The sequence below is a fragment of the Oryctolagus cuniculus genome, chromosome 1 (assembly GCF_051225735.1).
Source record: "Oryctolagus cuniculus isolate XC-2025 breed Fujian yellow rabbit chromosome 1, ASM5122573v1, whole genome shotgun sequence".
Lineage (NCBI taxonomy): Eukaryota > Metazoa > Chordata > Mammalia > Lagomorpha > Leporidae > Oryctolagus > Oryctolagus cuniculus.
The window spans coordinates 119,825,557-119,880,940 of NC_142867.1; the positions used below are offsets into that span (position 1 = coordinate 119,825,557).

The window sequence follows — 55,384 nt, forward strand, 5'->3', positions numbered from 1 at the left end:
TGAAAACTGCATCTTGTTGCTAATGGTCAAAATCCGGCAAGCCAGAAATAACGGGCACAAAAGGAACTCACTAGAGCAGAAATTACAAGGAAGAATTTTATACGGGGGGGGGGGGGGGGGCCGCAGATATCCTGACGGACGAAGCAAATCACTTCCGCTGGTAGAAAACAGGAAAAAGCCTCCGAGGCCAGAGGACAAGCAGGTAACGTGCAGCGCCAGCCCCGTTCAAGTACTTACCTTTCTCCTCTGCAAAAAGCACCCACTCTATAAAGCAAGGAAGGGTCACGATGGACATGTCTATAAATAGTGAAAGTGGCTTCAGTGCGCCATAAAAAAAAAAAAGGACCAAAAAATTAAAAGGGCTCTTAGATTTCAAAAACATTCCTTCCACAGAACCAGCCAAAAAAAGGACTAAGAATTAAAACGTTAGCCTGCAAACACGGCGTCCAGCCTCCGCGGTCCCAAAGCGTCTCCCAGTTCCCGCCCCCGGCGCGCAAGACTTGGGCCCCGCCACCTCCAGTCCGCTTCTTTATAGACCCATCGCCGCTTTCTCCCTTCCCTCCGGCCCAAAGAACAGCCGCAGCGTCCGAGGCCAGCAACCTAGACTAAACCTCCTCCTTCCGGGAGACCCGCCGGGAACCTCCTCCCGCGGGCATGCGCAGAATCCTCCGCCGCGGGCTCTGCCGCGAAGCACGCCGGGAGTCGGAGACGCGGCCTCAGGAGGATCCCCGGCGGAGGGGCGGGGCCGGCGGCTGGTGCGCGCAGGCGCACATCTCCTCCCAGGCAGCATGGCGGATGCAGTACCCCAACCCGTCAAGAGAAAGCGCGAATGGGATGCTGAGGAGGCGGAAGCCCCCAGTCCAGAGAAAAAGGACGGCGGCGTTGGAAATGGGACCCCTGCTCCTGTCAGCTTGCCGTTCTCCGGCTTTAGACTACAAAAAGTGCTGAGGGAGTCTGCGCGGGACAAAATCATTTTCTTACATGGGAAGGTACCATTGGGCCGCCCTGAGGTGGGCCGCGGGAAGGAGGGAGCCAATCGTCGCCGTGGAGGAGGATTTTTTTTTTCCGACTCCTGGCCGGGTGATACCAATCACATGTCTCGGGGGAGGCGGAGTTTACCACTAGACTGCAAGGGGCGGGGGCAAGGCGACAAGATTACCGGGGCCGTAGTCTAGATGTACTAATTACTCTTTCATCAGAAACATGTGCTAGTACTTGTAGAGGCCTTGCATATTAAAAAGCACGCACTGGGGCAGGGTTGTGGCGTAGCGAGTAAAGCGCCCACCTGCGATGCCGGCATCCCATATGGGCGCTATTCCGGTCTCTACGAATAGCCTGGGAAAAAGCAGTGGAAGATGGCCCAAGTGCTTGGGCCCCTGTCATCCCCGTGGGAGACCTGGAGGAAGCTCCTGCTTAGGCTTGGCCCAGCCCCCGCCATGGCAGCATCTGGGGAGTGAACCGGCAGGTGGAACATCTCTTTGTCTCTCCCTCTAACTATGACACTCAAAAAAAAAAAAAAAAAAAAAAACGCATTAAGTTCCATATGCCATTACTCAACATTCATTCAGTAGCAGTAAACGTTTCTAGAATCCTTGCTAGACCCTGCCTTTAGAATACAAGTAAATCCAGGTAGAGACTGGGGAATGTGAGCTCCACTTTACACCACTTCAGCCCCAACAGAATATATTAAGTTGTTTCTTCAGTTCCATATGTTGTGCACTTTCAAAAATTTTTAGGATTTTTTAATTTGAAAGTGCTATGAAAACAGAGATATCTTTTTTTAAATAAAAGATTTATTTATTTATTTGAAAGTCAGAGTTACACAGAGACAGGAGAGGTAGAGAGAGAGAGAGAGGTCTTCCATCTGCTGATTCACTCCCCAGTTGGCCGCAACGGCCAGAGCTATGCAGATCCGAAGCCAGGAGCCAGGAGCTTCTTACAGGTCTCCCACGTGGGTGCAGGGCCCAAGGACTTGGGCCATCTTCTACTGCTTTTCCAGGCCATAGCAGAGAGCTGGATCAGAAGTAGAGCAGATGGGTCTTGAACCGGCGCCCATATGGAATGCTGGTGCTTCAGGTCAGGGCGTTAACCTGCTGCACCACAGCAAACCACCACCACCACCCCCACCACCACCCCCACCCCACCCCACCCCTGCCCCGCTTTTAAACAGAGATGTCTTTCATCTGCTAATTCACTCCTCAGATTGCTGCAACAGCTTGGGCTGGGCCAGGCCAAATGAGGAGCCTGGACTTTCATCCCGGTCTTCCATGTGGGTGGCAGGGACCCAAGTACTTGGGCCATCATCTGCTGCAACCGAAGTGGAGTGAACATAACTCAAACCACTCAAAAATGGGATGCCAATATTACGAACAGTGGCGTGATCTGCTGTACCACCACAACACTGGCCCCACTTTCTTTAAAAACAATTTTTTAAAAAAATTTATTTGAAGGGGCCGGCACTGTGGCGCAGCGGGTTAAAACCCTGGCCTGAAGTGCCAGCATCCCATATGGGCACCAGTTCTGGTCCTGGCTGCTCTTCTTCCGATCCAGCTCTCTGCTATGGCCTGGGAAAGCAGTAGAAGATGGCCCAAGTCCTGGGGCCCCTGCACCTTCTTGGGAGACCCAGAAGAAGCTCCTGGTTCTTGGCTTCGGATTGGTGCAGCTTCGACCGTTGCAGCCATCTGGGGAGTTAACTAGAGGATGGAAGACCTCTCTGTCTCTCTCTCTCTCTCTAACTCTGTCTTTCAAATAAATAAAATAAATATTAAAAAAATTTATTTGATAAGAGAGATTTTTCAACCACTGGTTCACTTCCCAAATACTTGCAACGGCTGGGCCTGAGTCAGGCCCCTGCCAGGAGCCTGGATCTCCCATCTGGGTCTCTCATATGTGTGGCAGGGACTCAAGTAATTGGGTCATCACCTGCTGCTCCCTGAGATGTGCATTAGCCAGAAGCTGGAATCAAAAGCAGAGCTAGATCACAAATTCAGACACTCTGATATGGAATGTGGCTGTCTTAACCAGTTCACCAAAGGCTTGCTGGTGGTGTGGATATGAGCGTTACCATCCATGACCTTCAGGATTGCCGAGTGTCGCTCCCCCTCTTCGTGGAGGAACGACACAGGACCCTGCGCTGTTCTTTCGTCTGCTCGGCCCTCCCCGGGTTTGCTGCTGGTTCTTCCCGGGTTGGCTACTATCCCTTCCACCTCCGTGGAAGGGCAGTTCCCCCTGGCCACATTCCCCACTTCCGCAGGGGAGTGGCACACCACCGGCCGACTCTTCTCGGGGGCTGCACAGGTGTTCCTTCAGCTAGATGTTCCCCATAGATGTTCCTGGTGCATGCCGTCTCTCTCCTCCTTTATAGTCCTCCTCCGCCAATCCCAACTCGGCTGCCCACACGCCGAGTACGCTGCTCTCCAATCAGGAGCAAGTCCTACAGTTTATTGGTTGAACTGGAGGCAGCTGTGCGGAAGCTGTTTACTTCTCTCCCAGCGCCATATTGTGGGAGAGCAGATGCATAGAATAAGTCTTAATTCCAGTAACTCAGTCTAGTCCGGTTTGCTCCCCACACCGAGTGTGTCCAGGGAGACAGCTACACATAGCTGGCTCCAATACCATGTACTCAGCTCTCTAGCAGAGGTTGAGAACTGGAACTGGTGAGGAGGCCTTGCCAAGGTCAGGGGCAGGGGTTTCCCAGAACCCCTAGCAGGAGCTCTTACCTCTGGGAGGACCTGTGTTTGATGTTTTATGAGGATCTGTTTGGTTTTCTTAGCCCTGCTGGTCTTCAGTGTGCATCACCTGCTGAAGTCGTGAGCCAGGACAGCCTTCGAGCTGGGAGTTGGCAGACCCAGATTCTAGTTTCTGTCAGCACTGGCTGTTCATGTGACCCAGGGCAAGTCACTTAATCTCTCGAGATCTCAGTTTCTTCATCTTCTAAAACAGGGTGAATTTGAGAGAGGTCTCATAAGCCTGACATAGAAGACTGAACATCTTTGCATCTTTTGGAAGAAAGGTGTGAAAGTACCACATGGGTTTGGGTTAGAAAAGAACATGAGTGCCGTTGACCAGAAAAACTGCAGGGGAGGAAATCCCAAGGCCTCACCTGTGTCTCCACCCGTGGGTCCACGGGTGTTGTCTCTGCCCACAGGTGAATGAGGCTTCTGGGGATGGGGATGGAGAGGATGCTGTTGTGATCATGGAAAAGACGCCATTTCAGGTGGACCAGGTGGCCCAGCTCCTGACCGGCAGCCCTGAACTCCAGTTGCAGTTCTCCAATGATATCTACAGCACCTATCACCTGTTCCCTCCAAGGCAACTGAGTGGTGAGCAAGTGGTGGATGAGGTGGCTGTACGTGCGGAGAGTGGGACGGTGGGAAATTAGGGGATGTGGTCATCAAGCTATGGATACCTGATTTGCATATTCTGGTACAATAGTCCTCAGTGAAAGAGGAGGGTTTAACCCCACAGGACATGTGACAATCTCAAGACATTTCTGTGTTGTCACAACTGGTGAGAAGAGTACTAGTGGCATCTGGTGGGTCGAGTTCAGGGATGCTGCCAAACATCCTAGAAGGCACTGGACAGCCCCATGGCAAAGAAAAGTCAATTGAATCCAACTTGAGAAACCCTATTCTGATGTAGTATATTTGGGGGAAGGAGTGTGAGTCATAGGATAAAATAATAGATTCATTTACCAATTGAACAATCGTAACTCAACACTTCCAGAACCCTTACCATTGTACTAGCCTCTATTCCAGGCACTCTACATGTATTAATCATTTAATCCTCTAAATAGCTCTACTATGAGAAGGCTTTGCCGGTGGGGAAACAGGTTTTGAAAGGTTAAGTAACTCGTCCAAAATCACACAGCCAGCAAGTGGCAGGAAAGCTAAGGCCTTTGTGTAGACTGAGGTCTCGTCTGCCAACTCTTATACTGTGGGCCCAGCAGTGCGGGGTGCTGCCGAGATCAGTCGCCTACTTGATGGAACCCATTTGCTGTTGGGGGAGACGACAGTGTGATTGAGGGAGTGAACTGGGGAAGGGCAGCAACTCATGGATGATAAGCAGAGATTGTTTTTGATTGTAAGCATTTTTTAATTCAGTCAGATGAAGACTATTCCATGGCCGATGCCAGGCATAGCATGCACACATGCTTTCTTGTTCTAGACGGTTAGGTTTGTAGGTGCTTTACTGGAAACGTGAAGGACACTGGTTGATCTTAAAGTTTCTTTCCAATGAAGAAATCCCGGAATCTGTTTTGCAACACATGGCAGTTTGTCACATCCCTCTGTCTTCTGTTTGCCTCCCAGCATTTAGGAAGAGTTTGAATCTACAGATATCCTGCTCCGCAGACTTTTTGATAAGTCCTTCTGCACTCCCATGAAAGGGTGCCATTGTTGTCCTTTGGAAATACATGTGAACACTTGATGTCAGACAAGCAAACCTTTCACAACTGAGAGCAAAACAGCCTGATCCTCTGTTGAAAGAGAGCCAGATTAATTGGTCAAGTTGATGGAAATGTTCAGCTGTATTTACTTTCTCAGGCACTGACATTTAAGCAAATATGTTCTTTGACCTGGTGTGGCAGAAGCATGACAAGAAGGCATTGTAGCTACACATGGCTCGGGGATGCCCCCCAAGTGCAGGCTCTGGGTCCATTATTTTGTTTCCCTGCTCTTTCCCTCACCTTCTGCACCCCCTCCACCAACCTGCCTCACCCTTAGCCAGAATTCAGAAGGCTGTGCTGCACGAAACAACCTGTGGGTTCCCAGGCTTTCTTTTGCGTTTTATTTTTCTAGCACTGCCCACAAATGGTGTTGATCGCCCCCTGTTTCCATCATTTTATTCAAGGTTCAAGATAAGCAGTGAAAGAGGCAGTTGATCAGTGGCACACCACAGGTCCTCTTTGACATTCACAGCCCCACACATCTCCATAAACCTTTTCCTGCCCCCCTGAGAGCTTCGGTGTTGGCTTGTCCTGCCTTCTTAGCATGCAGGTTGTGCTTTGCACTCTTACTTTCCCCACTCAAACTAGGCCTGGGGGTCAGGAAGTCACAACAATTTGCTTCAGAGCCTGGCCCTGTGTCTTCCTTGTTTGGCTATAACTCTATCTTTGGGTGATATTTAGATAAGTAAGGGCTAACAATTTTTTTTTTTAAATGAATGAAATAGCGAGGTGGGTGTTATAGCACAGTGGGTTAAGCTGCTACTTGAGATGCCAGCATCCTATATGTGAATGCCGGGGATCAAGTCCTGCTTCTGCTTCTGATCCAGCTTCCTGCTAATGTGCCTCCTGGGAGGCAGCATGTGATGGCTCAAATACTTGGGTCCGTGCCACCCATGAGGGAGACGTGGATGGACTTCCTGACTTCTGGCTTCATCCTGGCCCAGCCTTGGCTGTTCAAGCATTTGGGGAGTGAACCAGCAGATGGAAAATCTCACTGTCTGTCTCCCCTCCTCTTTCTCGCTCTCTCTCTTGCTCTGCCTTTGGAATAAGTAAACTTAAAAAAGAAAGAAAGAAGCCGGCGCCGCGGCTCACTAGGCTAATCCTCCGTCTAGCGGCGCCGCCACACCGGGTTCTAGTCCCCGTTGGGGCGCCGGATTCTGTCCCGGTTGCCCCTCTTCCAGGCCAGCTCTCTGCTGTGGCCAGGGAAGTGCAGTGGAGGATGGCCCAAGTGCTTGGGCCCTGCACCCCATGGGAGACCAGGATAAGTACCTGGCTCCTGCCATCAGATCAGCGCGGTGCACCGGCCGCGGTGGCCATTGGAGGGTGAACCAATGGCAAAGGAAGACCTTTCTCTCTGTCTGTCTCTCTCTCTCTCACTGTCCACTCTGCCTGTCAAAAATAAAAAGAAAGAAAGAAAGAAAAAGAAACAGCTAATATTTTAGGCTTTGTGGAGCACACGTGGTCTCTGTCTCTTGAGTGAAAACATCTCCCTTAGCTTGCTGTATGTGCTGTCAGCGGCCAGGTTTGACTTGTTGACCATATTTGTCAATCCTTGTTTCAGGTTTTTGCCCAAGTGTGGTGTGTGGATCAGTAGTATTTTTTTTTTTAAAGATTTATTTATTTTATTTGAAAGGCAGAGGCAGAGAGAGAGGTCTTCCCTTTGCTGGTTCATTCTCCAGGTGGCCGCAGCGGCTGGAGCTGTGCTGATCTGAAGCCAGGAGCCAGGAACTTCTTCCTGGTCTCCTAGGCGGGTGCAAGGGCCCAAGGACTTGGGCCATCTTCTGCTGCTTTCCCAGGCCATAGCAGAGAGCTGGATCAGAAGTGGAGCAGCCGGGATCGAACCGGCGCCTCAGCGGCTTTACCCCCTATACCACAGCGCCATCACCCTAGCAATATTGGCACTGTCTGGTAGTTTGTTAGAACCAGACTCTCAGGCCCCACCCTAGACTACAGAATCACAATCTGCATTTTAGCCAAATCTTCTGGCAAGTTATATGCACATTAAACTTTCACAGGCACCAGTCTTTAAAAAACACCATTCGTCTGCAGGTGATGCCTGCCTTCATTTCTCCATCCTGACCTCCCTGAGAACTTCAGATTCCTAGTGAAGTGCGTGCCTGCTTGATGTCTCCATTTGGAGAGCTCATAAGTGAAATGCAAGAATCCAGCGCTCTGATAGATTTAAAAGCACTAAACCCATATTCCAGAGTAGCCACTACTATTACTCCACTGTGCTGGCCAGGTGCTAGGTCCTGTAGCTTTAGAACAAGTGAGATTCTATCCCTGCCCTGTAGTCTTATTTAAGAGGCGGTGAGATACACAAATTATTACACAGAGAAGGAGGTAAAAGTAGGAGGGTTTGATTGCTATCTGGATCCAGAGGACAGAGGTCCTTGAGGACTGAATCACAGCAGACTCATTTGCAGTCCCCAGCAGCCAGACCCATGTTAGTGCTTAATTAAGTGATCACTGAAGGGTGAATCCTGGAATGAACCCATCTACTGGTTCTTTTTCCCGTGGGCCAGACATTGCACAGCCACAAGGGGGCAGCGTTGCCAAAGTTTTCATGCTGCCTGCGCCTCTGGCGTCTGTGGTGTCACTGGATGAACTAGAATCTTCCCCGGCTCCTGTCTCTCCAGTCTGTCTCAGAATCACCAACTCCACATGGCCCTCAACATGCAGTTCCTGCAGCTCTGTGCCTCCCACACAGTTGCCACATTGAGCTTTCATGCTGTCTCTGGCTGCTTTTCTCAGCCCTCTTTCCCAGAATACTGTTTGCCCCCAGGAGTCCCCACTCCTCTTTTCTGAGCTGGCTGCTCTCCTAGATCAGCAAAACTGTGTGCCCAGCTGATTTCTTCTGATACTTCTCTGGTCCTTAGCAAATTTCTATTCTTCATCCAGGCTAAGATTGTGCAGTCTTCTCATTGATTTGTCCCTTCCAGCTTCTTGGCTGACCACAAGAGGCTGCTCCCGGGAGCCACTTGCAGCCCCCGCCCTATGAGCTAATGGCGAGAATATGACTCGGGGAGCCAGACATGCTGGGGCTCCATCCGCCTTGCCAGCACTTTGTAGTATGGTGCGTGCTGGAGCAATGACATGCTGTTTTAGTATAATGCAGGGGTTAAGAGCAAGCCTCGGGTTAGACAGATCTGGGTTGAAATCCTGGCTTTGCAACTCACTAACCATGAGGACTTGGGAAGTTTCTGTGTTCACTTAGCAGATGTGAACTGCCTGGCTGTGCTAGCCACCCTCCTTAACTGCTAGACTGTAGTCACGCACACAACAGGTAGTCTCCCTGTCTTTGGAGTTGCAGTGAGGCACACGTCTGAGGGGCCATGCACACAAGAGGGGCTTCTCAGGCTGGGGGTCCAGGAAGGCTCTGCAGCAGAGATGACCCCCACGCTGAGACCTGAAGGTTGGGAGGGAGCCAGTAGCTGTGCTGAGGAGGGATGTGGGGAGGGTGTGGGGCTGAGGGAGGGGCACCTGTTTTTCGGGAGGAAAGAGGAACAGAAAGCAGGCAGGTGTGTCGGGAGTGTGGGCCGTGGGCGGGTGGCCAGGGTGTGTAGCGCAGAAGTTGTTAGGAAAGTAGCTTCAGTTATTTTCTCTGTTAGATTAGTAGCTGAGCAGACCTCAGTGGACTGATTATGAAATAGATAAGGAAGTGTTTTACAACATTTTTGAGCCTCTGACCACAGAGAGACATTTTATTCTGGGACCCAGTACACAAAAATATACAGGAACACGTGTCAGTGAAACAAAAGTTTCACGAAATGAAACTTAGCTGTATTTGATGGATACCCTCTGGTATCTTCTGTTCTGGCCTTGTGTGTTTCTTTTTAAAAAATACTGGTCTTAACCTTCTAAATTGACTTTGTGGTTACTGTCAGGGGTTGTGACCTATTGAGATAAGGCATCTAAAGCACTTAGCACAGCAGTTGGCACAGGGACTATGTCTGATAAGTGCTGTTCCTGTGTTATCTATGGTTGTTTCTCTACCTTTGCAATTATGTGAGCCTTACGTGGAGCTGTAGAGTGAACCAGGGGAAGAGTTGGGGGAAAGCTGCAGGCCTTGACTGGGACAGGTGTCCTTTCTTTCCCCTGCCTGGCTGCATGATGTCTTTTTGTTTGTTTTAATGCTTGCTTGTTTGTCTTTTTTTTTTTTTTTTAAGATTTATCTTATTTATTTGAAAGAGTTACACAGAGAGAGAAGGAGAGGCAGAGAAAGAGAGAGAGAGAGAGAGAGAGAGAGGTCTTCCATCCGTTGGTTCATTTCCCAGATGGCTGCAACAGCCGGAGCTATGCCGATCTGAAGCCAGGAGCCAGGAGCTTCTTCCAGGTCTCCCATGTGGTACAGGGGCCCAAGGACTTGGGCCATCTTCTACTGCTTTCCCAGGCCATAACAGAGAGGTGGATTGGAAGTAGAGCAGCTAGGACTCATATGGGATGCCAGCACTGCAGGTGGCGGCTTTACCCACTGTGCCACAGCACGGGCCCCTGCTTGTTTATCTTTATCTACTTGAAAGGCAGAGTGACAGAGAGAGAGGAATCTTCCATCTGCTGATTCACCCCCTCCAAATATCCACAATCAGCCAGGGCTGGACCAGGCCAGAGCTAGGAGCTAGAGCCTCCAATCTTGGTCTCTCATATGTCTGGCAGGGCCCCAAAACTTGAGTCATCGTCTGCTGCCTCCTGTCATACATTCGGAGGAAGCTGGATTGGAAGCAGAAGAGCTGGGACTCTGACATGGGATGCAGGTGTCCCAAACGGCTGGTTAACCTGCTGTGCCACACAACAGTGGCCCCATCCACACCACATCTGAATGCTTCCCCTGCTATCCAGGCAGGGCAGAGCCTCCATCAGCCCCTTCTGCTGCCTCCATTCTCACGCCTGTGGGCTGTCAATGGAGCCCTTTCATTGAGAGCTCGTTCCCTCTTACCTGGGGAAGGGGGGAGATGGTAGGGAGAAAGGTATGACTCAGAAACACAGACTGCCTCTAAAAAGGCCAATTGTTTTCCTGGACGGAATGCAGGGGCTGGAATCTCAGGTTCAGAGCGGAGACAGGCGCCTGTGTGAGCGAGGCTGGGGCAAGGAGCAGAGGGCTGGGATCCTGGGAATAGCACCATCCTTCGGTTGCAGGGAACTCCAAGTACTTTCGCCACAGGCAAGAGGCAAAGCTGGGATCTCTAGAGGGAGGGGTGCAGCTGCTTGGGAGGAGCATTTTAGGAGACAAGTCACTCCCAGAAGAGTCTCCCTGGCAGCATAATTGGTTTTAGAAAGAACACACACACATGCACACACACACACAACTGGAAAGAGTGAACGGACAGCCACCTCTGTGTGGCAGTGAAAATGAACCACAGCTGAGTCTCACCATGGAGAGCAAGAAAGACGACACGGCACACTCAGTGCAGTTCCAGGGACAGGAACTGACAAACAAGCAGAGCAGACAGTCCACTGGCTACTGATGCATGGCTGTGAAGACAGAAAAGCACTGATCAACCCCAAATCTTGGCCAGCACCGTGGCTCACTAGGCTAATCCTCCGCCTGCGGCACCGGCACACCGGGTTCTAGTCCCGGTCGGGGCGCCGGATTCTGTCCCGGTTGCCCCTCTTCCAGGCCAGCTCTCTGCTGTGGCCCAGGAGTGCAGTGGAGGATGGCCCAGGTCCTTGGGCCCTGCACCTGCATGGGAGACCAGGAGAGGCACCTGGCTCCTGGCTTTGGATCAGCGCAGTGCACCAGCTGCAGTGCACCAGCCGCAGCGCGCCGGCCGCAGCGGCCATTGAGGGGTGAACCAACGGAAAAGGAAGACCTTTCTCTTTGTCTCTCTCTCTCTCTCACTGTCCACTCTGCCTGTCAGGAAAAAAAAAAAAAAAAAAAATCTGGAGGCAGCTTCTGCCTGGTGGGGGCAGGCCAGAGACAACATCAGGAGCCCTGCTGGCAGTGTTTCTAAGATCGTGTTCCATGTGTGAGTTCTTTTTGTTTTATTTTAGGTTCTTAAGTGGTACGTGGCTTTTTACACACACATAACACACACACACACACCTTCATTTTATATGTACAACAGATTTCCCAGTAAACATTAAGAAGAGTCGGCGGATCCTTAGATAGACCAAGCATATTCTCCCATGATTTTGAAGGCTCTATCCCCGTCCTCAAGTTTGGTGTTTAGTCGATGCTGCTGAAAGTGAAAGTGTTGGGTTTTTGCCTCCTTCTTCTGGGTTTCCGGCATTAGCGGACTTCCCTTTCTGCCTGCTCCTCTTGTGGGGCGGGGGGCGTGGCCAGGCCAGACCCTGTTTTTCTGCAGCAGGGGAGGAGGGCCCTGCAGGGCAGAACAAGGCAGTGTGGGCAGGTCCTCCAGCCATGGGAAGAGAAGTGTGTGTACCAGGCTGCACAAGGGCCTTTCGGGCTCATCCCTGTGAATGTCCTTAGCGGCCCTGCCACTGCAGCTGAGCCAGTGGACAAGAGATCTCTGGACAGGGGATGGCTTGCCAAACAGGTCTCTGCAGGACCCGACCAGAGCACCATGGCCAGCCAGCATGAGAAGTCCTGCAGGCCTACAGCTGGTGAGCGGTTCCAGGGAAAGGCACAGAATTGCCGAGACTCAGTTTCTCTGAATGAAAAGCCCCTCCTAGAGTCATAGTATCTGAGGATGGAGTGGAGAGAGAATAAAATCTCTAATAATCAATAGCTGTGGACTAGAACTGTTTGTCCAAATTAATTCAAGGGCTTTGTCAAATACAGAATCTGGAAATGAGTAAGAGTCCCTAGCATAGGGCCTGGGTATTTATCCGTCACATGGTCAAATGATCAAATACACCCAAAGCTCTAAGTGGACTGGAGCAGGCGCTCGTGCCGCTCTGCCCATCCTTCTCCCACTTCTGAGAAGTAGCCCTGGTCTGAGGTTAGTGCTTCTGGTGGTTTACTCTGGATATTCAGCTGAACAATGTGCTTAGACAACTCTTTTGATAAATTTCAACGTTATCAGTTCCCTACAGAGGAAGTGTACTTCCTTTCCCTCCCTCCCCTCTCCTTCTAATTTTTGAAAACAAATCTGTCATAATTGAAGATTTTTTTACAGTGTATTTATTAATTTTTATTTATTTGAGAAAGAGAGGTCTTCTGTTTGCTGGTTCAATCCCTAGATGCCTACAATAGCCATGGATTTGCCAGGCTAAAGCTGGGAGCCTGGAATTCAGTCAGGGTCTCCCAGATAGGCTGTGAGGATTCAAGTCCTTGAGCCCTCATCTGCTTCCTCCCTGGGTGTGTATTAGGAGGAAGCTGGATTGAAACTGAAGTAGCTGGGGGGCCGGCGCTGTGGCTTAGTGGGTAAAGCTGCCTCCTGCAGTGCCGGCATCCCATATGGGCACCAGTTCAAGTCCCAGCTGCTCCACTTCTGATCCAGCTCTCTGCTATGGCCTGGGAAAGCAGTAGAAGATGGCCCAAGTCCTTGGGCCCCTGCACTCAGATGGGAGACCTGGAAGAAGCTCCAGCTCCTGGCATTGGACCGGCGCAGCTCTGGCCATTGCGGCCATCTGGGGAGTGAACCAGAGGATGGAAGACCGCTCTCTCTCTCTGCTTCTCCTTCTCTCTCTTTGTAACTCTGATTTTCAAATAAATAAATAAAATCTTAAAAAAAAAAAAAAAGAAAGTGGAGTAGCTGGGACTTAAACCCCAGGTACTTTGATATAGGATATGGGTGTCCCACATGATGGCTTAACCACTCTGCCACAGTGCCCACTCCTCTTCCATATTTTTGATAAAGATTTTATAATTGCCTTTGGACTCCTAAGCATAAGTAAAATCTTTAGTCTTACTCCATCTTCTGGAGGTTTTATGCCCCCCAGGTGAGAATGTCAGTGCCCACAGTCCTCTTGCCACCCACTTTGCCTTTCAGTTTCATCTGTGGCTGCCCTTTAATCTCACATTGCTGATGGTGTGTGCTGGTGTATAACTGTAGTGGAGTCTTTAACACATTGTAAGTTGGATTCTGGATTCGAAGCCTGCAAACAAGGCTTCCATTGTGGCCATGTGAGAATTTGCTGCGCGGTTGAGCAGAGTGTTGGCTGTTTGTTCCTTTCCCAGTTGCCAAAAGCTGAAGGGTACCTTAGAAAGTGCGTGGAAAGGGGCCTGCACTGTGACATAGAAGGTTAAGCCACCACCCACAGCGCCGACATCCCATGTGGGCGCCTGTTTGAGACCCAGCTGCTCCACTTCTGATCCAGCTTCCTGATAATGCTCCTGGGAAAGCGGCTGAAGGTTGCTCAAGTGCTTGGGCCCCTACACCCACATGGGAAACCTGGATTTAGTTCCAGGCTCCTGGCTTCAGTCTGGCCCAGCTCTGGCCATTGTAGCCATTTGGGGAGTGAGCCAGTGGACGGGTCTCTTTCTGCTTCTGCCTCTCTCCCTCTCTGTAACTCTGCCTTTCAATTAAATAAATCAGTTTAAAAACAAAAAAGTTCATGGAAGGTACAATTAAACAATAAGGTCATTTTGAAGCAAAATGACTGTGAAACCCAAAGCAGATGTTTAGTATAGCAGTTAAGACACCACTTGGAACCCCTGTATCCCATGTCAGAATGCCTAGGTTCTAGTCCCAACTCTGCTTCTAGTTCCAGCTCCTTACTAGTGTGTTCCCTGGGAAGCAGCAGATTATGGCTGGGGTACTTGATCAAATCCCTGCCACCCACATAGGTGACCCAGGTTGAAGTTCTGGGTTCCTGGCTTCAGCCTGGCTCAGGCCTTGCTGTTGTGTACATTTGGGAGTAAAATCAGTAGATGGAAGATCTAAGTTTATTTTTAAAAATGGTAAAACCCTTCCATAGTGGGGTATGCAGAAAGTTCATGGAAAATGAACATGAAAAGCTGCAGGAATTTCAACATATTTTTGAGCCAAAATAAACTTAAAAAAAAAGATTTGCATATATATTTGAAAGTCAGAGAGAGGTAGAGACAGAGAGAGACAGATCCATCTACTCGTTCACTCCCCAGATGGCTGCTGGGATCAGGGCTGGGCCATTTGAAGCCAGGAGCTTCATCTGGGTCTCCCACGTGGGTGGCAGGGGCCCAAACACTTGGGCCATCTTCCGCCTCTTTTCCCAGGCGATTAGTAGGAAGCTGGATTGGAATTGGAGCAGCCAGGACATGGACACATTCACATGGGATGCCAGCATTGTACCACACTCGTTCCCAGAAACGAACTTGTAATACTATTTTCAATGATCTTTTTAAAGCTCCCTTGAATAATCTCCGTGCCACTCCTAGGAGAGTACTTCTGATGCCCAGGCCCAGTTGGATTCTCTTTCCTTACATTCCAGCAATTCCTCTAGTCGTGCTGTTTCTGTTTGTCTCACAGTTGAACCATTATTCTCTCAGCTTTTATTTCCTCTTGGAGTTTCTAGTTGCCTCTCTTTTCACTGGGGCTAAAAGAATGATGTACTTTTATTCTCTGCTCTTGAAATTATCTAGCCACTTAGTTTGATAATTCTTTACTGAGATCATCTTCCTGGTAACACTGTTTGCAGAGACCTCTTTCCTGCTTCTCCCATCTGCACAGGTGGTTCTTTAGCCATCCTGGAGAGCTGCTGTTTTCAGAACTTTTATGTTCTTTTCTTTTTTAAAGATTTTATTTATTTATTTGAGAGGTAGAGTTATAGACAGTGAGAGGGAGAGACAGAGAGAAAGGTCTTCCTTCCGTTGGTTCACTCCCCACTTGGCGGCAACAGCCAGGTTCATTTCGATTTTCAGGTTCATTTCTCTTCCTGTCCTTTAGCTGTTATTTTTTTAAAAAATAAATATTTGTTGAATTTATTATCTTTCAGCCACCATGCAAAGCAATGCTTTTTTTTTTTTTTTTTTAAGATTTATTTGAAAGTCAGCATTACACAGAGAGAGGGGAGTCAGAGAGAGAGAGAAAGAGAGAGGGGTCTTCCATCCGATTGTTCACTCCCCAATTGGCCACAACAGCCTGAGCTGTGCTGATCCAAAGCCAGGAGCCAAGAGCTTCTTCCAGGTCTCCCATGTGGGTGCAGGGGCCCAAGGACTTGGGCCATCTTCTACTGCCTTCCCAGGCCACAGTAGAGAGCTGGATTGGAAGAGGGGCAGCTGAGACTAGAATCGGCACCCATATGGGATGCTGGCGCCGCAGGCAGAGGATTAACCAAGTGAGTCACGGCGCAGGCCCCTGTCCTTTTCTTTCTTAGCTTAATCTCTTGATCAACTGAAGTACATTCTTTAAAGTAACTCCTCAGAAAGAATATGTGGGAGGTAAACTTTGAGTCCCTTATTTTGCTGTCACTTTTGACTGATAGTTTAACTGAATACAGAATTTAAATTTACTTTCCCCCGAAACAGCAAAAGCATTGATCTCTTAACTTCAAGCATCTGTTGTGCTTAATAAGACCTCTGATGCCTGTCCATTCTTACCTCTATGTGGGTAATGGGGATCTTTTTGTTTTTGTTTTGTTTCTTTCTTTGCAAATGTGTAATGTACTCTCTTTATCTTTGGTGTTCCGAAATGTTATAAGCCTGGGTTTGGTTTGGACTGTTTTTTTTTTCCCCCCACTCATTCATTGCCGTGGACACTCTTGGACTCTTTCAATTTAAAGTCTTATGATGGGGGGTGGCATGTAGCCTGGTTAAGACGCGTGTGTCCTATGATGGACTGCCGAGAGTCCCTGGCTGCAGCTCCTGACTTCAGTGTCCTGCTGTTGTAGGCCCTGGTAGGCTGCAGTAAAGGCTCAAGTAATTGTATTCGGGCTGCCCACTCGGAGACCTGTCTGAGTTCCTGGCTCCCAGCCTCAGCCTGTCCCCATTCTAGCCATTATAGGCATTTGGGGAGCAGATGGGAGCTCAGTCTCTCTTTCTATCTCTTAAATTAAAAAATGAAAAACTCTTCTGTCTTTCTTCTACTCTGTGCATTTTTTTCTGCTGCTTCTTTGATAGTTTCCTTCCCTCCGTTTTCTTTGTTTGCTCGTTCTGGAAACCCATTTAGTTGGTAGATTTCTTGGATGGATCCTGTGTCTCTGGTCTCTCACGTCTGCCTTTGTGTTTTGTCTTTCCACAGTCCGGTGGACCCTGGTTATATCATTCTCACAGCATCTTGTTCTTGTTTTATTCGAGGCCAAATCGGGTTGAATCTCTCCGACACACTAATTAGAATTGTTTTTAAAATTATCTGCTGACCCTGAAATGATTTCCTTTCCTCTGGGGGCTGATGCTGGTTGTTTATCTTGGTCGTTCTTTTTCAGGCTGTTCGTTTTCCCTCATTGTCTGGTGATACACGGTAGCACGTTCATCCTGAAAAATGACGCACCACACATGCATGAGTGTCACTCTGTACTCCATTAGAAACAAAAATGTTTCTTGACAGATCATTGCAGCCCCAGCACCAGGCTGGGATTCTAGCGCAGTGTCACACAACAGCCTCTCCCCGGTACCGTGGGGGTGCGGCTGCGGCTTCATGGCTGGAAAGCTTTGCATCAGGTGTGCAGTTTGGCACTCTGGGGGCACCAAATCTCCCTTTTCCCCAAAGTGAAGCCCCTCATGGCCTGAAGAGGCTAAAATATTTATTATCAGGCTCTTTATGGGAAAGTCTGCCAACCTCTACTACAGTCCATTGGTTCTACATTTTTGGAAGCCAGCCTTTTATCTTTACCTGGGTTTAAGAACTTGCCCCTGGGATAAGGGTCTGACAATGGATGGAATCAGCGCTGTTGTTCCCAAGACAGCCCTTTAGTTGATCTCAATTTTCAGGTTCATTTATCTTCCTGTCTTTTAGTTGTTATTCATTTTTTTAAATAAATATTTGTTGAATTTATTATCTTTCAACCACCATGCATAGCTTTTTTTTTTTTTAAAGATTTATTTGAAAGTCAGAGTTACACAGACAGAGGAGAGGCAGAGAGAGAGAGAGAGAGACAGACAGACAGACAGACAGGTCTTCCATCTGATGGTTCACTCCCCAAATGGCTGCAATGGCCAGAGTTGAGTCAGGCTGAAGCCAGGAGCCAAGAACATCTTTCTGGTCTTCCATGTGGATACAGGGGCCCAAACACCTCGGCCTTCTTCTGCTGCTTTCCCAGGCATATTAGTCTGGAGATGGATCAGAAGTGGAGCCGCAGGACTTGAACTGACACCCATATGGAATCTCAATGTCTCAGCCAACGGCTTAACCCACCAGGCCACAACATCAGCCCTAAACTGTTATTTTAAGCTCACCTTTCCTCCTGAGTTCCCCTGGCAAGTATGACAGTCACCTCCTTGTAGACCAGTGACTGCCCCAGGCTGCAGCTTCCTCTAGTGTTCATCCATTTATATTCTGCATTCTGTTTTGTAACTTTGGGAAATGAATTTCTGTCTCTCATTCATTTCTGCCTTCTCTTGTTTTCCTTACTATTTCAGCTTTATTCCCTTTTGTATTTCATTATTGTCATTGCAGTGGGCTTTTATTCTAATATGTGGTTTGTGTTTTTCGATTTTATTTATTTGAGATGCAGTGAGAGAAAAGAGCATGCACATGCTCTAGTCTGCTGGTTCATTCCCCAAATGCCCACAGTGGCCCCAGGCTGGGCTGAAGGTAGGAGCTGGAAACTCAACCTGAGTCTCCCATGGGAGTGGCAGGGACCCAGTTGCCTGAGCCATCACTGCTGCCTCAGAGGGAATGAGGAGCTGGAGCTCGGTGTGGAATCCAGGACTCTGTTGGGGAACACAGGGGTCTTTCCTGGCATCTTTACCACTAGGCTACATGTCCACACCCATCTTCTTATATGTGTGAACTCATTACAGAAAAGACTGGTAAGCTGACGAGGCTCCTTTCCTCATGGATCCCTGTGTGCAGTGGCTGCCCCCTTGGTGGTATATCAGCCTGTTGCTTGCATGGGTTGGAGATAACTCTTTCCAGTGGACTTTCATGTCTCTGACCTTGTGATGTTCCCAGTCTAGGCTCCACACGGTCCTTGGGGTATCTGTGGGGAGCCCCAGGGCACAGTAGTTAGTGTTCACATGGGCCAAGTCATCTTGTCCATCTGCACCAAGCTGAGAACAAAGAACATATAATTGAGGCTCTATAAAGGGCCAAGTTCAAGTTCCCTGACCACCAGAAGATCCACATTGCAAAGAAGCAGGACTTTACCAAGTTTAATGTGAGTGAACTTAAAGACAGGTGGCTGAGAAGAGCCTCATTCTGGATAGCTCTGAGGTAAAATACACCTCCCAGCTGTGGTTCTCTGGCTGGGTAGTAGTGTCTGCAGTGTGAGGACTTCCACTGACTGCCCCTTTCTTTATCACGCTGACCAGTCCTACCTCTTGTCGAAAAAAAAAACCACTGAAATGATGAACACTCAATGACTATTGGAGTTGACTTCAGTGGAAAGGATTGGGAGTTAAACTTGTGAATGAGTTGAGAATCTCTTCATGTGGTGCTTAGACAAATAGACCATTTTCTGGGATCTTAACTCCTCACAAACAAAACAGAGAAACAAATCAGAAGATGAGCCTGGCTTGGTTCTTCTTACGTCATAGCCCAGATGCCTCTCATCTGGTGGAACCTGTGAGTTCTTCAATACATACCCAAACCATGGTAGCCCAGCTCCAGTGACTTAGCCTACCAATAGCTGCAAATCGGTGGAGTACTAATTAAGAACAGTGGAGTGGGTGACAGGAGCTGTGGGCTGAAGTGTTAGGAGGAGGCTCCTACCAACCAGGAGAGGTGTGCGGCTTTCTCGATGGTCTGGCTTTGGTGATGCAGAAAGCGGGAGGAGGAAAGGGTGGTCCAGGTATGGACAAAGCTGTAGAGTGAGGGGCTTTTCTGTGGGCCTTGTTAACACCACTGGGGAATCGTGAATGAGCACCCAAGCAGGCTCACTCCTCCTGTGTCGTCAGCTGAAGTCAGCTTAAAGAAGGCAGATTTCTCTTTTCCTTTTTTCTTTTTAATATATTTTATTTATTTGAAAGGTAGAGTCACAGAGGAGGAGACACAAAAAGATAGAGAGATCTTCCATCTGCTGCATCTGCTGGCTTACTCCCCAGATGGCTGCAATGGCTAGGGCTGGGCCAGGCTGAAGCCAGTAACCTGGAACTCCATTGGGGTTTTCCACAAGGGTAGCAGGGGCCCAAGTACTTGGGCTGTTACCTGCTCCTCATTAGCAGAGAGCTGGATCAGAAGCAGAACAGCCTGGACTTGAACCCATCCTCTGATATAGAGATGCCAGCATTGCAAGTGACAGTTTAACCTGTGCCACAACACCAGCCCCAAGAAGGTGGATTTTTCTTCTGCTTTCTCCCTCTGGGTGCTTCAGAACTTCTGACATCAGTGATTTTTCTTCTGCTTTCTCCCTCTGGGGCTTGAAAGGATAGTGGGGAAACAGTAAGCAGAACAATATCAAGGTCCCTGCCACCTGAGTCAGTTTTTTTTTTCTTCTTAGAGTAACTAATATTTTTATGTTGATCTTCATCTACTTGAAAGGCAGAACAACAGAGAGAGTGAAAGAGAAAGAGAGAGAATCTTTCATCTCCCCAAATGCCTGTAATAGCCAGGGCTTGACCAGGCTGCAGCTAGGTGCCCAGAACTCCATCTGGGTCTTCCATGTGGATGGCAGGGGTCCCAGCACTTGAGTAATCATCCACTGCCTCCCAGGATATATTAGCAGGAAGCTGGGTCAAAAGTGGAATAGCTGCAGGGTTTGTGTGTGGTGTAGCCAGTGTTGGTTTGGGTCCCGGCTGCTCCATAAGCTCCCTGCTAATGGCCTGGGAAAAGCAGCAGAAGATGGCCCAAATCCTTGGGCTCCTACCACCCATTTGAGAGACCTGGAAGAAGCTCTTGGCTCCTGGCTTTGGGCTGGGCCAGCCCTGGCCATCATGATCATCTGGGGAGTGAACCAGCCGATTGAAGATCTCTCTCTCTCTCTCTCTCTCTCTCTCTCTCTGTGTGTGTGTGTGTGTGTGTGTGTCCTTCTCTGTGTAACTCTAAATTCAAATAAGCTGAGCTGTGTGCTCGGGTCACAGTACTCTGAGTGCTGCCCCCCTCTCTTCACCAGCCAGCCAAGAACAGAGGCCCTCTGTTTGGTTCTCCATTTTTACCCATGACTTCCCTGAAGTTGGGAGGAGCTGTTGTGTTCAGAGCCTGTTTAGAAATGAATACTTCTGGATACAGAGATGTAGCCACCACCACAAGACTAGTGTTTTTCCTTCTCTGTTTCAGATGGGGCAAGGTTCCAAAACTCTGTGGCAGTGTTAAGGCTCCAGTCAGCAGAAAAGTCCGCTTACTCAGGGCAGTGGGAACAGGCAGGTTGCCCACAGGATGGCAGGTCCACTTCATCGCTTGGCAGTGGCTGCGTGGCAGCCTGTGGCAGCCTGATCTGTCATCCCCCCTGAGCCGCACTTTTTTCCAAGTGTTCACCGAGAATTCCCCTAGTCCTGGGCTCCTGAAAGCAGGGGATTTGTCCTTGCCTTGCGCCTTTCTTTTTTTCTTTTTTTTTTTTACAGGCAGAGTGGACAGTGAGAGAGAGAAACAGAGAGAAAGGTCTTCCTTTTGCCGTTGGTTCACCCTCCAATGGCCGCCGCAGCTGGCGCACTGTGGCTGGCGTACCGCGCTGCCGATGGCAGGAGCCAGGTACTTATCCTGGTCTCCCATGGGGTGCAGGGCCCAAGCACTTGGGCCATCCTCCACTGCACTCCCGGGCCACAGCAGAGAGCTGGACTGGAAGAGGAGCAACCAGGACAGAATCCAGTGCCCCAACCAGGACTAGAATCTGGGGTGCCGGTGCCGCAGGCGGAGGATTAGCCTAGTGAGCTGCGGCACCGGCCATTGCCTTGCGCCTTTCCTCCACCCTCTCCTCACCCCCCATAAAGCAATATCTAGTGATGTAGCATTGGGACAGGAATGATAATTCTTTCAGAGTGAGTTAGGAAATGCCTTTAGGGGCTGGTACTGCGGCATAGCAGGTTAAGCCACCGACTGCAGCACCAGCACCCCATATGGGCGCCGGTTCAAGTCCCAGCTTCTCTGCTTCCAGTCCAGTTCCCTGCTAATGCACCCCTGCACCCATGTTGAGACCCAGAAGAAGCTCCTGGCTCCTGGCTTCCACCTGGCCCAGCTCCAGCTGTGGTAGCCATTTAGAGAGTGAACCAGGGGATGGAGAATCTCTGTTTCTCCCTCTTTCTAATTCTGACATTCAAATAAATAAAATAAATCTTAAAAAAAAAAAAAAAAAGGAAATGCCTTTAGGCACGAAGTTAAAAGAGGGGCTTTATTTTAGAACGCTCTAACAGTCCTTTTTTGTAGAGTTGTCTGCTCAACCCCAGAGTAGTTTCTTCCTGCGTGTGTGGAAGTAGGGGTCTCAGCTTTGAGGTCAGGACTGCCCTCCGGCAGTACCGCTCTCCTTACAAGTCAGCCCCATCCTTCAGTTGGAGTGGGGCTTTGCAGGGTGCCCTCAGCCACACAGCCACCCTCCAGCAGCAGCTGCCCATCCAAAGAAGCCTTCATGGGACCCAAAGGCCTCCCGTGGCCCTGTGGCTGCGTTCAGAGTTACCTAAGGGATCTGCAGACCTGGAGTTTTGTCATCAAGTCCTGACAGCACCCCCTCTCGTGTCCCTCCCAGACTCCAGAGGACCAAGGAGAGGGAGAGAAGGACTTGCACAAAGAGTCTGTAAGCTCCAGGGGCTTGCTAAAGTCAGCGTCTGCCCAGAGAAGCTTCTCTGTTCCCGCAGAGACAGGTAATTAGCAATTAGATGTTTGCTATGGAGTGGTCGGGGCTTCCAGCAGCGTCCTGCCAGCATGCATCAGCTTTGTTCACCCTTGGTGTGGTGGTCTCCCCAGGCCTCTATACCCTGTAGTGTGGGATTGGGAACACCCCACCCTGGCCTTCTATTTGAGGATGACTTCTAATCTGAGCCACCAGCCTCCCCCGTCCTCCCCCATGCCCCCCACCCCAATGCCTGGTCTCTCTTACCATGAGACCAGAGGCCAGGCAAGGAGAGTGTTGCCTAGCCCAAGCGGATCCCAGAGGAGGCAAGAAAGTGCAGATCTGGAAGAGCCTGCCGCCAACCTCTCCCCATGGGCCTTCTCTGGGTGTCCTTGGGTGATGAGCAGCACCTGCCAAGCCCAAGTTGTCCAGCTGGTCCCCTGCTGCCGCTACCTAGCCCTTGTGTGGGGCTGTGGGAGCGGGTGTCCCACTGGCATCCTGCCTCACTGTTGCTTCTCCCTGCTGTCCTGGGCCTGCACATCTGGGTCAAATAAGTGGAAACTGGCTCATCCTAGTGAAAGAGCAAAAGCCACAGCCCGAGCCATGGAAATGACCTCATCGTGTAGCAGGCATCAGCCTGGCTGGGAAGCCGTCCTGTTTGAACATGTGTATGGGAAGGAGAGCAGACTGTCTGTGGTTTGCATTTTCATGTTTCAGGCACAGCAGCGTTTTCCTGGGGATTTGGCTAAGCTAGCTTGGCAGGGAGCAGGGAGGCAGCTGCTCTTAACTTCCCTCTGGACAGCCCTCCCTCCCACCTCTGAGAACAGTTGGGCTTTGGTGTCCAGGTGGGGAATGAGGGGTGGCTGTGTTTATTGGAGAAGGCCTTGCAGGAGCTCCTCAAGGTCTAGTCAGAGGCATAGCTGCCTGCTGATCTGAACTGCAAAGACAAGGAACATGTGTTTACAGAGCCACTGTTCATCTGGGATGCATCAGTGTGACCATTCCCACTGCTAGGACATTCCTGTGGAGAAAGAACTGCAGCCCTGAGTCCCACATGGGCTCCATACCACCACCAGGTCCCTCTTCTGAGACCCTGTATCCCCATCTCATGCCTACCTCCCCATGATCTTACACCATCATATTTGGGAGTTTTGCCACAAATGTGGTTTAAAATAGCCATTGTCCCTGTTGTGACCATTCAGTGGGGAGTAGGGTCCCCTTCCCCATTTTTCTGCAGTATCTGGCTGCAGTGTACCCTATTAAGGACCTCCTCAAACAGCCTTCCAGAATGGAAGGGAGTGGGGCTCTGCTTCCCTTCCCTCCTCAGGAAGTGTCTCTGAGCAGGAGCAGGGGAGGGCCATGTAGTTACTATCTCTGCACACTCTGACCTACCCCTACCCCCAGCCTGCAGCCCCAATCACTCTGGCACTTCATGACGCCTTTTGGTTTTGCTGATGGCTGTTGATGTGTCTCTCTCATCTCATAGGGCTGCTGTTGGGAAACGTGGCTGCAGCGTGGGGTGAGAAAGGCCCTGTGGGAAAGGGAAAGGCAGAGTGAACAAAGGACCTGACTGCCTGGGTTCCTGGTCTTCTGCAAATTACTTAACCCCTCAGTTGGGGCTCAGTCATAAAGGGTGGCTTAGTTTTAATTTTTAAAAATTTATTAGTGAGACAGAACTTCCGTCTACTGAGTCACTCCCCCATATGCCTGCAATCACCAGGTCTGGACTGCAGCTGGGGCTGAAGCCAGAAATGCAATCCAGATCTCCTACCAGTGTGTCAGGGACCCAATTATTTGAGTCATCACTGCTATTTCCCAGGGTCTGCATTAGCAGGAAGCTGGAGTCAAGAGCTGGAGCTGGGAATCAAATCCAGATGCTCTAATGTGGGATGTGAGAGTCTTAACCGCTAGGTTAAATATGGTTTTTTTAAGGCTTATTTATTTATGTATTTGAAAGGCAGAGGGGCAGATGCTGTGGCGCAGTAGGTTAGTCCTCCTCCTGCGGTGCCCACATCTCATATGGGCAGTGGTTCTATAGTCCCAGTTGCTCCCCTTCTGATCCAGCTCTCTGCCATGGCCTGGGAAAGCAGTGGAAGATGGCCCAAGAGCTTGGGCCCCTGCACCCACATGGGAAACCCGGAAGAAGCTCCTGGCTCCTGGCTTTGGATCGGCGCAGCTCCAGCCATTGTGGCCATTTGAGGAGTGAACCAGTGGATGGATGACCTTTCTCTCTGTCTCTCTGTCTCTTACTTTCTGTAACTCTACCTCTCAAATAAATAAAATCTTTTTTTTTTTTTTTTTTTTTTTTTTTTTTAAGGTAGGATGACAAGAGAAGGAGGGAGAGACAGAGAGATCATTTTCACTGTTCAAATGGCTGTACAGCCGGGTCTTCCCAGTCTGAAGCCAGGAGCCAGGAATGCCATCTAGGTCTTCCATGTGGATGCAGGGGCCCAAGCACTGGGCCGTCTTCTGCTTCCCAGACACATTAGCAGGGAGCTGGATTGAAAGCGGAGCATGCAGGACTCCTAACAGGTACTCCAGTGTGGGACGCCGGTATCATAAGCAGCAGCTTAACCTACTGCACCGCAGTGCCTGCTCCTGTTTTTTTGTTTGTTTGTTTTTGTTTTTGTTTTTGTTTTTTGTTTTTTGGACAGGCAGAGTGGACAGTGAGAGAGAGAGACAGAGAGAAAGGTCTTCCTTTGCCGTTGGTTCACCCTCCAATGGCCGCCGCGGCCAGCGTGCTGCAGCCGGCGCACCGCACTGATCTGACTGCTCCTGTTTTTTAATATATTCATTACACAAGTGTCCCATTTGTTCCAGGAAACAAACACGCAGACTTTTTCCTGTGTGTATTTATGTGTATACAGCTGCATACACACACTTCTAAGTGAAATGGCATATACCTGTATCCACAGTTACCCGTCAGCCTTGTAGTGCTCTGCTCTTAAATGTGAGTGAGTAAGGGCTGGCACTGTAGCATTGCAGGTAAAGCTGCCTGCCACTTGCTGTGCCAGCATCCCATATAGGCACCAGTTTGAGTCCCAGCTGCTCCACTTCCGATCCAGCTCCCTGCTAGTGCACTTGGGAAAGCAGCAGCAGATGTGCCAAGTGCTTGGGCCCCTGCACCCACATGGGAGAGCCAGAAGAAGCTCCTGGCTCCTGGCTTTGGACTGGCTATTGCTGCTATTTGGGGATTGAACCAATGGATGGAAGATCTCTTTCTGACTCTCCCTCCTTCCTCACTCTTTCTAATTCTGCCTTTCAGATTAAAACAAAGCAAAACAAAAGAACTTTGAGTGGTTGGACACAGGCTACCCTGTTTCCAAGTAAAGCTCAGTTGAACAATAAAATAAAAGGAAATGAAGGAAACTTGGAAGAAACAGAAACTGTGGGGAGAATACAACTTCAAAAGCTACCATTAACCTTAGAGAAATGCTACAATGAGTGCATAAGGACAAGATAATATGAATAAGGGATTCTTTTAAAAGGCCTTAGAAATTAGAAATAGAGCAGGAATGAAAAGTTTTAGAAATAGAAGAGTAGAAGATGAGTTTAAGAATTTCTTTAAAGGTGGATCAAAAAAACAAAGAGATGGAAACAGAAGGATAACTGGCTGATGAATCAAAATATTCAGATAGGTATTCCAGAAAGAAAAAGCATAGAAAATGAGGAAAGTCATCAAAGAAATAATTCAAGGGGAAGCGAGTGTTTAGCCTAGTGGTGAAGACGCCAGTTAGGTTGCCCACACCCCACACTGGAGTACTTGGGTTCAATTCCTGGCTCTGGGTACTGCCAGCTTCCTGCCAATTCAGACCCTTAGAGGCAGCAATGATGGCTCAGATGATCAGGTTCCTGCCACCCCCATGGGAGAGAGGGGTGTATTCCATGCTACTGGTAGATGGTCATACTCACTGTCTCTCTGACTCAAACACATGTAACGTCCTATTTTTATTTTATTTTTAAAAATATTTATTTATTTTGAATATCATAGTTACAGAGAGAGGGAAAGAGAGAGAGAGAGAGAGAAAGAGTTTCCATCCACTGGTTCACTTCTGAGATGGCCGCAACGGCCAGCACTGGGCCAGGCCAGAGCCATGGACAGGAACTTCATCTGGGTCTCCCACGTGGGTGCAAGAGCCCAAACACTTTGGCCATTTTCCAATGCTTTTCCCAGCCATTAGCAAGGAGCTGGATCAGAGGTGGAGCAGCTGGGACACTAACTAGTGCCCATATGGGATGCTGGCATCACAATGCCAGCCCCTGATAAAATTTTTAAAGAAGAAATCATTCAAAATAGTTTCCTGGGATTGAAGGTAGAACATGGTTTTTGAGACTGAAAGAGCCTCCAGCAGTTACCTAGTGCAACAAATGATAATAAACCAACTCAGACTCATCAGTATGATCAGGGCATGGGGACAGAAAGCAAAGGGTCACATATACAGGACTGGGAGTTAGAATCATGTTTGCCCGCTCTGCAGTAGCATTCAGATGTCCAGGGTCATTGTTTTCCAACCTAGAGTTCGTCAGCCAGTGTCTTAAATGTGAGTGTAGAATAAAGATGCTTTCAGGCGCTGGTATGTGGCACAGCAGGTTAAAGTCCCGGCCTGCAGTGCAGCATCCCATATGGGCGCTGATTCGATTCCTGGCTGTTCCACTAACAATCCAGCTCTCTACTATGACCTGGGAAAGCAGTAGAAGATGGCCCAGATCCTTGAGTCCCTGCACCCATGTAGGAGACCCGGAAGAAGCTCCTGGATCCTGGCTTTGGATCAGCTCAGTTCTGGCCATTGCAGTCATTTGGGGGGTGAATCAGCAGATGGAAAACCTCTCTCTCTCTCTCTCTCTCTCTCTCTCTCTCTCTGGCTCTACCTCTCTCTCTAACTCTGTCTTTCAAATAAATAAAACAAATATTTTTTAAAAAAGATGCTTTCAGATATTCCAAGTCTCACAGTTTATTTCCTTGCAACTTGGGTTTGTGCTTTACAGCAGTGGTTCTTGCTCTGAGGTCCCTGGAGCAAGCAGCAACAGCATTGCCTGACACTGTTGGAAATGCAGATTTCCTGACACTACTGCAGGCCCCCTGAGTCAGCTCATTCTGGTGCACACTGGGGTTCGTTGCTGATAGTGTTTATTTATATTTAACATGTTGATTTAAATATCTTACCTTTACATACAGCAAATAGAAGTATAAATTAAGATACACAATTTATAAATTCCATTAATTCTGTTCAGTTACTCAGAAGAGACTTTTTAATCCTATCTGAGTAGCTCTATTTTCAAAGTACAGTTTGTCTTTTGCCTTGAATGATAGAGACTCAGCTTTAAAAGTGCTGTTTTTATTTCCACTTTAATGTTAAATTCAAGCTGATATATTTATTTTTCAAAGCAGGTGTATACTTCAGTGATAAAGTACACACATGACACAGATACACATACTCCTTGACTTCCAGCGGGGTTATGTCCTGGTGAACTCCTCATAAGCTGAAAATATGCCAAGTCACAAATGGATTTACTCTGCCTAACCTGCTGGACATTCCACCTTAGCAACACAGTATGCTGAGGGTCCCAGTTGTTTGCTGTCAGGATCGCAGGGCTAGCTGCCCAGCGTAGAGAGAGAGGGTCAGTCTGCTTGTCACTAGCCCAGGGAAAGCAAAACTCAAATTTGAAAGCTGGTTTTCACTGACTGTGTGTGTATCACTTTCATACATCATAAGGTAGAAAGAAATCCCAACCCAAACCACTGGATATCATTGTTGGTCTATACTTCTTTTACTGAGTAAGATTTTCAAGTAATGCTAAAAGTATTAAAATTTCATTCCTACAGTCATTTGTTGCATTCTCATAGTAGATTTCGGAGGCAAAATTATTTCACTTTTATGTGCTGGTGAAACTTTGAATGCCCATCTACTGATCCACTTGTGTACTTAGTAAATTATTTCATGAAGTTGGAATATTTGTGTGATTTCCAAATGAAAATTCTGAGAGTTAAGTTTCAATAATAATGCCAAACTATGAAGTTTTAAAATTACTTCTTTAGCAAAATAAGGACATAATTATGAAAGAGGAAGATGATGGATCTGGGAAACAAGGTGCCCAGTTCAAGAGAAAGGGGAAGGAAACCCCAGGATGATACTGCATGGAACTGGGTGGGGCTGGGTGAGAGGCTCTGGTAAGATGTGTTGCTCCTGTGCCTGCTGAGTTTTAAAACATCAAGAGATTTCTGTAAACAGAGAAGTAGATTTGGGATGAATCAGTGACAAGTTTATAGAAAATTAAGTAAATACTAGTTTTATATCCCACAAATTGTACTACAAAGGAAAAATGCTCTTAGTGTACTCTTGAGCAGTTTTTACATTTATAGCATTTACATCATTATAATAGTGTCACTGTTAAATACTGGTTTTTCCAAATGTAATGTGACTATAGAGGGGTTGGAAGTATCTATGCACCCGTGGGGGGGGGGTGCACCTATGCAAGGTCGGCAGAATGCAGGTGAAAAGAGAAAAAATCCCTGTTCTCCATAATGGGCGGTCAGTAAGTCCACCAGCAATAAAACTGAAAGGTCATGGAGGAACAAGATAAAAAGACCCAATTAGGGACGATCGCAGAACAGAAACAGTGAAATGGCTGGAAGAATTGAAAGCAGTGCCTTTGAGAAGCTGGAAGTCAGGATCAGGGAGGAGCAGAAAAGCTTTAACACACAAGGTCATTTGACTCTTTAACCTGTGTGCAAATAAATACACCTTGATGTATAAATATAATCAAATTTAAAAAGTGTGATAGAGGTGAGCATTTGACATGGATGTGTTGTGTGTGTTTTTTGTTGTTGTTGTTGTTTTTTTTTTTTTTTTTTTTTTTTTTTTTGACAGGCAGAGTGGATAGTGAGAGAGACAGAGAGAAAGGTCTTCCTTTGCCGTTGGTTCACCCTCCAATGGCCGCCACGGCCGGCGCGCTGCAGCCGGCGCACTGCGCTGATCCGAAGGCAGGAACTAGGTGCTTCTCCTGTTCTCCCATGGGGTGCAGGGCCCAAGCACTTGGGCCATCCTCCACTGCACTCCCTGGCCACAGCAGAGAGCTGGCCTGGAAGAGGGGCAACCGGGACAGAATCCGGCGCCCCAACTGGGACTAGAACCCGGTGTGCCGGCGCCGCTAGGTGGAGTATTAGCCTATTGAGCCACGGTGCCGGCCTACATGGATGATTAAGATGCTGCTTGGGATGCCTGCATCCCATATAGGAGTGCCTGGGTTTCAGTCTGCCTCTGCTTCTGATTCCAGCTTCCAGCTAATATGTACCTGGGAGGCAGCAGGTGATGGCTCAAATACTAGGGTCCCTCATATCCACCTAGGAGATGGAGTTTCTAGTTCCTGGCTGTTGGCATTTGGGAAGTGAACCAATTGATGAAAGATTCATTCATTCTCTTGCTCTCTGCCTTTCAAATAAAATGAAATTAAAATAAATAAAAATTTTGAAAGCATGGTAGGTAGGAGGAGCTTTGTAAGGGTGTCAGGGAGGTTCCCTTAACAGGTTGCTAAGGGGTGAGTTTTGAGGGGTTTGGGGTTCTCATCAGCTGTTTGGGTAAGAATGCCAGCAGGAGGTCAGGGTTGGAGAATTTTCCTTTGCTTCTCCAACCACAGAGAAAAGCTTCTGGGGAGAGGAGTTGCAGGCGTTGCTTGTCCTTGGCAGAGAAAGAACCTGAGCAGGTTGTCAGCCTCATCTGCTGGTCTGTGGAGGCACACTGGCTGCCCCTGTGCTGGTGCCAAGGGAGCAGGATGTTGCTTCACCACACAGTACCATGGGTCCTTGGCCTCCTTGTGTGTAAGATGGGATTGTGATAAAACCCCAACTTGGTCCTGAGGCATAAATAACTTAATATATATTTTGGGTCTAGAACAGTGCCTCGTGCATCCATTAGCAATTCAAGCTGAGGTTCCACGAGGTATCAACTTGGTTTTGTAACTTTTTCTTAAAAAAATAAATAAATAAATAAAAAGGAAGAAAAAAGTCAACCTTACAGGAAAGTTGTGAGAGTAGTACAAAGCACTCCCTCACACCAGTCCTGTTTGACCTATTGTTAACATTTGGCCACATTTGTTTTTTCTCTCTCCACATACACATAGAAGAATAATCGTTCTGGCTGGGGTTAGGGAAAAGAAGGATACAGTGATTAATTTCAGACTTCAGGAGAGCACATTTACACAAAACTGTTAGGCAACATAGCATCCATTATTAAACAGTGCCGATTGTTTCAGTACTGTGTAAAGCAGGACTCCTCCCGGATCCAGGATCTACTCCAATCCCATTAGTCACGTTTCCTTAGTCCCCTTTGATCTGAGTAATTCCTCAGCCTTTCTTTGTCTTTCCTAATCTTGACCCTTTAAAAGAATTGTTTATTTATTTGAGGGACAGATCAAGAAAGAGAGATCACCATCTCACTCCCCAAACACTGGCAGTGTCTGCAGCTGGTCCAGGCCAGAACCAGGAACCTGGAACTCAGTCCAAGTCTCCCACTTAGATGGCAGCTACCCAAGTCCTTTGAGCCATCCCATGCTGCCTTCCAGGATGCTCATTAGCAGGAAGGTGGAATCCGGAACAGAGCTGGGACTTGAACCCAGGCACTCCCATATTCTATGTGGTGTCCCAGCCCCCGTCTTAGCCACCGTGCCAAAATCCTGCTCCTTTGACACTTTTGAAAAGTTACAAAGCCACTTGTTTTATAGAGTACTCCTGGATTTTGGTTTGGTGTTATTTTCTTATGATTGGGTTCAGGTTATACACTTTTAACCAGAATATCACATCCTATCAGGAGACAGTTCATGTCGGTTTGTCCTGTTCCGAGTGTTGTCACCACCTCTCACTTGGAGGTACGACTTGTTTGCCCTTTGTAGTTAATAAGCAATCTGGGGAGAGGGAGTGTTGGGACTGTGTATGTGTCCCATCCCTGAGCATATTTTAAAGTGATGGTTTGAGTTGGTCAGTCAGGGACTCTTGACCAAGCTCCTTCTAAAGATCAGCCACAGCTCAGCGTCTTGATGGGCATTAAGGAAAACACCAGGGTTTATTTGGGAGCGGCCAATGGTAAATTCAGTGTTGGGAAATTATTGATTTTTATCAAGGGGTTTTATTCCGCTTGGGACAAAAATGTTCTAGGTTTAAAGTCTGAAAAGATCCATTGATTCATGTGTTCAGTGAATGTTTGCCGAGTACTTACTCTATGCCACGTGCTATTCCAGGTGTTGGGATAAATGATTAAAAAACCGAATGCCTGTCTCCCTGGAGGTGACTCTAATGGGGAGGGGTGGTTAGGCACTAAACCTGTACTCCACTCTCAGGTAAGGGAAGAAAAAGCAGGGAGGAGATCAAGTGCATGAGGTTAGGATGCTGTTTTAGCCAGGGCTGCTGACCTTAGAGAACTGGGGGAGGCAAGCAAGGGGCGTGTTTTCCCCAGTGGGACAGACTGCTAGGCGGTGGGAGCCACTCCAACAGGGCCCAGAGTGGGCAGGTCCCGGGTGTGAGGTAGTGAAACCATGCGGAGTCAGCACAGCTGCAGTAAGGCATCAAGGGGAAGTGGGGGCACTGAACGCAGTTGGAGAGAAGGCAGGGCAAGGTGACCGAGGGTCTTGCAGACCACAGCAGGAAACTGGCGGAGCATTCAATGGTTTGAAAGGGCAGCCTCTGGCCCTGACACCACTGTGCCAGGGCTTCCCTGGAGGTCTGAGAGAAACTGAGCCCTGAGGAGGGGTGGGCTCTGAGGAGGGCCCTCGGAGTGTGCCGTGCGGTACCTAGGAGCAGGCAGGGGTGTCTTAGGGAAGGAGGAAGGATGGCAGGAAGTGAGCAATTGGCGCATCAGACTTCTGGATTTTCTGCTGGCTGCCAAGGGTACAAGGAGCGGGGGCTGGCTTGGAGAGGTGCCTGTTTCCCCGACACCCTGGGTGGCTGGGGCAGGTCTTTGGACAAGCCCAGGCAGACACATGAGAGCTTGCACACTGGTCCCATGGCTTTCTGATCTGGAATAGCCAGGAGCCCCCAGCAGTGCCCCAGGGTTGTGTGTCCGCTGCCAACAGTTAGACTATTCTCTGATGTGATTCTGCAGTTGTTCCCAGCCATCTCCCCACTCCGGGGGAGTCCACTGCCTCAGCTTCCTCTGCAGCCCAAGCCAGGCAACTAAAGCAACAGTGAGAGTAATAGCTTTTGCTGAGTTGCTCTGCTTTTTGTGCGGCACTTCTCTGAACGCTTTCCATCTCCAACCAACTGACAGCAGGATAGGTGCTGTTATTATTTCTCCCAGGTGCATAGGTGAAGAGAACAGTAGCAGAGTCAGTCACTTGCCCAGATTTACACAGCTTCTAAGTGTGTGGTAGAGATCAGACCCAGACTGATTGGCTCCAAGCTACCTTTTCTCATCTCCAAGCTCCTCTGCAGGTAGCATGGGATTTTCCCCACGTCCACTGCAGGAGCCTCACTCTATCTATTTCAGGCAGTCTACTCCTTCTTGGGGTCTTGCTGTGCTAGGCCTCTACCTGGCCTGTTAGGAAGCAATGAAGAGTAAGAAGCTGCTGCCTGCAGGGTTGTGAGCTGGCCATTGTGTCTTTTGTGGGGATGGAGGCAGGGATTCCTAGAGCTTGGTGCGATGTTTATTTAACACCTCTGCTGATTCAGATAACATGTTTTGTTTAATGTTAACTCGCTGAGGCAGACTGTATGACTACCCTTTAACCAGTGAGGAAACTCAGACCCTGAGAGGCAGTCACAGGGCAGTGAGGGAGGTCATGGCCAGCATGGGTCCACAGCCTGTGTTTTCCCACCATGCTGCCTTGCCCCTGGAGCATGTTGGGCTGGGACGCCGGCCGCTCACCAGGAGTCCTGTGCTTGCTGTGTCACCTTGGTGCATCCCCACCAGGCCGCGGAGGTGAAGGAGTGTCCACTGTAGGGTAAGAAAGCCTGGCCTCTGGTCTTGCCTCTGCCGTACCCCACAGCATAGGGCCGGATAAGTCTTTCAATCTTTGTCATCAACCCTTTCCACTTAGCTAGAAAGTGGGATTAAATCATCTACATCCTCAGACTAAATCTGAAAGTGTAGGTGGGGGGGTTCTTTGCCAGATCTTGGGCTGTGTAGGTGAATATGAGAATTTCCTGGACTGTGAAACAGCTTCCAGGCTTCTACCTTTGTGGATTTCCTTGGAAGAGCAGATCTGAGTCCCGGGGAGGCTGCCCAGGGGGAGTGGGTCTTTGGAGAAACATCCCCACTGACTTTGAAGCACCATTTTCCTTTCCTGCCATAAGATCCGTGTTGAAGCCCTGTATAAATGTTAGAGTAATGTACCAGATGTTATTTAAAATAGGGGAAAGACTTAACCCAAACCAGGTGTTGTTGGACCAGGACACTAGCACAGAATCTGTTTAGGAAAACCATAAAGATTCCTTCTAATTAAAACTGTGATTCCTGGGGCCAGCGCTGTGGTGTAGCAGGTAAAAACTGTCACCTGCAGTGCCGGCATCCCATATGGGTGCTGGTTCAAGTCTTGGCTGCTCCACTTCTGATCCAGCTCTCTACTATGGCCTGGGAAGGCAATGGATGATGGCCCTTGTGTTTGGGTCCCTGTACCCGTGTGGGAGACCTGGAAGAAGCTCCTGGCTCCTGGCTCCTGGCTTCGGATCAGCCCAGCTCTTGCCATTGTAGCCATTTGAGGAGTGAACCAGCAGATGAAAGATCTCTCTCTATATATATCTCTTCCTTCTCTCTGCCTATACCTTTCTGTAAATTTGTCTTTCAAATAAATAAATCTTAAACAAACAAACAAACAAAAATAGTGATTCCCAGCCAGGGACAGTTTTGTCGCACAGTGGACATTTGGCAATGTCTGGAAGTATGTTTGATTGTCAGAGCTCTGGGGAAGGTGTTGCTGTTCAGCATCCTGCATGCAGGGCAGCCTCTGTAGCACAGAGTGACCCAGGCCACGGTGGCAGTGGTGCAGAGGTTGAGAAACCTTGGATGAAACTCTCCAGCACTTAGGTAGTGTTTACTGTGTGCCAGACATTGTTCCCAGTGCTTCACAGGTAATTACCTCACTTAATCCTCTGACATAAGAGTTGTGACTATGCTCGTTTAGCAATGAGGAAGTCGGGGCATAGAGAGGTTAAATAACTGGACCGAGCTCTCAGTCAGGGCCATGGTCCCAACTTGAGGAGAGGAGGGAGCGGAGCCAGGTCTTGAACTCAAAACACTGTGGCCCCAGAATCCATGGCTTGAACCCCTATGCTGTGCTGCCCCTCCTTGCAGGAGGACTCCTGTGTTTCAAACCACATTTTCACCTTTGAGTTCAGAAAGCCACATTCCTAGATGTGTGGGACATGAGAAGAGTTAAGGACCTTCCTTCCTGTGTCTGGAAGATGGAAGAAGGAGGAAGGGCGAGGGTTAGAGTGATAAGGGGCCTGTGACCCTTCCTTGAAAGCCTTGCATTCCAGGTCATGTGTGTGGCTCAGCTCACGAGTTTCATGGCATGAGATCCTCATGGGAGTGGATTCTCAGTGCTGAGATCTTTTGGCCATTGACTCCCCTTGTCAAGGATCAAAGCCTGGGTGAGAGTTGAAAGGGAGTGTAACAGACTGCATGGCATATGGGGTCTGCTTTCCCAGTCATGGGCTGTGTTGTCATTGCAGACATAAAGACGACCGTGGTCTACCCTGCCACAGAGAAACACCTGCAGAAGTACCTGCGCCAGGACTTGCACCTGGTCCGGGAGACAGGCGATGACTACAAGAATGTTACCTTACCCTACCTGGAGTCCCAGAGCCTCAGCATCCAGGTGACTAGCTGTCATGTCTCACATGCAAAGTGCTGTTCCCATGGCCGGTTTCTTTTCCTGCAAGCATCTGCTGGGGTCTTATCAGGCCAGGCACTGTGCCAGGCAGCGGGGCACAGTGGAGCTGCCTCTGTTCAGAATCAGTACAGGGATCTAAAGAGTTCTACAACAGGTGAGAGTATGAGTGCATGAGAAAAAGGCACAGAGTCACAGCCATGGACAGTCCTAGGCTGGGCTGGGTGCCATTTACTATGGAATGGTTGAAGAGGGTTTCATGGAGAAGGGGATTGGCTGTGTTCCTAGGCTGCACCTGGGGTACACGGGCATGGCACTGAGGCTGTCTGGGAATCTCAGAGGAGTCCAGGCCATCAGATTTGCATCTATTCTGCAGTAGCCCTCGCCAGAGGTGAAGACGCATGCTGGGTTAGGCCAAGACCAGTCCTGGTTTTACTAACAGCAGAGCAGCCTGCAGCAGCTCAGGGTCAGAGTAAAAGAGGCAGGGCCCTACTGTCCCTGGGGTTTGTTTGGAGTAGGGCTTCCATTCACTGACTGGCAGCACCTTCCACTGGGCCAGATGCAAGGCCATTTAGCTCAGATTCTGACATCTTCTTGAGCCTAGGCCCAGTGCCAGTCAGAGCCTCTGCCTGAAATTGGCCCCATGTGCATACTCAGAGTTAAGTATGATTGATGCTTATTGATGAGCCATTTTCTTGCCCACTCCATGGCTCTCACTGGAGGGAAGGCTTCACTGCTCACCCTTGCTCTCTGCACCATTTGCCACCTACTCTCCCTGAATTTGTTCTCCCTGGTGGAGAGTGATCTGACCCGGGAGGTCACAGCCATTGCTCCTGGACTCAGAAGAAGGGAGGGCTGAGTGTGGGTGCTGCAGCGTGGATTGCACCCAGAGGAGTAAGGGGAGGAAAGTCGACAGGCCCGTGAGAATGCCGTTTCCCCGGGAGGCCGCTGTTCTGCCAGCCCTGTTCTCTGGGTGAGGCTAGCCCCATTGTTGTCCATGGATCCCGTGTATCATTTGCACAAGTTTCTTCTGGCTTAAGCAGGCTTAATTTTTATTTTTATTCATTTATTTTGTTTTTAAAATCCTAGCACTTGTTTTGTGTTCTATGTGGAAAAGAAATATTAGGGCATTTCAACAAGTTTGTGGAAAGTGGAGTTAAAAGATGGACTTTATTTTGGTGCCAAACAATTGTGAAATCTAGGTATATGAGGAGTTTTTGAAAAGGTTGTGGAAAAATATGTATTTTTTAAAACTAGGCAAAGATTTGAATTTTTTGTACCAAAATAAACTTTTAATTCCATTTGCCATGAGGTTTTGTTTGTTTGTTTGTTTTATGTACTTTCTATTTATTTGAAAGACAGAGAAAGAGAGATCTCCCATGTGCTGGTTCACTCCCCAAATGCCTGCCACAGCTGGGACTGGATGATGTCAAGTTCAGGAGCCTGCAACTATGTCTGGGTCTCCATGTAAGTGGCACAGACCCAAGTTCTTGAGCCATCACTGCTGCCTCCAGTGTGCATTAGCAGGAGGCTGGATCAGAAGCTGAGTTGGGACTTGAACCCAAGCTCTCCCATATGGCATTCAGGCATCCCAAGTAGTGACTTAATGCCGACCCCTTTCCATGAATTTTTTTTAAAGACTTATTTTATTTATTTGAAAGGCTAAGTTAGAGAATGAGGGAGAGACCTTCCATCTGCTGGTTCACTCCTCAGATGGCTGCAATGGCTGGGGCTAGGCCAGGCCGAAGCCAGGAGCTTCATCTAGGTCTCCCACTTGGGTACAAGGGCCCAAGGACTTGGGCCATCTTCCACTGCTCTTCCAGGCACATTAGCAGGGAGCTGCTAGGACTCAAACCAGTGCCCATATGGGATGTTGGTGTTGCAGGGAGAGGCTTAACCCACTACGTCACAACATCAGCCCCTCCATGAACTTTTTGAATTACCTGCACACATTTCCATGTTTATAGATAGCTTCTGCTGTTCAGAATCTTATAGGAATGTCTTGGAACACATGTGCTGTTGTGGTTGTACATATTTGGGGTTGAAGAGGAAGCCTGACAGTAGTTGGTGTGGCTAGGGTGTATGTCACTACACACAATTTTTATGCAGTTCCATTGGAAAATAAAACTCCACTGCTCTACCAACTACTGAAAGAAGCATTCTCGTGTTCTTTCTTGACTGTTTCTAACAAGCACATGAGCAGCCTTTGTATTTACTGAGCATGCCCTGTGTAGGCCCTGTGCTGGGCTCTGGAGGGTCACCAAGGTCATGCATCCTCGGTGATGCCCCCCAGACTTTTTTTTTTATTTGACAGATAGAGTTAGACAGTGAGAGAGACAAAGAGAAAGGTCTTCCTTCCATTGGTTCACCCCCCAGTGGCCGCTACGGCCAGAACTACGCCGACCCGAAGCCAGGAGCCAGGTGCTTCCTCCTGGTCTCCCATGCAGGTGCAGGGGCCCAAGCACTTGGGCCATCCTCCACTGCCTTCCCAGGCCACAGCAGAGAGCTGGACTGGAAGAGAAGCAACTGGGACTAGAACCCGGTGTCCATATGGGATGCTGGTGCCGCAGGCGGAGGATTAACCAAGTGCCTGTGCCGGCCCCTATGCCCCCAGTCTTGACAGGGCCAAGAAACGTAGACGGACAGTTGCAGTACTGGCATAAGCACTCTGGTGGTCTTTGGGAACTACAAGTGTGCTGCAGAAGCTGAATGACCAGCTCAGTTGGTGAGGGCTTCGCAGGGAGAGGACCCTCTCCTGGGTCTTTAGGTACCAATAGAAGTCTATTAGCTGGACAAAGCAGAGGGAAGAGCAAGTCTGGAAGCACAGAGAGCTGGAATCCTCTGAGTTACTTGGGGAGCTGTAAGAAATCTGGTGTGACAGGGGCACCCACACATATGGGTGGACTGGCGCTGTGGCATAGCAGGTAGAGCCGCCACTTGCAGCACGAGCATTCGGTGAGAATGCTGGTTTGAGTCCTGGCTGCTCCACTTCCAATCCAGTTCCCTGTGAATGCACCTGGGAAAGCAGAAGATGGCTCAAGTGCTTGGGCTCCTGCACCCCCGTGGGAGACCCAGAAGAAGCTCCTGGCTCCTGGCTTTGGCCTGGCCTAGCTCCAGCCATTGCAGCCATTTGGGGAGTGAACCGGTGGATGATGACCTGTCTCTCTCTGTCTCTGTCTCTCCCTCTCTGGAACTCTGCCTTTCAAATAAAAATAAACCTAAAAAAAAAACAAAGAAACACCTAACATGGTCAGACTCGGTGGCGGGTGGCATGAGAGTAAAGCAGGAAGACTGTAAAAACCAGCATGGGTCTAAACCAGGGCAGGGACAGCGGGGAAGACTCTGGAGCAGGGCTGGGCTGTGCTTACAGACTAGCTGGTGTTGTGGCATAGTGGGTAAGAGTGGCTGCTCCACTTCCCAGCCAACCTCCTGCTAGTGGCCTAAGAAAAGCAGCAGAAGATGGCCCAAGTGTTTGGGACACTGCCACCCACATAGGAGACTCCAGTGAAGCTCCTGGCTCCTGGCTTCAGCTTGGCTAGCCCTGGCCATTGTGACCATCTGGGGAGTGTACCAGTACATGGAAGACCTCTCTCTCTAACTCTTTCAAATAAACAATAAATCTAGAGAGAGGGAGAAGGGAAGAAAGAGAAAGAAACGGGTTGATCTGGAGAGGCAGGGAAATTGTGGGCTGCTTCTCAGGCCAGTGTGGGTACTGGGTGGATAGGAGGATCATTTGCTAAAGTGGACAGGGGGCGTGCATGGAGGAATGGGATAATGTAGAAGACAGGGAGTTCTGTGTGGAACTTACTGAACACTTGCTAGGTGCAGGAACTATTCTCAGCATTCTGTGTGCATCACTTCATTTTGTCTTCACAGTTGATCTGGAAACAGGCCTCAAGGCAGCCTGGCCCCAGTGTCTGTGCTCTCAGCCTGAGGCACGATAGTTCCTCAAATTTGAGGTACTGATCAACTTCCCCATAAAAAATGTGGTGGGGCCGGCGTCATGGCTCACTTGGTTAATCCTCCACCTGCGGCACCGGCATCCTTATGGACACTGGGTTCTAGTCCCGGTTGCTTCTCTTCCAGTCCAGCTCTCTGCTGTGGCCTGGGAAGGCAGTGGAGGATGGCCCAAGTGCTTGGGCCCCTGCACCTGCATGGGAGACCAGGAAGAAGCACCTGGCTCCTGGCTTCAGATTGACGTAGTTCCGGCCGTGGCAGCTATTTGGGGGGTGAACCAATGGAAGGAAGACCTTTCTCTCTGTCTCTCTCTCTCACTGTCTAACTCTATCTGTCAAATAAATTAAAAAAAAAAAAAAAGTGGGGTATCTAGGTTTCAAGCCTTTGAGATCGCACAGCTAAAAATGTTCATTTTTGAGCCCTAACTTTGGGAATCAGCATTGGGGCAGCATTCAGTTCTTGTTCTGCTGAGAACAGTTGACGTTGTCTTAACAAATGAGCCCAAGTTCCTTGTCTGGAAAATGAAACAGACAGCACCTCCTTCCTTGCATTGTTGTGGAAGTTAGTAGAAATACTGTGTTCTGTTCTGACCATTCGTGTTCCCAGCACAGAATAGGCCTCAGAGGGGTAGCTACCGTTGCCCTTGCCCAGGTGGCAGTTCCAGGGGTCAGAGAGAGTGTGCAGAACCAAGACACCCGGGAGACATGGACAGGTAAAGTATGTCCAAAGAGAGAAGCCAGGCAGGTGAGCAGAGTGAGAACAGGAGGAGAGTGAAGAAGGTGCGAGAGTTCCCGTGGGAAGTATGCAGGGGGAGGCAGGGTCTAGAGGAGTTGCCGGTGTCACATCCTGCAGTGTAACCAGGTACATTGGAAAGCTGTTGGCATTCCCACCACTGCCCCATTGTCAGCAGGGCTGGCGAGTCTCCTGGGCTTGCTTCCAGGTGGTGGTGCTTCCGTTACCTGGCCCTCTGTGATTTGTGTGAATTTTGTGCCCTTGTTTTGCTTTCCTTATCTGAGCTTCTGGCCTTGAAACTTCTTGTGGGTGCAGGTCCTGGCCACTCACCAGGAGGCCTCTCCAAGGAGACAGGGTGTGCCGTGGCCCAGGGTTTGGGAGACTCCCAGGGTTAGGGTTGTGAGCAGGTGAACTGCTCTTCCTTCCGTCCTTACCTTCAAGGTGGGTCCTCACTGCAGCCACGCATGGCCCAGAGTGAGGCTCCTCTTCCATCCTCATGCCTTCCTGGGGTTACCCCGCCCCAGCTTCATGTGCCCTTTGCTCTCATCCCCGCTCTTTTCCTGCCCACAGTTGGTTGCAGAGTCTTCAGTGACCTGTCCTGTTGTCATCCCCTTTTTGAGCACTTTTATCACTTGCAGGAAGTCTCCCCTGTGCTGGGCTCTGAGCCAGCTGCTCTCTCACGCATGTCCCACTGAAGAGCCTCGCCACAGCCCACGCCTTGGGTCTCATCAGCCCCAGTTTGCAGGGGAGGATTCGGTTGCTTGCCCAGAGTGACAGCTCATCAGTGGCGAGGCTTAGAGAAGCAAGCAGTCGCTGGGCTCCAGAGCCTGTTCACTTGCTCTCTGATGCCACCCACTGCCCCCTGCCTGAGGGGATGGGCTGGAAGTACTGCTCACAGGGTGCCCAGGGTCTCCATGGGGCATCGCCACCACCCCCTCTCCCCTCAGTTACTGGGAGGCTGCCAGTCAGCTTCCCACTGTTCTCCCTCCACCTCCCCACCCCCTGCAGCACAGCCCTGGAGGGCTCTACTTAGGTCAGGCAGACGGGAAATACCTCTGTGGGCACGTCGCAGCCTGCTAGGTGTGTGCGGCTCTGCCCCCCACACTACGTGGGGAAGCAGCTGTGGGTGTCTGCCAGCTCCCTCCATGGAAGGAGCTCAGCCACATTCTTCTTGGGAAGGACTCTTTGGCACTGGGCAGGCCACACTATGACTGGCCTGTGGGTCTGTGCAGGGGTCTGGAGGCCCAGAGGTTCCAGGGTGATGCCCTTGGTTTCCTCCGCTCTGTCCCAGCAGAGGGCTGAGGACGCAGTGCCACATACCAGGCCTCTAGGCCCAGTGTAGGGCACATACAGACCCCAAGCCAGTGCTCCCTGCCCTGGCCTTTGGGACCAGGAGGGGGACGTGGCAGTCTGGTTGTGCTGATGCCCTGCTTCCCTGGTCAGTGAGCTTGGAGGAAGAAGGGTCAGCAGTGAGACCCCAGCCACGCCCCTCTCTGATTTCTCAGCAGGTTTCTCTCTGGGATGTTGGGCACAAAGGTCAGCATCCTGAAAGGGATTTACACTTGCCAGGGGCTGTGTAGGAAGGAGAACACCAGAGGCACTGGGTTTGAGAACTGCGAGCCCTGATCTCTGCTCAGCTTCCCCTGCCTGCAGTCTGGCCCCCTCAGAAGGGCTGCCCAGGATACTAACTGTAAAGTGATATCCTCAGGGGTCCCCCCAGGACCTGGGCAAGGCTCTTCTGAGGACTGTCGACAGCCATTGACCAGAGGGTGGTGTATGGGCCACAAGCCCTGTTACCACAAAAGTCTCCAGGAGGCCTCCATCTCCACTTGGCTTTTAGTTCTGCTTTTTGGTGCAAGGCCTGTGTCAGCTGAGACTGCTGATGGCTGCCTCACTACAGGGTGAGAAGCCCGCACACCTTAACTCCTAGAACCCAAAGGCTCTCATGGCCTCAGTGGGTCACTGCCTCCCTTTGCAGGAAGAAACCTCTCTGCCCTCTACCTCCCAAGCTATCTTTGCCCCAAAGTGCTGAGTAAAGTCAATCAGGGTCCATGGTGTCCACCCTGCCCAAGTCCTATGGGCCATAGAGGGGTCCCCTGCCTGGGAGGGTAGGTGCAGACCAGGCCCATGAGCACAGAGCAGAGTGTGCAAACCATGCCAGTCAGGAAGACCCTCCAGAGCCTGGGCCACTCCAGTCAGCAGAAGCCCCGTGACAACTGATGGCGAAGTGTCAGCTGTGGGAATGAGGGGAGTCTCTGCTGGACCCACAGTGGCAGATGCTTGGGACCAGGACTGCCTGATGTCGATGCCCTGAGCTTGGTGGCCATTTATGGCTCTCTTGTCCTTCCTGGAAGGGCCAGAGAGCTTACCTGGGCCAGTTTGGGGCATCTCCTGAGGGGTGCTGAGTGGATTTGTGAACCATCTCCTCTCTCCTTCCAGTGGGTATACAACATTCTCGACAAGAAAGCTGAAGTCGACCGGATTGTTTTTGAGAACCCAGATCCCTCAGATGGCTTTGTCCTCATCCCCGACCTCAAGTGGAACCAACAGCAGGTAAAGGTGGCCCACTGGAGCACCCTCTGCTCCAGGTCGCTGTGCGCTGCCCCCAGCATGCCCTTCTTTCCCATGCGGACCCCTCTCCCTCTGTCTAAATGGATCATAATTACCCAGCAGGAGGCAGCCTGAGCTCCTGGGTGACAGCACCCATCATACACAAATGCACGTGCTCTGATGGCTCAGCCGCAGCCCTTGGTGGCTCAGATCCCACCCAAGACGTGAAACAGGGTGCTGTCTACATCTGTGACGACTTGACCGTTCCTTAATGAGCCAGGCAGCTTGAGTTTCCACCTTGGTTCCAGCAGCACCTGGCCTGCATTGTTCCTGTCCCCCTCGATGCCCATAGATCTGTGCAGGCCCGTGTTCTGAAGCACTGGCAGGCAGGGACCATGGCTACTGACCCAAGGAGTCCCCCGCCCAGCCTGAGCTTGACCTCCAAGCACCTCTGCCTCTCCTAGCCATCTGAGGAGCGGGTTTTAGAGGCACCCTCTGCACCTCCTCTCTCCCTTATAACCCAAAGCTGTAACTTACTATGGGCTCCTTTATGCCCCGAGAGTGTCAGAAATGAAATGCAGCCCCCATGGCGCAGAGCGTTCCGTTCAGATTGGAGCAGGGAGGCACTGGGAAGGCAACGCCGTTGGAGTAGTCTGGGCTCAGGTGTACTGCTCTACCCTAGGTGGGCCTGTTTCTGCGCTTCTCCAGGGAGGCCCCCTTGCTCTCTGGGCTGAGGCCTGCTCTGAGGCCTTCAGGTCCTGAACTGAACTCGCCTGCAGTTTGCTTAGTTTTGAATTTGTGCTTTCTAGCAATAATACCATGCTGCTGCCCCAGAAGAGGGGCCTCGGTCAGAAGCTCCAGGGGAGTGGGTGTTATCTTGCTCTCAGAAAGAGGCGCCTGGGTGTTCCACACCCAGCCTGAGGGGGTGTAGGGAGCTTAAGGGAGTTTCCAGAAGTTGCAGCATGGAGTGATGATTTATTCCAGCCAACTAACATCAAAGAAGACCCGCATGTGGGGTGTTGTGGTGAGGGAGGCCGAACACCTGCACCCGCCCTCTCCTTCCCCTGCAGCAGGAGTCCCTACCCAGGCCACCATCAAGCCCTGGGAGCAGGCCCCATCACTGCTCTGCAGACCCCACTCTGTTCCCAGGCAGCCCTGCACCTGAGACCCTGGGTCCTGGGATGTAGGGGTGTGGGGTCGGAAGAACTTGAGATTGCAGGGGGTTGTGGTCTGGGGGCCATGGAGGGACAGTAGAGAGGGACTTTTTGCGAAGCCCTCGATGCCCTGAGGAGGGAAACCCATGGTCCTCTTACCTGGTGCTGGTGAGCATCTGCCTGGCCTGCCAGTGGACTGCTCAGAGGTCCATTTTAAAACAGGAAGGGCTCTGGAACTGCTGTGGGCTCCCAGTCACCCAGCTGAAGGTACTTGCCCTCAAGGGTTGTGTTTGGTGTTTAAATGTCAGTCTTTGCGACTTTGCTCAACAACCTTTGTTTAATTCCTGCTTGTCTTTTGATGGTGCCGTATTTCAGTGCCTGGAATCCTTGATCTGTGACAGAATCCTTGATCTGTGACAGCAGGGATCTCAATAGCTCCATTAGCATCTGGCAGTGTGTGCAGCGGGAGACAGGTCACGCCCATGCTTCTGTTCTTTGTCTTTGCGAGGTGTGCTGGCCTGTGCTTTGTGGAACCTTCCTAGCCTGCCTTGAATCCCTGCCTGCCACTTCTAGAAGTATGGGCTTGCTGCCCCCAAACCGATGGCCCTGCATTAGAGAGCCTGTCCATTGCTCGTACTCTGAGCCACTCAGCAGGCTGTTATCCAGGGCCTTCCCTTGGACGGTAACATTGGTTCCTCCGCCTCACAGATCACCTGTGTGTTCTTTTTTCATTTGTTCTGTTATGGTTAACACGTGCATTTAATACATGCGTGGTTAATACATGGGAAAGGGAAAATTGTACAGGGAATCTGCGGCGAAAGTGATTCCCCCACCCCACCATTCTCTATGCCCCTCCCCCTGAAACAACCATCGTTGCTATTTCTTAGTCTCTCCTTCCAGGGGTCACTGTTGCATATTGCATATATGAGGGGCCTTCAGAAATTCATGGGAAATGTGTATTATGAAAACTCTGTGCATGGGCTTTAAAATGTTTGCATCAGAATAAACTTACCTTTTCACATTTTTTGCACCTGTTAAGTACCCTCATATAAACATGTGTGTGTGTGTGTACGTCAACACACATACCCTTCTAGTTCACAGAGTTGAAGCTGTTTGGCATGAGGTACTCTCCCCTTGCATCACTCCAGAGGTCAGGGATGGCTCTCCTATGCTAGCCATTCTGTCTTGCCCCTTGTCAGGAAACTGTAACCTTGATTTTACTATATTGTCTTGGGAAAAGAGACTGATGGTGTCTGTCTGCCCTTCTGGGATGCCAGTCTGAGAGAGACCCTTGCCTGTCCCTTAAGAGAAACCCTTGCCTGTCCCTTGTCCAGGTCTTCTCAGATGATTGCTCTGGACCATGAGGCCGCTGGGCTGCTTGCAGGAAGTCTTGGCTTGTGTCTAGTGTGAAAGAATGGTTTCTTGTTTCTCCCTCACACAGCATGAACCCATCACCGTGAGCCGACATGCAGCATAGGTGCTATGTCTCATTCCATGCCAGTAGAACAGAGATATGATTTATTTATTTATTACAGATATATTTTATTTATTTGAAATCAGCAGATTTCCATCTGCTGATTCGCTTCGCAAATGGCCACAGTGGCCGGGACTGGACCAGGCCAAAACTAGGAGCCAGAAGCTTCATCTGGGTTTCTCACATGGGTGCAGGTGCCCAAGGACTTCTGCCATCTTCCACTGCTTTCCCAGGTGCATTAGCAGAGAGCTGGATGGGAAATAAAGCAGCTAGTACTTGAACTGGAACCCATATGGAAAGCCGGCATTGCGGGCAGCAGCTTGTGACAGACATCACAGTGCCAGCCCAGAACTGTGATTTAATGTCACGTTTGAGATTGTCAGCTGACCTCATCTAAAAGAAATGTTACTATTAACAGGGAGTCCTGTGATGGGGACACATAGGGCAGCTGGAAATCGACCTCTGGTAGATTTGGAGCACTCTTTTTCCTGGCTTCTTCTTAGACTCTGTGCTGGTGAAAGAGTAAATCTCGTGAGCACAGGCCTTGAGAAGGGAGAGCCTTCAAGGGCATGGGAGCAAGACGGAGACTTTGTGGTGCAGCTCAGCCGTAATGCTGGGGTTGTCCGTGAGCTGCACTGTAGCACAGAGCTCTGATTCTTACAGCTCGTAGCATGAAGAGAGTGACATGGGGGCCATCAGCAGTCATATTCAGTTTTTTTAAGTTGAGACTCCTGGGGATTTCGTTGGGTGGCTCACGGTCCCGAGTGTCTTCGCAAGGAAGCCAGAAGCTAAGACTGCAGAGCTGCGCACTGCTGGCTTCTCCCTGTACCTTGTCCCTTGGAGCCCTGGAGTCAGGGGCCTGCCTGGCATGTGGGAGTGATAACCAGGCAGAGCCAGGGTTTGGGTGAGCAGGGAGGGTGTGGAGAGTTTTCTGGGTAAGAGGAAGAGTTCACTTGCTCTCTGGCACAGAATCCTGTTGACTCTGGCTCTTTGCATTGTTGTGACCTCCAGGTTTTCAGCCAGGCTGTTTTCAGGAAGGACAGCAGAAAGGACCTCCCATGACCCCTTGAGATAGAGGAAGAGCATTAAACTCCCCAGTGGTGCTCACCGCTGAGCTGGCCCCAGGCTCCCCTTCCATCTCTCACATCCCCTGTCCCCGTTTGTGTGCCTCCAACCCCAGACAGGTCCAGTTGCTTACTCTCCACGTTCTTGACTTGGAGCCTTTGCTCTCACTATTCCCTCTACCAAATGTCCTTTCTCCAAACTCTACCTCTTTTTTTTTTTTTTTAAAGATTTATTTATTTATTTGAAAGGCAGAATTACAGAGAGGCAGAGAAAGAGAGATCTATCTTCCATCCGCTGGTTTACTCTCCAGATAGCCTCAATGGCCAGAGCTGCCACAATCCAAAGCCAGGACCCAGGAGCTTCTTCCAGGTTTCCTACATGGGTACAGGGGCTCAAGGATGTGGGCCATTTTCTACTGCCTTCCCAGGACATAGCAGAGAGCCGGATCAGAAGTGGAGCAGCCAGGACTCGAACTAGCACCCATATGGGATGCCAGCACCACAGGTGGCAGCTTTACCCACTACACCACAGCTCCGGCCCCCAAACTCTACCTCTTTTTCAAGACCCAGATCCTCTGCCTTCTCCTCCAGGAGCCTCCCTGGATGACCCCAGCTAGACAGAACCTTTCCTTCTTCCTCCTGAACTTGGGTCACTCTGTGTCCCAAAGCAGAATTTCTCACGGGCATGGGAATAGACTGCAAACTTGTGGAGGAGGAATTATCCTTGGCTCTTTCTCGAAGCTCCCTGCTCACACCCACCAGCCCTGTAGAGTGAATATATAGATCCTCTCATCTGATGCCCCAGCAAAAAAATAACAAAGACCTGTTCCTTAGACTGTCCTGCTCTCCCTGGGCTCGTGGACACCTGCATTGCCGGGGGCTTGGTCCTGCTGGTGGCCTCCTTGATCAGCTGTGGCCAGCACATGGGCCTCAGGGGTCAGTGCTTCCTCACTGGAAGGATTCCAGGGTTGGCAACTTCCCCAGCCCTGTACCCTGCTGAGCCGGGCACTGCCCTCTGGTTTCCTCTCTGTCTCCGTACAGCTTGATGACCTGTACTTGATCGCCATCTGCCATCGCCGGGGCATCAAATCGCTTCGGGACCTGACGCCAGAGCATCTGCCACTGCTCAGGAATATCCTCCATGAAGGCCAGGTGAGCTGCTTCTCTAAGCCGTGTTGAAGCCCGTAGGGGTTGTGCTGAGGTTCCAGGGTGTTCCATGGGCTACTCTCTTCACCCTCCCGGAGTCTACCTTAGAAAGGGGCTTCTCTCTGGATGCCAGTCATGGGGACCCTCTTAAAACTTTTTGTTTCTATTTATTTATTTACTTGAGAGGCAGAGTTACAGAAAGAGAGAGAGAGAGAGATCTTCCATCCACTGGTTCACTCCCCAAATGGCTGCAATGGCTAGCGCTGAGCCGATCCGAAGCCAGGAGCCAGGAGCTTCTTCCAGGTCTCCCAAGCTCTTGGGCCCTCTTCCACTGCTTTCCCAGGCCATCAGCAGGGAGCTGGATCAGAAGTGTAGTAGCCAGGACTTGAACTAGCACCCATATGGAATGCTGGTGCTGCAGGCGGATGCTTAACTTACTACACCACAGCTCTGGCCCCTGGGATACTTTTTTATCTAGGATATATGTTGAATTGATTGAGATTATAAGAACCTTTTTAAAAAGCCCCAGGGGCAGGGGATGAGTGCCTAGAATCTTGAGTTGTGGACTGATCTGCCATGTTGACCCTAACCAGCTGAAGGGCTGGGGGCAAGCCACTTTACCACTTGAGTCTGGAGGCGGTCCCTTCAAATTCCACCATTCTGTGGGGCAGGGTTGTGAAGTTCTGCCATCACGCCAGACCCGACAGACACAGGAGGCCCAGCCAGGACAGAGGCCTGCCCCTTTCCACGCACAGCATAGTGCAGGCCTGGAGGGAGGGCTTCTCCTGGATCCCAGCTCCCCTGCCACTGGCCCTGGCCCATCTTCTCTCCTCCTGCTTCCCTGGCTGCCTTGAGCCTTTTGGAGTGACTCCATTCTATCCTGATGCCACTTCTGGGTACCACAGCGGCCAGAGCGGTATCTTCCTCTTGAGGAGATGAGAAAGAGTCCCACTTTCTCCTGTCCTGGCAGCCCAGGCGGGCACCTCTGGCAGGTTGGCCCTGCTTACCTCAAGAGGCCCTTTGGGTGCCTTGGTCCCTCTCTCATCCTGCTGCAGAGGTGCTTGGGGTGAGCCCACTGGAACCTGGTCTCTTCCCTTCACCTGTGGCCTCCACAGTGGAGACCAGAGTCTCCTCTGCATTCCAAGCCTGGAGGCTCCTGAAGAGGGGAGGGATGTGGGCAGGGGGAGCCCACCTGAGACATCCCGGGTCTGTGTGGGGCAGCCCTCCCCTGTCCCTGTCCTTGCCCCACCCTTTCTCCCTCACCAAGTTCTTAGCTCAGCGTCTCCCCACCTCCATTGTTTCCAGGCCTCACCCTGTTCCGTGCTGAGAATGAAGCATTTCTCCTACCCACTGTAGGATTTACGTCATCCAGAGGCAGGCTAGTCCCATAGCCTCAGGAGTCCTGGCCTGTCCTTGGGAGGTGCTGGACCGGCCCAGATTCCCGGGGCTGGGGCACTCAGGGCGAGACCTTTGCTCCTTCCATAGGGAGCAAGTCAGAGTCTGCTGCTTTTGTTGGTTTCCTGGAGCAGGCGGTGTGCAGAGAGCTGTTCAGAGGGATTTCATCAGGTGTCCCAGGCCAGTTGGGGATTAGGACTGGAGGAGGAGTCCAGATGGGGGTGGTGCCAGCTTGTGTGCAGCTCATGACCCCTCTCCTGCCACTCCCTTCTCCCCAGGCAGCCATCCTGCAGCGCTACCAGGTGAAGGGGGACCGCCTGCGTGTGTACCTGCACTACCTACCCTCCTACTACCACCTGCACGTGCACTTCACTGCCCTGGGCTTCGAAGCCCCCGGCTCGGGCGTGGAGCGAGCTCACCTGCTGGCTGAGGTGATCGAGAACCTGGAGTGCAACCCCAAGCACTATCAGCAGCGCTCACTGACCTTCACCCTCAGGGCCGACGACCCCCTCCTCAAGCTCCTGCAGGAGGCCCAGCAGCACTGAGCCCTCATCGGGGGAGAAGCACAGACATGTGGGATGTGGGGCAGGGGGAGGGTGGATTTTTATCTCCAATGGGTTTTTTAAAAAAATGTGTTTTGTACTGGCTTGTTCCTTGTGTGTGAATAAAGTCCTAGGCTCATTTGGTGAGGTGAGGGCTCACTGTGGCCAGGGCGGCAGGTGGTGATTGGCAGGTGGGCAGAAGCAGTGGGAAGGCCCCGAGAAGGCACGTTTCCAGCAGTGGCCTCTGCGGGTGTTCCAAGCTGCCCTGGGCAGGTGCCTACCGCTGGCTGCTCTCCTTGTCCTGAGCCCGTCTCTCCCCGTTCTGTTCCCACTCCTTCCTATTCTGCTGTCATGCGCCTCCCTCCACCCCCCACAGTGCTCCTTTGAGGAGTTCCCCGGAGAAACCAGAAATAGTTTGTAGAGTCCTGACATTACTTCCCCTTCCCTGCCCCCGCTGAGGTCACACCTCCCTGCTGATAAACTTCTTGCTGATGAGGGCGGGGATCTGTGCCTGGATGTGGGAGGGTTTTAATGGGAATCAGATGATGCAAGTCCAAAATGCCTGCCTTTGCGCCTGCTGTTTGGTCAGTGAGTCCCTGGCCTTGGGTTTATCATCTAGGCAGGAAGACAAAACAGACTCACATGGAGCAGCCAGAAGATCCAGTGCAAAACAGTTTTATCAGCAAGGGCAAACTGATAACGGTTGCAAAGCTCCGAAGGGGCTTGAGTTCATCAACTCTTAGGCTGGGAAGGGACCTCGACATGTTGGAGGGTGATGGCCCTGGAAGAGCCGTAAGGGGCCTATCTGGGAAGGTGATGCCTGCCACTGTCCGCCATAGCAAGGACACAGGAGTGGGTGTGAGGGCACACCGTTAAACGTGTTCGGCACCCTCTCCGGCACAGGACCATGGCATCCTGCTGCCAGAGGGAGCCTGGCATATGCTGTCCTGTCAGGAGACAGCCAAGAGTACCGGGCCTCGCTGCAGCAGCTCTCTGGGAGATAGGAAGTGAGAGCAGAAGGAAAACATGGGGTTGAGGGTGGTCTCACTCCACATCCCCTGGCCTGGATTCAGATCCCAGCTCTTACGTGCAGCGAGGCCCTCAGTGGTGGTCCCAGTGCAGCCACCTGCTGCGGGCCCACGCTGCCCACTGCAGAGAGCTGCACTTGGCCCTGTGACCCCAGGAAGGAAACTCTAGGAAGAGCAGGGGTGTGGGAGATGTCCTATGAAGACGGCAGACGCGCTGCAGCCCCAGTGAGTCCCGATGAGGCCGGTCTTCCTGCAGCTCTTCCAGAGTCCCAGGACCCAGGGAGAGTGGAGCTGTGGCTCAGCACCTGTTTCAGGTGGTGACCAAGGCACGTAGGCCTACCCAGGATGCACTCGCGGCCACCACACATCAACCAGCTGATTCCTGGACTAACAGCAGATCCCTTGGGGGCAGTGACACTGGCAGTGCTTGGGGGTTAGAGCTGCTCCCTGAGTGTCAGCTACTCCCCTTACAGCAGGGCAGAGGAGCAAGGGGAGGCCTCCCGCTGAATCAGCCTTTGTCTGTACCCCAACATTCTCCCCTTCCCCAGACTGCTGCCTGAGGGTCCAAGTCGACAGGCTCGGGGCACCTTTGTTGCTACCCACCATCTGCAGGTCCAGGCCCATGGAGGAGGCTTGGTAGGGATCTAAAACCTGCGAGGAAGGAGAAAAGGGACAGAGCTCATCCACACAGAAGCTCATCTCCACAGAAGGCTGGGAGTGGAATGGGGAGCCTCCAGGGGCTCTGCTCAGCAAACGAGACCCCCACCCACAAGGAGGGGCCTCTCTCAGAGAGCATCCCCTCAAGTGCCTTCCCTGGCCTCAGTTACCTTAAAGACTGCTCACAAGAGGTCTCCTCGCCAGGCCTCCTCACTTACTTTTCTTACACATGGAAAGACAGGTCCCTGCCTGAGACCTGGTCAGGGTCCCCTTCAGAGCCAGAGAACACGTGGGCTCCTCCTGCTGTGACTCCTTCCCTACAGCCCAGCCCCCTTGGGTCTCCCTCAACACCTCAGCCTGCTACGCTCCTACCAGGCCCACACTGTGATGTATGCTGGGCCAGCTGCTGTGCTTGGTATACATCCCCAAAGCGTGCCTTGCATGTCTTCTTGGGGACCTTATCGGATTCCTGCGGAACCTGTCCAAGTCGCTCCAGGCATTTTGCGTTTTCTTACTCCTACTGGTCACTGTTGGCATACCTGCTTTCCCTGCCTGGCTACCTTGATGGCAGGAGTGCCATGTTAACCATAGCTGTATCCCCAGCACCTAGGTTCTGTCTACTCTGCAGGGTGAAGTATTAAGAGTCATATTGTAACGCTATATTTATATAGCAGGTGGTTCCATGGGACCATCTTACAGATAAAGAAACAGGTTCCGGATGCCTTGACCAGTGTTACAGGGTGAATGTCAGCTCCAGGAAACAGATCTGTGCACATTTGTTCACCATTTACTCGGGATCCAGGGCAGTACCTGACCCGTAGGAGGTGTTCAGGACAAGTGAATGAGGGAATGGACCTGGCCTGTGAACCCAGGCCTCCTGGTTCCTGGGCCAGGGGATACAGAGTGGGTGCCCCCCCCCCATCCCCCCACCGCATGCTTGCCTCCTGCTCTTACTTCTGAGCGCAACATTCCTACCTCCCTGAGAGCTTCCCCAGCGAGGCACCATATCCTGAGCCCTCACTTGACCGAATGGCAAACGCCAGCCCGTCTCTGGCAGCTGGAATGCCATCGACCTGTGCTGGACAGGGTGTCTGCTCTATTTAACCACGTTGTCCTCGCGCCCCTGCCTGTGTCCCTGCTGTGCAGGAGTAGTGACAGACGACACCCTTGCCAGGGAAATCCTGGACAGCTCTGTGCTGGGTTTTAGCATTTAGCTCACTTTCTTCCTGGCCTGGTTGGAGGAGAAAAGCAGTTGGAGGCATGACTGCTGTTGTTCCTTGGTTTCGTTCTGTTTGCCCTAGAGGTTCCTGACAGCAAAATGCTGAATGGTCTCCATTTATCAACATGAAGCTGAGAAAAAGAACATACACAAACAAATGAAACAATTGCACACAAAGTAATATTTGAAAATGTTACCCTGGCAATACTTGTGTATCCCAAACCTTTGAATGTTATCTTTTTTTTTTTTTTTTTTTTTTACTTTTCCAAACAAGATGTTTATTTGCATATATCAAACAAGGACACCAGTGGGAAAGAAAGTCACTGCAGACCTACCTGCTGCATTGTCTCCCTGGCCAGACAGGGCCTAGGGCACTGGAATATTCAATTCTCCCCATCTCCATGCTCCTGATCCCCTACTCAAAACTAACCAGGAGGGCCAGCGCCGTGGCTCACTTGGTTAATCCTCCGCCTGCGGTGCCGGCATCCCATATGGGCGCTGGGTTCTAGTCCCAGTTGCTCCTCTTCCCATCCAGCTCTCTGCTGTGGCCCAAGGGGGCAATGGAGGATGGCCCAGGTGCTTGGGCCCGTGCACCCGCATGGGAGACTGGGAAGAAGCACCTGGCTCCTGGCTTCAGATCAGCATAGCTCCGGCCATAGCGGCCATTTGGGGAGTGAACCAATGGAAGGACGACCTTTCTCTCTGTCTCTCACTAACTCTAGCTGTCAAATAAAAAAAAGGGGGGGGGGGGAATCTTCAAAAAGTTCATGAAAAATGCATGCTGTGAAAAAAAAATGCATGGATTTCCAATTTTTGCACCAAACTAAATATCTTTTAATTACATATTCCACAAATCCTCTGAAGGACTCTGGTATAATGGTAAATGCCCTTCTTTTTATCAGAGGTGATGAAGGTTAATGGTAGCTTCTTAAATATTCTACTTAGCAAGTAAATGTAGCCACCCTAAGTTCTGTTGTTGCTGAATTTGTATTGGCTTCTGAAGTCCATATCAATGTGAAGTTACACAGTAAACATTGTCAGAAAATAAGCAGGAACTGAATCTGTTCAAAGTGGTCCAATTTCAATTCAATAGGATGGACAGGTTTTGTTTTTCAGAGAATCTGTGTAAATGGAGCTCATGTGGAGCTTACAATATAGTGAGGGATACACGCATTAATTACAGAGGAATTACAGAATTATGATGAGTGTGTCTTGAAAAAGTGGGAAGGGCTATAGGAGCTTAAGCCAGAGGACAAAACCTGTAGGCTAAAACTTTTTTTATGAATGAATTTTTTAATTGACAAATAAAAATTGTATAAGTTGGGAGCCGGTGTCATGGCATAGTGAGTTCAGCCACATCCCATAACGGAAGCCAGCATCCCATATTGGAACACCAGTTTGAGTCCTGGCTGCCCTGCTTCCAATCCAGCTCCCTGCTGATGCACCTGGAACGGCAGCAGAGGATGACCCAGTATTTGGATCCCTGCCACCCACATGGGAGTCCTGGTTGGAAGTCCAAGCTCTCTGGCTTGGGCCAAGCCCAGCCCTGGCCATTATGGCCATTTGGGGAATGAACCATTGGATGGAAGATTTCTCTTTCTCTCCTTCTGTCACTCTGCCTTTCAAATAAATAATCTTTTAAAAGTTGTACAGATATATGGTATACAATCTGATATTTTGATATATGTGTGCAATGTGAAATTGCTAAATCAAGCTAACATAGGTTACTTCAAATACTTAACTTTTTAAAATAATGAGAACATTTAAAGTCTTTTGAGCAGTTTTCAAGCATACAATACATTGTTATTAACTGTATTCACCCTGTTGCACAATAGTTGTCCTGAACTTACTCCTCCAGTCTAACTGATAGTTTGTATCCTCAAACCATCTCCCCTCCGCCCCTACCCCCTGGTGACCACCAACCATTCTACTCTCTGCTTCTATGAGCTTGACTTCGTCTGTAAGTGAGATTGTGCAGTGTTTGTCTTTTTGTGCTCTAGGCTAAAACTTGCTGATTGTTAGCCAAATGGCAAGCACCAGCAAAGACCCAGAAATTAGAGAGGCCAGCTGGGGCTCAGTGTGGCTGGGACTTGGCTAAGAGGACATTTCATAGTGTTCTGTTCCTCCCCGGCTTGGGAAGCAGAGTGAAGGCCCTGGCATAGCATCTGCTCATAAGCAGGTGTAATCTTGGGCGAGTTACAGAATTACTCATAAAACAGGAGTGATAAAAGTGTCTCTTCAGAGGGCTTTCATGGGGATTAAAGAGGAGGATTTTGTGGGACATAATAATCACTCAGTAAACATTAGCTGCTACTTTCTGCTGTGAGAGTGACCCAAAAGAATGTAAGCAGAGGCACGCTGGGCTAGAAATTGGTCCGAATGTTGGTGTCCCCCTGACATTCACATTAGGGTCCTAATGCCCGCAGGTGATGGTCTTAGAAGTGGGGCCTTGGGGGTGTGATTGGGCCATGAGAGCAGAGTCCTCATCAATGGGATTAGTGCCTCATAGAAGAAGCCCCAGAGAGCAGCTGGCCCTCTCCACTATGGGTGGCAGTGAGAAGATGGCCATCTCTGAACTGGAGCCAGGTCCTCCTCAGACACCAAATCTGATGCCTTGAACTTGAACTTGCAGCCTCCAGCACTGTGGGAAATAATTTCCCATTGTTTATAAGTCACCCAGTCTAATTTGTTATAGTAGCCAGAATGGACAAAGACGATACTAAAAATAACTTGCTGATTGGAAGGGCTGTGAAATTCTAGGCCACACACAGGAGGCAAAATAGCAAGCCATAAGCGTCCTGTGGTCCATCGAGCGTGACCCTAGCAAAGGCAGTCACCACATGCAATGACTTCTCGGGATCTCTTCCAGCCTAAAGGTTTCTGGAATGCATTTTTAGCTTTGACCTACTGGCAAGTTCCTAACACAAGCCCAGTGATGTCTCATTATTGAGAACCCTGGGAACAGCTCAGCTCCATGGTCCAGCCATATAAATCTGATAAAAATAGGAGCTGAAATACTATCCTGGAGTTGCTATTTTTAAAAGCGTCTGAGATGCTGGGTTGGGTTTATTTCTTGCTCTTCTAACAGTATCTTTCTGTTCCCTCCTCCTGGTGGGCAGGATGCTACCGCGGCACACGTGAGGTACAGGAGCCAGAAACCTGGGTGGCACATTTGTCAGCTGGCTGCATGGCTGCTGCCCACACCCACTGCCTGCCAGGGAGGGGCCACAGGACCAGGGCTTCCCAGGTCTAGAGGCGCCTGCCCCCTCCCTTGCCCTATCTCCTCTGTCCCCTCTCTCTGGTTGCCCTGCCCCTGGGAAAACACAGGAGAGGTGACAGGGAGGGAGAGGAAACAGGAATGGAGATGGCCTTTCTGGGAAGCAGCCGGAGACAAAGACTCGGACCTGTTGTTGCTTAGGTTGTCTTGGCCCGCCCTTGGCACAGCCAAGCTCCCAGAGCAACAGTCCCCATGAGTCAAGGCCCTGCTTGCCCCATCACACTGCCTCTCACCGAGCAACTTGTAA

General features: G+C 50.3%; 1 protein-coding gene and 1 long non-coding RNA gene across 3 annotated transcripts; one reads left to right on the forward strand and one right to left on the reverse strand.

Annotated features, from left to right (window-relative positions):
* The first annotated feature begins 761 nt into the window (after positions 1-761).
* DCPS (decapping enzyme, scavenger) lies at positions 762-49,095 on the forward strand. The gene is made up of 6 exons (XM_002708301.6): positions 762-989; positions 4,148-4,322; positions 34,785-34,930; positions 42,071-42,184; positions 46,915-47,025; positions 48,693-49,095. The coding sequence occupies exons 1-6, from the start codon at positions 789-791 to the stop codon at positions 48,957-48,959; spliced, it is 1,014 nt and encodes a 337-aa protein (XP_002708347.1). The 5' UTR covers positions 762-788; the 3' UTR covers positions 48,960-49,095.
* Positions 1,849-3,195, reverse strand: LOC149128595 (uncharacterized). Of its 2 annotated transcripts, none has more exons than XR_016235820.1 (2): positions 3,065-3,195; positions 1,849-2,013 (listed from the first exon to the last, which is right to left on the reverse strand). It is a non-coding gene; the product is annotated as an uncharacterized LOC149128595 (long non-coding RNA). The 2 variants fall into 2 exon arrangements; XR_016235819.1 differs by lacking the exon at positions 3,065-3,195 and adding an exon at positions 2,923-3,053.
* Positions 49,096-55,384: the final 6,289 nt, after the last annotated feature.

Coding starts and splice junctions, on each gene's coding strand:
- DCPS (XM_002708301.6), top strand. CDS start 789: ATGGCGGATGCAGTACCCCAACCCGTCAAGAGAAAGCGCGAATGGGAT. Junction 42,185..46,914: donor TCAAGTGGAACCAACAGCAG/GTAAAGGTGGCC, acceptor GTCTCCGTACAG/CTTGATGACCTGTACTTGAT. Junction 47,026..48,692: donor ATATCCTCCATGAAGGCCAG/GTGAGCTGCTTC, acceptor CCTTCTCCCCAG/GCAGCCATCCTGCAGCGCTA.